Source organism: Anopheles merus, chromosome 3L (genome assembly GCF_017562075.2).
Source record: "Anopheles merus strain MAF chromosome 3L, AmerM5.1, whole genome shotgun sequence".
In the NCBI taxonomy this organism is placed as follows: domain Eukaryota; kingdom Metazoa; phylum Arthropoda; class Insecta; order Diptera; family Culicidae; genus Anopheles; species Anopheles merus.
Genome location: NC_054085.1, coordinates 2,385,629 through 2,445,740, shown reverse-complemented (window position 1 = coordinate 2,445,740; position 60,112 = coordinate 2,385,629). Strand labels below are relative to the sequence as shown.

The 60,112-nt window shown below is 38.9% G+C and overlaps 4 protein-coding genes across 6 annotated transcripts; 3 read left to right on the top strand and 1 right to left on the bottom strand.

The window, feature by feature from the left end:
- Positions 1-34,478: 34,478 nt before the first annotated feature.
- On the top strand, positions 34,479-41,554 carry LOC121598699 (probable chitinase 10). Its single transcript, XM_041925919.1, has 3 exons — positions 34,479-34,537; positions 40,478-41,102; positions 41,162-41,554. The coding sequence occupies exons 1-3, from the start codon at positions 34,479-34,481 to the stop codon at positions 41,381-41,383; spliced, it is 906 nt and encodes a 301-aa protein (XP_041781853.1). The 3' UTR covers positions 41,384-41,554.
- A 1,145-nt stretch (positions 41,555-42,699) lies between these two features.
- Positions 42,700-44,244, top strand: LOC121599546 (peritrophin-1-like). Its single transcript, XM_041927420.1, has 2 exons — positions 42,700-43,494; positions 43,560-44,244. Exons 1-2 carry the CDS (start codon positions 42,961-42,963, stop codon positions 43,731-43,733), a joined length of 708 nt encoding a protein of 235 aa, XP_041783354.1. The 5' UTR covers positions 42,700-42,960; the 3' UTR covers positions 43,734-44,244.
- A 1,831-nt stretch (positions 44,245-46,075) lies between these two features.
- LOC121599545 (threonine-rich protein-like) lies at positions 46,076-47,124 on the bottom strand. Of its 2 annotated transcripts, none has more exons than XM_041927419.1 (3): positions 47,015-47,124; positions 46,710-46,945; positions 46,076-46,636 (listed from the first exon to the last, which is right to left on the bottom strand). In XM_041927419.1, the coding sequence occupies exons 1-3, from the start codon at positions 47,061-47,063 to the stop codon at positions 46,109-46,111; spliced, it is 813 nt and encodes a 270-aa protein (XP_041783353.1). In that variant the 5' UTR covers positions 47,064-47,124; the 3' UTR covers positions 46,076-46,108. The 2 variants fall into 2 exon arrangements, with proteins under 2 accessions (XP_041783353.1, XP_041783352.1); XM_041927418.1 differs by having other exon boundaries at positions 46,710-46,948; positions 47,015-47,120.
- Positions 47,125-47,782: 658 nt separating this feature from the next.
- On the top strand, positions 47,783-48,853 carry LOC121599544 (threonine-rich protein-like). Of its 2 annotated transcripts, none has more exons than XM_041927416.1 (3): positions 47,783-47,892; positions 47,962-48,197; positions 48,270-48,853. In XM_041927416.1, exons 1-3 carry the CDS (start codon positions 47,844-47,846, stop codon positions 48,795-48,797), a joined length of 813 nt encoding a protein of 270 aa, XP_041783350.1. In that variant the 5' UTR covers positions 47,783-47,843; the 3' UTR covers positions 48,798-48,853. The 2 variants fall into 2 exon arrangements, with proteins under 2 accessions (XP_041783350.1, XP_041783349.1); XM_041927415.1 differs by having other exon boundaries at positions 47,788-47,892; positions 47,959-48,197.
- The last annotated feature ends 11,259 nt before the right edge of the window (positions 48,854-60,112 follow it).

The window sequence follows — 60,112 nt, the reverse complement described above, 5'->3', positions numbered from 1 at the left end:
GCTTTTGTGTTGTATTGTGCATTCATAAAATCAAAACAATAGCATCGAAAACCTATCATATAAAATATATCTTTCTTTGTGGATGATATATAACAGTAAAACAAATGATTTAATCAAATGAGCGGATGAAATTAAATATTATCCACAGATTATTATTCAAGTCAATCTGTCACACCGGATGTTGTAAACGCGTCGCTCTTAGGCTGTCATGCAGGGACCTGCTGAAATCAATTGCTCCTAGTCAATAATCCATTGCTCGTAATCAAAAATAAAGGATGCTAGTCAAGAATCTATTGCGACTATTCAAAAAAAGTATGCTGCTAGTCTAAACTTAATTGGAAAACCCTGTAAGCTAGCAAAATTTTCCTAATCGATTGCAACACTCCCCTATATGATTGAAAACTTCCACAGCTTGCATGCAACATTCCCTAACCGATTTGCAACATTTCCCTTAGTGATTGAACTATTCCCTTATATGATTCGAAACCCTGTATTTACATTTAATTTTTTACGAATAATTAACGTGAATGCTATTTCAAGTAAAATTGAAAAAATATGAGCAATAATGTAAGACGAAGAGTGGGATACTTCTTTTCATTTGGCGTTCATTTTTTCTATATTTCAGTATGCCTTATCCAATAATGAGGCCCTTTCCGTTTGAAGTTCGTAGGCTGAAATTACAGCCTGTCAGCTTTTTGGATTGTATAGCAGTTTTCGAGCAGCTATCAAAGTGGGTATAACAAACAGGTGGGCTTATCCCATGGTGTTTGAATTTAGAAGGCTGATTTTTATCGCTTCTGAATGAAGATTTTAAAAGTGTTTTGAGTATTCGTCAAGCCTCCAGAAAGCTCGTTGGAGCAAAAGTTTTCACTCGTTCTGTCAAAAAGTGATGTTCAAAATTGGTTTTAAAATAATGCTATGAGACCACCTGGACTACATACACTTTGATTCCAGATTCCACCACCTGATCTCTTTAATACACCTTGGGATAAATGGAAACAACACCGTGTTTTTGAGCAGGTACTCGAATGTAATTCTAGCTTTGTGGCTATAATAATCTAGACTGAAAATTGCAGGCTAGTTTTTTGTGTGGTTTTGTATGGAGTGTTTACATGATTTCAGCCTCCAACTGTCAAACTCCATACAAACAACTAACTAGAATCGTGAAGGCCCCCAATGAGCTTGATTTTCAGACTCCGATTGAACCGTAGCAGGATAATCAGGTTTAAAATATCCTCAGCAGGACTAACAAATTTCTTTAAGTACTTTTTTGATGTTTGCCAAAAATGCGAGCTTCTAAATTCGATCGTTAGATGCATTAAACATGTTGTTTCCAATTCACATAAATTAATTCGAAAAAAATAGGGGAAGGTAGGTAAAGACGGACACATAAAGGGAAATGTGAGCCTTACACTTATTCTATCGTTTTCCACCTCCTGGTACGTTTATAAACCAATTCTTGGCCAATTGCAACGACGATTCATTCAGCCGTGAATTTAGGAATAGTAAGCACTGCTTCTAATATATCGTAGAATGCAGAATCTAAAGCATTATTGAAATATCGCATACTTACAGCTGACGTTGCTCCAGCTTACAGAACAACAGTCTAGAACTTCCTTTAAGGGAATTACTCCACGAAAAGACCACGACCCCAGTATTTTTTGAGGGACTTGTTAATAGTTTAATCCATTTTCCACCATGTCAAAATTCAACATTTGATATTTGTAATCCCATAGAATTTCTCATCTATTCCTGACCGGTGTCGTATTACTGCCTCATCTTTTTATTGCTTAAAGTTGTCCAAGTCGTGACAAATATTGGATTTCGTGAAGCGCCTCATCAGCGTCGAGCGAGTAGTAGCATAACGAATGGCTACTATTTTGACTGGTGTTTCATTTCTCGCTTATTTCAATACTTTCTCTAGTTGCTTATTGGTTTAGAGCTTCGGAATACCCTTATTTAAGGTATTTGAAGCAATCTATTCATCACCAATTTGATATAAGTTGATACAATTGGTAAAATAAATCAATAAATTCGGTGTCCATCTTTCCCTACAACAAAATGTCCGTCTTTCCCGCTTTGGTGTCAGGATGTTTAAATCACCAGAAAACAATATTTTGCATTGCTTTCATTCTAATTCTTTCTCCAGCTTTTTCATGAATGATCACGACAACTCATTCAAGAAATAAAACTTCCGGAAATATAAACAATAAAAGTTGTAGAGCTTAAGATCCGTAGTAATCAAATTCCACAAGGGTGCACATGATTAATTTTTTTTTTCGTGGATTTTACCAATTTTGCATATATTAAGTCAAAAATGTTTTCAAACGTGTTCTTTAACTTTAAGTTAGGATGCTGCATTGTTGATATTTTCGAAAATTACCATTTTGATGCATTTATGAAAAGTGTCCATCTTACCCGCAGTGTCGGTCTTTACCTAACTTCCCCTATGCTTCGAAAACTGCAAATTATGTTGATGCAGAAGGATTTTCAATAAATAAATAAATAAGTAAATAAATAGATAAATAAATAAAATACATATACCGTATTTTAGTGTGTATAACGATCCCACAGGGGCGGTCCCGTGGTACAGTCGTCAACTCGAACGACTCAATAAGATGCCCGTCATAGGATCAAGCCCAGAATGGACTGTCCCCCCGTAGCAAGGATTGACTATCCGGTAAACGTGCTAATGAATTAAGTCTCGAAAACCTGTATAGTAGTCATGGGAAAAATGATTTTTTTTAAAGATCAGGTGCGGTCCAATTCGCTCAGCGAAATGAACTGAACGCGTGCGGTGATTCTTTCGCACGCCCGAGGTGCGGTATGTTTTTAAATATCCATTTTATGCTGCAAAAATGTCAACCATAATTTTATTTTTTACTTTTATAAAGTTACATTTACAAACAGAGAATAAGGAAATCAAAGTTGTTTTAATGCTCAACTAAACTTTAAATTTATCACTATTTGTTTAATTTTCTTATATCTTTATTTATTTTGTGTTTTATTCGTTTAAAGTATTTTTTTAATAAAAATGTAAATTTATCGCCGTTCGAAACAACGGATTAATAACACTCGTTCAATTAATCGTACAGTTAAAAAATAACTGTGGTTAACTATAGTCCATGAGGATAATCTTTTTCATATATTCAAAGCCGACACGGGGTTGCTCTTCTACCATATGGTAAATTACTTGCAGTTTCGGTCTGCTGAAAAAAAAACTACTAGAGCGAGAGTGTATCGCTATTTTGCGGAACGGGAATGACATAGATAACAGAATCATCAAGCTTTCTCGTTCTAGTCAACACACTATCAGATCTACCAGAGCGAAAAAGCATGCTGATTTTCTGAGTAGGAGAATGAACTCCACCGTAGCCGTTCATGATCGGTATGGAGAGATTCCACACGGAGAATCAATACCGCACCGCTAGCGTGCGGCAATGTATCGCACACTTTCATAGTTGGCGCGGAGAACATCCGCACTAAGAATCAATACCGCACCGCTACTGTGCGGAGATGTATCGCACACATTAACAGTCGGCAGGGAGAGCATCCACACGGAGAATCAATACCGCACCACTAGCGTGCGGAAGAATCATTTCCATTTATCTGGCGGTGCGGTACACGTTCACTCAGTTTAAAGATTGGAATGAATCATTCAGTTCTGATTCAATTTGCCCATGTCTACTATATAGGCCGGCATGTCCGCGTAGGACGTTACGCAAAATAGAAGAAGAAGAAGAACGACCCCACAGATGAATTGCTCTAAAATTTAAAAACACAGTTTTTTTTACTTAAAATTATATCTGAATTATTTTAAATTCAAAAACAAAACGGCATTTTTTTCGGATCGTTCCTCCTGAATAAAAAAAAAACAACTTTGTCTATGTCACCAATTCGATGTAACTCTGTCCCCGCTAGAGCAATAAACAGTAATAGAAAATAATAATTGTATTAAAAATTACTAAAATAATAATTATGCACAGTATTGAGTAGAACACATGAGTAGAGTATACCCTGAAAAACACATGCGCGTGCGCTTGGCCGGCAGCATTCGCTTAACCCTGACACTGGTAACCAACAAAAAAAATCTGAAAAATTTATATAAGACGTGAAACATACAGTTCTCAAAACTACTAGAGCCATTTTGCTGTGAAAATTTTGTAAAGTACTGAATAAATATTTTTTAAATTTTGTATTTTTTTTTCAAAAAATCCTGTCAGCTTTGAAAAGCTATAACTAAAAAACGGTAGCGAGTTGAACCAATCTATGTACAGTTATAGAAACTGCATTAGTTTGTTTAATCTTCATCAGAATATTGAATCGATATTGGATTGCGCACTCAAAAGTTGTGGCGGTTTCCTGGAATAGGGGCATTCGAAAATTTAATTCTAAAACAGGTTAATTATACTCAAAAAATTCTACAAAAAATTTCAGTGGACGATGACTGTAGATTACACACTTACACCAAATTTCAAGTCAATCAGATTCCTAGAATCAGAGAAATTAGCAATCAAAATCGATTTGGCTACCCGTGTAGCCGGTTGCCTGGATTGGGGTTAAGGGCCGTGTCCGTACTGCATCGTACTGCGATTATATAAAAAGTGAGTGGAAAGCAGGAGAGCTTAAGTAGAACTGTTGGCTTGCGGTTATTTTGAAATATGAATGACGGTTTGACTTTTTGTAACCGGGTCAGCTGGACGGTTTGTTTACATTTTTTACATCACACAGAGGAAGTGCTGATTTCATATGACCTCAAAATACAGGTAATTTATGTTCAAAAACCAATAAGTTAAACCAAAAACCATAAGTTCACCACTTTTCCACTCCCTTTGATTTTATCGGAAAGCCTGTAAAAATTTTATATGAGATTTTGCAGATAACGTACGACATGTGATTAAAAAAAATGATTTCGTCGGACGCCGCATCCGATGTTATTTGTCAAACTAATTGTGTGGTGTTTTGTATGAACAACCTCAAACTATTTTTTTATAATCTTTCAATTAATAAAATCATCCAAATAATCGCAATATGAATCGAAATAGCGTTTGACAGCACGTGCATGCGACGAAGCACAGATATGGGCTTAAGGCTCGTAAAAAGGGGGGGGGGGCAATGTGCGCTGTTGTCTGTCGCACTGTTGTCGCTTCATACGCTACCGTGAAAGCAAAGCAGATTTAGTAGGTGACCGCTGAGAGGTTAAATTTGTGAGAAAAATGCACATTTGCTATGAATATCTCTTCGTAAGATTCCGGATGTTTCATGTTTTGACCTTTATGTCTTTTTTAGCTGAGAATCACAACAGTTAGCAAACTTCCAGTTAGAAAAAAACTCCAGTAAAACATATCCAGTTAGCGATCACCTACTGTAATTTCGCCTTTGATGCGTTCTAACGGTTAATTGATCACCGTTGATTTCTATCTTTTATCGCGAATAAAATAACTGGTAATAATGAGTAATGTCACCAAAATATAATTCATTACAACCGCTCAGTATCACCACGCACTACCTTAAGGTCCATAGCTAGACATAACAAATTTATAATTAAAAGTAAGGCTCAGATGTCAATTATCGCTAGAGTAGCATGTCGTTCCTGAAATGAGACCTATCGAAAATACGCAATAAATCTCCTTCTGTCTTTCACCTTACAAATACGGATATATGTCGTTTTTAATTAATAACAAAGTAAGAGCAAAGGCCAATTTCTTCTCTCGACTCACGATTCCGTGCGCCGACAGTGACTCTTCCCCTTGATTGAAAAGTTATAGGAGAAGCGTTCGCAGGTCTATTGCCTTCGTCGGCTACTACATCGCCACAGACATATATTTCAATCAGTGAATACAATTCAAATTCCGACACATGTTTTTGACAGCATGTTGACCACAAGAGACTACAAGAAAAAATAGCAATAATAAAGATTTTTCAACTTTGACCAGTCATATCTTCTAAAGTTGAAGTGATAGAAATGCAATATTACAGATTTTTCTAATCTAGCTAATTAGCTTTGTGATAAACAATCCGATATTTTTTTAATTCCGATCGCCCTTGCCCCACTGTGCAGTGGGATCAACTGTTTCCTCGGTTTCTAACCCACTTTATTTTTCCTTATACATTTCCTTGGAAACAATATTTTTCCAGCATAAGTTGGATAGCCATGCACCAAGCTGTACTTGTTAGTAATCGAATGTAATGTCTCCGGTGTAATCGAAAATAGACCGTGTATAACGAGCCTTCTTTATCTGATGTTGGTTATTTTCAACATACGACCCCTTTCGTTATACTCGCTAACATACGGTATATTTTCTTATGTTCGAATATTCCTTTAATCTTGATCAGTTAAATCTAATTTTGATGCTTCTAAGTGTATAAGTAGTAGTAGTAGTAGAATTATATTAGTAAAAGTAGTGGACGTAGTAGCAGTAGTAGTAATGAATTTCAGTTTTGATTCTATGTGTTTTATAATAATTGTCATTATCATCAATCAAATTGTCATTATTGTCAATTAAGTTTCAACTCGTTAACTAAACATACTTTCTTGAAATCAAAACAAACATTTATTTTTATGTCTTTTACGTATTTTTATGTAAAAATTGTCGCTCTTCATTGTTGAAATTACAATACTATAGTATACTCCTTTTCTTCTTCTTTGACACAACAACCGTTTTTGGTCAAGGCCTAGTTGTACTACTAGTATAGGGCTTGGCTATCAGTGACTTATTACAGGGATTATCTTTTGATAGAACAAATCAACTATGATGACAAGCGTTGCAGATGCTAACACAACCGCAGATGACAAGACAACAAGACAACATCTTCATGTATAAGACAACGGTGGCAGATGATAGCACAATTGGAGCACTTATATATATATATATATATATATATATATATATATATATATATATATATATATATATATATATATATATATATATATATATATATATATATATATATATATATATATGTATATATATATGTATATATATATATATATGTATATATATATATATATATATATATATATATAATTATTTATATATATATAGATATACATATATATATATATATATATATATATATATATATATATATATATATATATATATATATATATATATATATATATATATATATATAAGTAAGTTTCATTTATTTTTTAATAAAGAAAGGAATAAATAAATAAATAAATAAATATATGAATAAATAATTAAATAACTAAATAAATAAATCTATTATTAAATGAATAAATAAATAAATAAATAAATAAATAAATATATATTTGAATAAATAAATAAATGAATCAATCAATCAATATACAATAAGTCAATAAACAAACAAATAAATGAATAAACAAACAAATTATTAAATTTATTTATTAATAATTCTTCTTCTTCTTCACTATGCGAGTTTGGACCTATATCCTCCTATGTTAGATGAAAACCATCTCTCATAATCAGAGGCTTACCGTACTCTTATTTGCCGTTGGACTACTCTGAGTCAGATCGTCTTGGTTTTGATATTGTTTTTTTGGTTAGAAACGTATCTGGTTTTTTTAAAATAAATTTCGTTATTTTTTTTACTGCCCCTCCATCCCTGTCTTTGAAATGTTTTTTTTAGATCCGCTTTAGTTAGTCCCAGAGGTCGATCATATTTAGTACATTCGAATAGCATATGACTTGCTGTCTCTGGTAGTTCGCATTGACTTCTTCTTCTTTGGCTCAACAACCGTTGTCGGTCAAGGCCTGCCTGCACCACTTGTGGGTTTGGCTTTCAGTGACTCATTGATTCCCCCCCATAGCAGGATAGTCAGTCCTACGTATGGCGGCACGGTCCGTTTGGGGATTGAACCCATGACGGGCATGTTGTTAAGTCGCACGAGTTGACGACTGTACTACGAGACCGGCATGTTCGCATTGACTAAAATATGGGTTATCCGTTATTTTCATTGTATGCAGCCATTTGTTTCCTAGGTCGTGTCCCGCTAGTATACGATTAGTTATTCTGATTTCGGTTGCTGACAGGTTGGCTTGCTGATGCCATGGCTTAGTTTCAAAAACTGGTTGAAAATACTCGATTTTTTCCTTTCTTTTGACATTGGTCATTGTACCATTTTTGTGTTCCTTTTTATAATTTTATTTTTCGCTAGTATTAATGCATCGTCTAGTCTTAATTTATTTTGTGTTCGGGTTTCCGCTTTGATACCTTCTTAGCTAGTTCAACTGCTTTTTCGTTTCTCGGAATGCCTATATGTCCTGGAATCCATCTTATTTCCGCTTTGATTTGTTTGCATTTGTTCAATATGTTGTGTAATGGGTTTTCAATGTGTGTGTCTTTTTGTGCTTTGTTGATGATTTCGCATGCTGCCTAACTGTCTGTGAATATGTGTGGATTTTTAATTTTTTTCCTTTTCCCATTTTGAGGGCATTTTCTGTTGCAGTTATTTTGATTGATGTTATAGATGTAGCGTTTTCTAGTTGGTATGTGTATTCATATTTTCTGTGCTGAGATGTGATAAATATTCCTATTCCTGCTCCTTCTATAGTTTTGTCACCGTCTGTATCGTTGAAATCAATGAAGAAATTAAATGTGTTGTGTATATTATTGTGCTTATTTTTTTAACCTCTTCAATTTCGTTTAAGTATGCTATTTTCATTATTCTTTGGTCATTATGGCTCTTTTTTTATAGTTTTTGGTCGAGTTTGGTCCTAATGACTGTTTTGTGGTTGATGTTGTTCCTTGTGATATGTACCATTTTTTTAATTATTTGTTGGTTTTCTGTGTATAGTTTTTCCATATAATTCATTCTTCTTTTTTCTGGTTCGATTCTTTTCTAATTGTTTTTTTTTTGTGAATGGGTGAGTATGCTACAGTTTTAAAAAGCTCTTTTGTTGCTAAATATGTGGTTCTGTAACTAAGGGGTATATCTGCGTTTATAGCATATAGTGTGTTAATCGGAGTTGTTTTAGTGCAACCTTTCTAATAGATTGAGTTACAATTGTGTTCATAGTGTTTAGTTGCCTTTTCTTTGCATTTCCCAGAAAGGATGCTCTATGCTCGAGTGTGCCTCTAACTATTGATCTATGTACTGGAATAGTTTTCTTTGGGTTTACGTTGTTTTTATAGTTGCATACATATTTCAGGACATTTAGTTTGTTTCGTGCTTTATCTTTTTGTGCTTCAATTTGTTTGCGGAATGTTAGTTTGCTGTCTATTAGTATGCCCAAATATTTGTATGTTTCTACTCTTTCAACTGTTTCTCTGTCAATTATATCAATTATTATGTTACTTACTTCGGTATCTGTTAGCCACAATTTTGTTTTTTGTGTGTTTATAGGCAGATGCAGTTTCTTTGCTATTGTTGTGAAGTGATTCAATGCTTCTTGTAGTTTTTTCTCTAAATCTCTTGGTGAGCTACCTGATTGTACTATAGCGAAGTCGTCAGCATATTGTATGAAAATTAATAATTCTATAAATAAGTAAATAAATAAATGAATAAATTATCAGCATTGCCAGGAGATGGTTCTAGAAGTCTCCACCTTCAAGAAGTAACAAGAGACAGGCAAGCTAGTCTCCTTGGCGCAGACCTTCAGTGGTAACAAAAGGTCCTAAGAGTTTTCCATCTACCTTCACCTGGCAAGTGACGTTGGTCATAGCCATTCTAACTAACCTTAGCAGTTTGGCCAGGATTCCAAAAGAGCTCATGGTGTCTTATAGTTTTATCTTAGCTATGCTATCATACGTCGCTTTGAAATCAATGAAGAAATTAAATGTGTTGTGTCTAAATTCTGCCATTCACTCCAAGATCTGCCGCATGGTGAAGATTTGGTCAGTGGACACCAGTGATGAACGCTACTAGCATACTTTTCAGTTTTCAAAAGCTCGTAAAATTATTTCAGTTGGTTGGCTGCTCACTTAAAATTTGTCCCGTTGTCGGAGTGAACTTCGTCGGAGTGAACGACTTTGCCTCGTCTCGCAATAAACCTCCGAAGAGCTCAAATAGGGGAACTGGGGGTAGTTTCGACACCTTAAGATTTTCCTCTGATTGCAATACTTTTGCCAATGTAAACTTACTAGTAGACATCGAAAAAGCTTTTTTGGTGTATTATGTACCATCTTACGAGAAACTACGGTTCCTGGATTGATTTTGATAACATTTTGGTAAAAATAAAAAAGTGTGTTTTTTGTTGCGTCACGACTGCAGTGCGGGTAAGATCGACACCATGATGGGGTAAAATCGACACCTTGTGGGGTGATTTCGACACATTGGTTTTAGCTTTTAAAATAAAATCTCTGATGGCCTGTAGTTTTCATTCAAGTTCAACAAAGTATTTCGTACCAATTTTGTGAAAAATTCACACAAAACTTTATTGAAATATGCGAAAGAAATTAAGTTACAAGCAAGAACAAAAATTTCATTACAAATAGCATCGGGTCAGACTCCATATAATAGAAGCTGCGGCGATAGCATCTGGTTTACGGAATGATTGGTTAAGATTCCTTTAAAAAATAACCTGGCAGCCATCTTCCAGTAATCTTCTTTTTTTTTATAAAATCGAAAAGTGTTCAATTTTATTTTTCTCTGCCAACTCGAAAGCCAAAAGTCGAACCTCGGCCGATGTGATTCCAAACCAGCGACTATTTTTTTCTTCAGTTAAGCTTACCCGGCCTAAAGTCAGCCTAAAATACGGTCAAAGCCATAACAATATTAATTTTCATAAGCCTAAACCATATATAAAGTACATGTTTTGAGTCCGAGTTTGGCAAACGTTCTGTGAGAAAATAATAGCTAAATTTCATAATTATAACTTTCTTGGTTTGTTGACATCTTGAGTTTTAAAGTTTCTACGGCATTTTTAATTGCGTGTTTGTTCAGCTGGATTACTACGTTTGTCGTACATCGTTAAAGGACATATGCATAAAATACAGGCACTTTCAAGTTACGATATAAAAAAAGTTAACATGCTACAAATAAGCATAACACTACTACCAAGTGGGGTGTCGATTTTACCCCGATTGGCCGTACAAGTTTTAATGACATTTTATATTATATAGTGTAATATAAAAATTACGCCCTGTGATACAGAACTAATCAATAGTGTTTAAAAAAAATACTATTAACACGGAAACTATAATTTTGTTGAAATAACGCCACAATTCCTTATGTCCCAGATGTAAAAACTTACATCGGCTGTCAATCAGAACCACCATGTGTTTATTTTGTTTTTTTTTCTTTTTTTTGACAATTGACAGGTTTCTGATCAGTGAAATGTGACTCAAATATTCGAAACAGTTGACATACACCTGTTTCCATCTACGTTCGAATCTCGTGCCGTTTGCATCGAATCGCAAACCGCCTGCTTCGAATCGCATGCCACTACGATCGAATGCGTGCATCCACGGTTGAATCGCGTGCCAATACGGTTGAATCACGTTCAACTATGGTCGAATCATATGCCACTACGATCGAATAGTGTGACGCTACCATTGGATTTCTGAAAGGTAGAGCATAGTAAACTGTTTGTTTACGTTTGAAAGATGTTTTTTCTTTGCCGACGGCATTTCGTTTGTAAAATTCTCATAAAAGGCAATTATTCACTGATTACACGTAAAATCCTTGTTATCAACGAATATCGTGGTCCCTTGTTGGTAAAATGGTAAAATCCTTGTTTTCAACTAATATTCGGTGTTCGTTGTTGATGGTAAAATCCTTGGTTTCAACCGATGTTTGTGGGGTTTACCTATAATCAGTGAATAATTAGTATTTTTCCGAATTAGAAATACAATTAGTATTTTACAAACGAAATTCCGTCGGCGAAGAAAGATATAGCTTGCAAACGTAAACAAACAGTTTACTATGGTCTTGCTTTTAGGAATCCAATGGTAGCGGTACACGATTCGATCGTAGTGGCATATGATTCGACCATAGTGCACCTTACGATAGATACGAGCTCCAGGTGGATGATTACGGCCAAAGTCAAGCCACTGTCCCCGACCATACACACCACGAAGATTTGCGTACGCTCACGTATAGGTACCGTTTAACCGCTTAACTATAGGTTTTTACACACACTATGATAAAATATCCCGCTCTTTGTCTGTAGGGGAGCACATCGACGATACAAGTGCGTACGGCTCGCATCTCTTGTGCGCTCGCATCTCGTGCGCTCGCATGTTATCGCACGCGCTCTCCTCTCATTTGTCCCGTGCTATGTCGTTTTTTATGCCTCGTACCAAGCCACTTGACGTTAGATCGATCACAGCATCGATCTACAAAAAATACCCGGGTGTTTTGGACGTCATCCGACTGCATCCCAAGAAGTTGCGTATCACCGCAAAGGACCGGGTGTAGGCCAATGCAATTGTGGCCGATCCGGACTATACGGAATATACTCCCGGTGGATTGGTGAAGTCATCGGTGTGGTAGATGACTTTGAATACAACTTAGAGGATATCTTTCAGTACGAACAAGGGGCATTCCTTTATCAATCCTCGTCTCGTGTCAAGGTCCTCAAAATGAAAAAAAACTTTACGCTTCGGAAATGGTTGACGGAAAGAAGGTGTTCCGTGAGACTTCCTCACTCCGGATCACTTTCGAGGTTACAGTACTGCTGAACACGCTGTACTTCGAGGGTCTGCGGGTACCCATCCGTCGACCCTTTGTTACAAAGGTGGCTACCTGTTCTAAATGCAGCCAGATTGGGCATTCCGAGTCTTACTGTACCAACGCTGTTAGGTGCGGTAAGTGCAAAGGACCGCATTCTACGGCAGAATGCAAGGCTTACACCCAAAAGTGCGTCCATTGCAAACAGGAATGGGACGAGGTGTCTTCTTTCTCAGTGTACCACAATAAGCAGGCCGAGCATAAAAAAGCCGTCCTTTATAATTCAAAGAGTTCATTCGCTGATGTTTTGAAGATAACCTCAGAAGTGAATCCGTTCGATATACTCTCACTTCTTGAGGGTAATGAAACGTTGCCCAATCTGGTCCCTCTAACAGGAGTGAAAAGATCGATTACACCGAGGGTGTCAATCAAAGGGATCCGGAAAAACAAAATTATTCCCCCTAAAAAGACACTTCGACGTCACGTTGATGCGACCCAACGCCAATCCCAGGGTCCCATGCCCCCACGTGATGTTTGTACTCGTCCCCCTTCCCGTAATCCTCCCAATCCTAGCAATCTGGCTTTCCCCAGTGAACCCAGATCCTTTTCCAGGCAATCCCTCCCAAGCCTGACAGAAATCTTAGAATCCCTCCTAGACTCCCTTTCCCTCCCGGAACCCTTATCCGGACTAATCCCTTTGGTATTTCCTTTCCTAAGAGGAATGGTCAGGCAATGGTTATCAAAATGGCCATGTCTCAGTATGATGGTCCGCTTGGATGGTTAATGCCTCCAATAACCACTATACTACAATGGAACTGCAGAAGTTTTTTAGGTAAAATTGACCCATTTGAAGTACTTATAGGGCAACACAATTGTAACGCATTTGCCCTAAGTGAAGCTTAGCTCTCACCCGATAAAAATATTACCTTCCTGGGATATAAAATTATTCGTCAAGATCGATATGATCCAACTAGCGATAGGCATGGTGGGGGAGTGTCAATTGGTATTCGTAGCAGTCACAGCTTCAACAGAATACCCCTCCCCATACCCGAAGTAATCGAATACGTCGCGATCCAGGCAAAGCTAGGGGATCTTGACGTTTCTATTGCCTCAATTTATATCACACCGGGAACCAATTTGGATCCAAAGAAGATCAACAAGGATCTTGAAACCCTAGTAACGGTACTACCAAAACTGTTTTTCATCATGGGTGACACATACAGATATCTGCGACACATACAGTTTTACGGTTTTAAACTCTGGCGAAGCAACTAGGGTGCCCTCACCTATGGCACGACCCAGCGCAATAGACCTTTTTCTTTGTTCATCGTCCTTAGGGCTGGATTTTATGTGGAAGGTAATCCAAGACCCGCTTGGCAGCGACCATCTGCCAATAAAGATCTCGATTATCAAGAGGAGTCGTACAGTCAATCAAGCCCCCGTTAATTGTGACTTAACGAGCAACATCGACTGGAGGAAATACGGCGACCAAATGACCGCTTTGCAAAATCGCGTAGAACCCAGTTCCTCCGTAAATGAGGAGTAAACAAATCTCATTATGGCGATAAACGAGTGCGCCCTCGGTGCCCAAACGAAGCCGCCCCCCCCAGGCAAGGATTTTTAAAAGACCACCCACTCCTTGGTGGGACGCGGATTGAAAAGCGGCATTCTAAGCGAAGCGGAAGGCTTTTGCCAGGTATAGAGACACCGGTTCCATGGATCTATACATCCATTATAGAGGCCTGGAGCGTAGGTTCAAAAACTTGCTTGAAGCAAAAAAACATACTCACCGAGGTATGTCGAAAACCGCAAGCCTTCCACTTCGCTAACGGAGCTTCAGAGCATGGCGAAAAGGATGCGCAACAGCAAAGCAACAAACGAGAGCAAAAGGGTTTTTGGAGCATGGCTAGAGCCATTTGCAAAAAAATTCTGCCCTGATTTCGCTGAAGCTCCACCATTTCAACAGAGTGCTCCTGGGAATGATCCGCAAATGGATTAACCGTTCACAATGGTTGAGTCTGGATCTGATTCGGAACAAATGGCTCCATAATCAGCCAGATCTGGCGAGGAAACGGCTGTTGAGATTATTCAACATTATGTTGGAGCTTAACACCGTCTCGTTGGAGTGGAGAGAAGTGAAAGTAGTCACCCTTTTGAAACCTGGTAAACCGGCATCAGAATACAACTCATATCGACCGATAGCAATGTTATCTTGTCTGGGAAAATTATTTGAGAAAATGATTATTTTTAGGCTGGACAATTGGCATGAACCCAATTTGGCTTTCGCAAAGGCAAAGGTACCAACGATTGCTTGGTGCTGCTTGTGTCCGAAATCGAGATGGCTCATTCTCGTAAAGAAAAGATGGCATCTGTATTTCTTGACATCAAGGGGGCTTTTGACTCTGTATCAGTCAATGTTCTGTGTCAAAAGTTAGAATCTGCGGGCTTAAGGGTTGTTGCTACGTGTGTAGCACTCGATTAAGTGAGTCGCAAACGGTAAAGATAATTTTGCAAAATTTGTCCCATCAAAACAAACTGTGCCGAATCTGACAGTTGCTAATCGAAGGCGAAAATTGTGTTATTGAATTGGACAGTGTAGCTTACACCATCTGACGTGTGAGCAAGTGGCAGACAGCGGTGTCTATTCAAAACGACTATTGTTATAAACAAGTGGACAGTTGTTTATTATGCTGGTAAACCCTGCAAACTCTACAAAAAGAGTTCTGCAAGAGTTCTCAAAGCACTGCAACTCTGCTACCAGAGGCAAGAATGCAGAATGATGCAAACAAACCATCCCAAAGAGCCCTGGAATATGGATTGGATTTAGACTCCAGCAATGCCCACGGACAAGAGCGGACTACTTAAACGGACAAGAACGAACCAAAAGTGTTCGAGCAAGCCTTGGAAAATTTCCTTTCCACAGGATAATGACGAAGCATATGATCTCGACCACTGCCACCCCCTATTGGACCACTCGACAAGGATCGGATTTTGACAATAACGTCCGAGCACACCCGGGATATGGTGCCCGCCTAAAGCGGCGAGAAGGAAATGTCTCGCGACAGTCGTGGATTAAAGATTAAACCGAATTTATATGTACTCTAATTTTAAGCAATATGGCAAAGCCGTCCCTCCTCAATAAAAAAGGCTTTTGTATTCATATTCATCATAAATATTATCAATAATGTTTGCGACATAGGAGGATGGGGTTATAAAGAAACGAAATTGCTCCTGCTTCGATATTTTGTGCTCTATCACACTTTTACCCCTCTGTTGCCACTCCTCAAATGATTAAACATTACAACTTGTTTTTAAAATAAGTATTACCAATATTGAACCAGGCTTGGATGATATAATTACAGAAAAAAACATCAATCGCTTTGCTTTGTATCAGGGGTCTCCAAACTTTTCAGATCGCGGGCCGCATTGCTTCACATATAATGGTGTTGAGGGCCATTTTCCGTTGCCTGTATCTAATGCAGACGTTTAAATTTCGTCTTTATAAGACAATACTAACATAAATTACAAAACTTCTATAGCCTTCTTTTATTTAAGCTTGATCTGCTTTTCTAAAAAGCAACAATTACATTTTCTTTTAAAATATTCACAATAATTAACTATTTATTTTAACCTTCACAAAGTTGCCACGGGCCGCATAATATGCTCTCGAGAGCCGCATGCGGCCCTCGGGCCGTAGTTTGGAGACCCCTACTTTATATCAATAACCAATTATTTTGGTTCTAAAATGTTATCATGCAATAGTTTAGCGCAAAAATAATGGTCCAGGATTCGTGTCCATTGAGGGCAACCGGACGCATCAATGTGTGATATGTTTCACATTTTGTGAGGTCTTGAAGTCTTCTGGATCTCAGTAGTCGATGAAGCCCATAGTATGCACGATTCCCCTGCACAGTGTGCGCGTCGCCTCATATTTACGTCATGGTTGTATAGATTCCCCCGCAGTTTAGCTCGCAGATATCGACTCTTCGCTTTTGTAGGGAACTATGTTAGGAAACTGCTCGATAGCATGATTAGGAAACTGTTCCATAGCACCATTAGAATATAATCGCAAAACTCATGGGCGTAAACAAGGCGCAAAAGATACTAGTCCTTATGCGCCTCGATGTCAGAATAGCGAATAAACGCTCTCTTGTATCATGAACCTCAACCGAGTAAGACGCCTTTCTAAAGCTCATCCAAGGCCCCGTGCTAGTGTTAGGGAATCGTCTACATCAGCGGTCAGCAAACTTTTGAGGCAAAGGGCTAAATTTAGTAAACGATCGAGTACCGCGGGCCAGGAGAATGCGTTTTTTTAATTATTGCACTTAAAATATTACATTTTAAACTTTTTGAAACTTTGTAGGTATAATGGTTATTTTTTTCTGAAATAACACCTGTTTCCAGCTACGTTCGAATCGCAAACCGCCTGCTTCGAATCGCATGCCACTACGATCGAAGGCGTGCATCCACGGTTGAGTCGCGTTCCACTATGGTCGAATCATATGCCACTACGATCGAGTCGTGTGCCGCTACCATTGGATGTCTGAAAGTTAGGGCATAGACTGTTTGTTTACGTTTGCAAACTGCTTCTATCTTCGCCGATGGCAACTCGTTCGTAAAATTCTAATGGTAATTGTTGAATAATTATATGTAAAAATCACGAATAATAGTTGAAAACAATAATTTTGCCAATAACATGGAGCTTCGAATATTAGCTGAAAACAAGGATTTCACCACCAACAAGGAACCATGAATATTCGCTGATAACAAGGATTCTACGTGTAGTCAGTGAATAATTACATTTTATTAGAAGGAATTCGCCATTCGACATTCGCCATCAGCGAAGAAGGAAGCAGTTTGCAAACATAAACAAACAGTTTACTATGCTCTACCTTTCAGAAATCCGATGGTAGCGGCCAAGATCTTTGAAAGAGAACAGGTCGAAGCGTTTAGAGTAAATTGACAGAAAGCCATGGGAAATTTTTGACAGTTAAAGTAAACATTGTTTATGTTTAGCGATGGACGTTGCTATGGAATGAATGAGAGTTTTGTTCAACATTTTTCACTCATTTCCTTGTACAATATTATAAGAATTAGAATCCAATTTGAATATTGCATGACTGATACAGTCCAAAGATCTCATTTATCATTCGCTCCCGTGTTATAAGCAAAGGACGGTATGCATATTGCACCAGTGTGTGCCGATTGGATGTTTCATTTTACTTTCACTGTTTAATTGAAAATAAATAGGACTTCTTTTACCAAGTTGAAACATGTACTGTGCTGTTTTATGCCTGTTAAACTTTTCGTTCTTCCAGCAGGACCGATGCAAACGGTAGTGTTTTGTGGTCACGGAATGGCAAACAGTGAAAAAGATTATCAATGTTTCTGAATACAGAATAAACTACAATTACTTCTCCTTTATTCTCCAGAAGTGATTGACCGAAGAAATTTAACCAATATAATCTTCCTAATAGTGAATTCGTCCACTTTTCCGCGTTAACTATTAGCCGTATGTTTGTAAACACTTTTTCATGAAACTGTCAAAAGTGAGCTGAAAATGGCAACCTAGCAACGGGCTTTGCATCGACCTGTTCGATTCAATTCACTACGATTCAATCGTAGTGGCACACGATTCGACCGTAGTGAAACGTAATTCAACCATGGTTGCACGCATTCGATCGTAGTGGCATGCGATTCGAAGCAGGCAGTTTGCGATTCGATGCAAATGCCACGAGATTCGAACGTAGATGGAAACAGGTGTATATAATCCAAGCTTGGTTAAAAATTGAAGATACCTTCTTTAAAAACTAATAGTGGGGCCCTTTCCGTTTGAAGTTCGTAGGCTGAAATTTCAGCCTGTCAGCTGTTTGCAATGTATAGCAGTTTTCGAGCAGCTATCTATGTAAGTATAATATACAGGTGGGCTTATCCCAAGGTGTATGAATTTAGAAGGCTGATTTTTATCGCTTCTGCTTCTGAATGAAAATGTTAAGAGTGTTTTGAGTATTCGTCAAGCCTCCAGAAAGCTCGTTGGAGCAAAAGTTTTCACTCGTTCTGTCAAAAAGTGATATTCAAATTTGGTTATAAAAAATGCTATGAGACCACCTAGACTACATACACTTTGATTCCAGATTCCACCACCTGCTCTCTTTAATGCACCTTGGGATAAATGTAAACAACATCGTGTTTTCGAGCAGGTACTCGAATGTAATTCTAGCTTTGAGGCTAGAATAATCTAGACTGAAAATTGCAGGCTAGTTTTTTGTGTGGTTTTGTATGGAGTATTTACATGATTTCAGCCTCCTACTGTCAAACTCCATACAAAAAACTAACTAGAATCATGAAGGCCCCCAGTAATCTTTAAACAATTGAGAATCGGCAATAGATAGCCAAAAATGTAATCAGTCTAAAAATAACAAAAAAGGATCAATATCGCTTCTTGATAACCCCATCCTCCCATGCCGCAAAAAATATTGACGTTATTTTGGGGATGATACAAAAGTCTCAACGACTGAAAAATTATCGAAGCAAACATGCATTCAGCATATAGCAAACATGCGCCGCATATTATCAAATTGCTTTATGGACAAGTCATGCCATGTCAGATACATTGATAACGGACAAAGTGGGTAGAAAGGAGGTGTCGTCATGTAGAACAAATGGGCATCGAGGCTTTAGATAAAAGCACAAAACCAGGATCGACGGCAGTTGTCAAATGCGACGAATGTTGCTTGTATTTAGATATGATATATGAATTGTTTTCGTTTAATACACATTTTTTTAGCATTAAAAATTCGTATTTTGCATCCAAACTCCATAAATCGACATTTTACACGTTATAATGTAGCTGCTGCCTGTAAACAAATATCGATGGCTGTTGTCAAACTGAATCTCAAAATGGCAACATGCCAAACGCTAAGAAGACACCTCCTCTATATTCCACCTTGGATAACGGATTCGTTATGAAAAAGCACTTTGACAATCGTTGTACTCGTAAACAGTGACAGTATGGTATCATCGTTCTCGTTAAAACAACAGGTGATTTGAAATGCTCGTTTTTGCTTTCCAATACAATCGAAAATATCCCTGAAATAGATTTAAAGGAAGCCAACAGATTAGTGTGAAATTAAAAAGAAAGAATAAAACAAAAAAATATCGTGACAATGTATTGTGCTATTTCACAAGTGGTTACATTACTGCATTATCTGAGCCGGGAGATCGATGAGCGCGTGGTCACGGAGCGCGTGGCCACAGAGGTGACAAAATGTTGAAAAAATTCTCAACTTTGTCAAAATTGCTTGTCAACTGCAAAAATGAGCAAAAATATACACAAGAACGACGAAAAGCTCCAACATCTGAATATCATCGATATTTTGTTTAAGAAGTATTAAATAGGTACATAAATCAATTAGAAACATGCATTTTACCACTATTATCATAGCAATGGGTCACAACTCCGCCAAATAGCTGTTTGTTTACGCATTTTCGCAAACGTCAAATTTTGTCACTTTTTGTCAACTTAAATTACTTTATTTCCTGGCTGCTCCAGGTTACAACATTTTGAAAAAAGCTAAAAAAGTGACAAAAGCTCACGTTTTGAAAAATTTGTCAGCATTTTGTCACTACCGTGGCTTTTCCCCTTATCAGGAAGCCGGAATCGCGTCCACTGGCTTCGTAGCGGCAAAGAATGACACGAAAAAACCTCAATGCGTTCATTTTAGGTTGATTTCGGCAGAATTTCGACATGGCACCCTAGTCCGCAAACTGGTACAACATCCGTCACATGTGTCACATGTGTTCCATCGAATTTTTCTGGACCAACATGATGGAAAAGCTTTTCTCGAAATTTTTTGTCGAGAAAGGATGCTTTCGTCCATCATCGTGAAAATTCCGGATAATTGACAAAAGGCAACTCGCAAAGTCTGAGATTAATTTGTGCAAGTAAGCTTAAATAATAACCTTTCAAATGATGTACATGCAAAGAAATTATCTCTCCTAGTTTTTTTTTCTACAGCCAGCCAAAAAAACAATTTTTTTCCTTGTAACTTTACGGGAATATTGATCTCGAATTAGAACATACCAAAAAAAACATGACAATCCGTTATTTCATAGTACTTTAATTAAAGTTGAAAGAATACGATGGTATCAATACTTATTCGAAAATATATTCAGTAATTTTTTTACGAATAGTTTCTTCCCATCTATCAAAATCAGTCATAACCTTTCGCGGGCCGGATTGAATGTTGAGGTGGGCCGCATTTGGCCCGCGGGCCGGACTTTGCCGACCGCTGGTCTACATGATTACATCGGCGACTTTACTCTCACGTTGAAGCCTTCGGATCTGCTGTTTGTAATTGGCGATTTCAACCAGCCTAGCATAAGCTGTTCCACAGCTGATCCTTCGTACTCGCCAGCATACTCTTCATTCATGCACTATGAACTTGTAATAGGAGCTCCGAACGCCGACCCCAACATTCTCAATCCGGATCCGACTCCAAAATAAATATGGCTTCGAATCCGAATGCTCCGAACGAATACAGGGATTCGTGAATCCACTCCGACCCTAACATTCTAAATCCGGATGCGACTCTAAAATAAATATGGCTTCGAATCCGAATGCTCCGAACGAATACAGGTCCAATTGGCTCCGATTGAATCCGGAATACTCCGATCGATACCTAATGACTCCTATTGAATCCGTTTTGCTGCCGTGCTCAATTCGTAAACTAAAATACTTACACTACAAAAGCAAGCTTGCAAGCAACCCTAGCTTCTAGCTAAAATTGATTTCTTCATGAGCGAAAATTCGATCGTCCATCTGCGTACCAACAGAAACCGTATACTGGGTTTTCCATGAGTTTCTGGTTGTTTCCAGATTTCTTATTTGATTTGATGTTGATTTGGTAAATGTTGTGATTAATTGTTTATTTTTCTTACATCTTAGGATTCATTCAACGAATTACTAATATTTCCCCGCACATGTTTCACCCATTGCCACAATTACTCGGCATTATCCTGAAATTTTTCAAGTTATTTATTTTATTTAAATTTTTCTCAAATTTCAATATTGTGCAACGTTCAATACATAGTAGAATAATTCAAATAAATTAATTGAATCCAAATAATTTCTGCAAGCTAACAATACATCGTGAGTACACCCATATTCCACTGCAAACTCCGGAGTTGATTCGGATTCGAATCTAAAGCAGCTGTAGTCGGATCAATCCAGTTGTTATATTTCACAAGTCTTTATTGGCGTTACTTCTGGTTCGGGTCAGTTGTGGTGAGCACAAAGAGAGGGATGTTTGGCGTGCGCGAATATTTATGACCTATCCTGTAATAAATCCTAACACTAATACTAACATGTACTCATTAGTTAACTGCAGTAATATACAGGGTGGTTACCACACAATTCCGGCTTGAGGCCCATTTTGCTCATCACTATTATGAGCCAACTGCGCGCTCTCTGGCCTACAAGACCTTTGTCGATGGATTTAAGCTTAATGGATTAGTACAACTAAACCACATCAACAATTCGCACGGACGCATGCTTGACTTACCCTTTGCGAACAATGCTGCCAAAGATCTCGCTCGCACTACTTTGACTTGCACTCTCTATGCTGCAGCTATAACATGATTCGATATGGCACATATGTGGGTAACATTCAACGTAACTCCTGCAGATGGCCTGACTCGTTTTGCAGATGGCCAACGTAACCTCTGCAGATGGCCTGACAGCAAAATAAAATATGTATGCGTAGATCGAAATCCATTACGTACAAATGAGCAACAAGCGCCAACACTAATGAAATGTGCAATCTTTTAGCGGAACGCTTCGCAGATTGATTTTCACCGGCCATGAATGATTCCGATACAATCGTTGCTGCTCTCGTCAACACTCTGGCTGGAGCATTTAACATGAGTACTCCTTCTGTAGACAGTGAGATCGTTTTATCAGCTTTAACGCAACTAAAGCCTTCCTTCGGAATACCTTCTACATTGCTGAAACGTTGTCAAATGACAGTGGCACCTATCCTTGCAAAAATGTTCAACGCATCCTTTGGTCAATGGCTACTTTCCCAAAACATGTAGGAAATCTTGGATGGTTCCCATTAATAAAAAGGGTAACAGGACATATGCAATCAATTACAGGGGCATTACTTCGTGCTAAAAAAAACCGGCTACCACGAATCTGGTTGAATTTGTGACCTATTTTACTAGCCAAATTGATGCCGGAGCTCAAGTCGATGCAATTTATACAGACCTGACAGCAGCATTCGACTCTCTACCTCATGCAATTCTACTTGCTAAACTCGATAAGCTGGGACTTCCCTGCTCGCTCGTACAGTGGCTTAAGTCTTACCTATTGAATCGCTCATACACAGTGCTCTTTTATCGCTGGTCTACTAAATGGCTCTATCGACTCACCGCCTTTGTTGCATCGCATCGATATATACACACCGTCCCGACCACTTAGGCCTAAAGAGACTCTACGGCACGTTCAGCCTCGCTCCAGCGCTGGCCGGTTAGAGCCTATGTTCCGCATGTCGGCTGTATGCAACACAGTTTCAGATTGCTTCAACTTTAACATCTTAACGCAGGGCTTCGAAGAACGTCCCCGGCTTCTGCCGTGACCACAATGAAGTGTGATAATAAACTTGATTTTGCTATATGATATTTATTTATAACCCTTCTTAACCAACACGGGTTCGTACCCAAACATTCAACATTAACAAACAACACTGAATTCGTTAGTTTCTGCAAACGTAATCTCGACTCCGGAGGTCAAGTGGATGCCATTTACACAGATCTCAAAGCTGCTTTCGACCTCATCTCACACGATATTTTAATCGCCAAATTGCAGAAGTTAGGGTTTTCGGAACAAATAGTTAAGTGGTTGAATTCCTACCTCACAGAACGCTCATACAAGATCAAGGTAAACGATCATACATCTAGAGAGGTGCTTGGCACCTCAGGGGTGCCTCAAGGCAGCAATTTGGGCACGCTACTTTTCATTGTTTATATAAATGATGAGAGGCAATTGCTAGCGCGACACCGTTTTCTTCTGTTTGCCGATGATGTTAAGCTGTTCGCTCCTATCAACGATACCAATGACTGCATCAATATTCAACGCGCCATCAACCTGTTTAGCATATGGTGCCGTGATAATGTAATGGTGCTATGTATCGAAAAATGTCATGTCTTGTTTTTTTAACGTTCTCGATCCTGCACACGATTCAACTACCAGATCGATAACATATCTGTTGAACGCACCGATACATTCCGCGACCTTGGGATCATTCTCGACTCACCGTTAACATTTAACGATCACCTAGAGCAGGTATGTCAAACTGGCGGCCCGCAGGCTGCATGCGGCCCGCGTTGATTCTGAATGCGGCCCGCGAGAATATTTTGAGAATTGCTAAAAGCACTGCAAACCATAAATCTGTTATTACTATTTGTCAAAGTTTTTTAAATTTTCCAAATAAGAACAATCCTTTTGTTGGTATATTTTTCGGAATTAACATGAATGTACCCATAACATCTCATCAACTTATTCTACACAATCGTACATATCAATCGAGACCCTTAAGAATTATTGGATCGAATGCATGCTCAGTCGTATTATGGTTCGATTAAATTCTGAATATTAGCATAATTTTGTGCACACCCGATTGCACATTCTGTATGGAAAAATAGATTTTCGTCAACTGTCTACAAACGAAAAAGGAATGAAAATAACTTGATACACCCACTAGGAAACTTCGCAACAACTTGTGTTGCAACAGTTCCGTTCGGTGCCGTCCGAAGCCTATAGAGCCGTTTAGAGCCATTCGGAACCGTTGGAGTCATCGGTTGTCCCACCGAATTTGACAATCTCCATGCCCCCGACTGCCGAGTAAAGAATTCATTCGGCCCCGATTTTTTTCCGACTTTAGAATGTTACATCATTGATGTTCGATTGGAGCCTCTTCTGTTTTTTGTCATAATCATGCCACCATAAATGTTAATAAAAGTGATTGTAGCCAAGTTGGAATTATTTGAACCCCACATTCTGCAAGACGAATTAATGTACTCTACAACCTCCCCAAAAATCGAAACCAAAATTATATGATTACGCTTAAGCCTAAAGGATTTAGATCAAGGATAAAAACAATCGAAATGCCGAAGCCTTGCAATACAAAGCTTATTAATGGATAAGCTCACACAGTCTTCAATTCCTCAATTCACGAATCATCTCCCTTCAAGTGTAAAAAAAAACATTTGCCGATCTGTCTGGGATCACACACCACGAATCTTCGTCAGATAAAATTATCGTATTTAAAATAATTTTTTTTGTGAAATTCGGGTTCTTGTTATAAGAAATGAATATACCACCAGAACATTAGGAACTTGGAAATTAGCGAAAAATAATGTTTAAACACGTGTTATTACAATTTTTCTCTTGATCTGTCAAAAAATTGCAAGCAAATATTTTTGTTATTCATCCAGCGATGGATAGCTCGGATTGTTTGAAAAAGATTCACTACAGGCTGCTAGACTTGCCCTACTTCAGTGAGAAAGTGTGTTTAACAGATATTTTCTAGCAGAACACGAGTAATGAAAAATGTCCTATTTGAATAATAACATTGAAAGTACATTAAACATTTTTCTCATATAAAAAAGAGCACATATCAAAATAGCATAGCGAATTCGTACATAACAAACGATTCCAGACAAGAAGCGTGGAGTACAAAAAGTCAATTTGTTTAACAATAGAAATCTAAAAAAGTATTTTACATAAATAATGGGGTATATTTTCCATTCTCATCTTTGAGGCCCGCGAATCATTGAAAATTTGTAGTTGCGGCCCTCTGATGAAATGAGTTTGACACAGCTGACCTAGAGAATATAGTGTCCAGAGGGAACAACTACTGGGTTAGATGGGTTAGAAAGCTAAATGCCTTTTTATATCAGGACTAATTAACCACCATATTAATGCTCCTACTCTATTAGCTACGATAGAATTTAACGCACCATTTAGGAATCTACGTACACGTCAATTCATATCCGTCCCTCGTTATAGAACTCGTTTTGGCCAGTCTGATCCTATGTCAGCTATGTGTCGAACTTTCATCAATAACTATGATTTATTTGATTTCAACATATGTAACATAATTATACGATATGGCCCGTAGAATATTAACAAATAATAATAATAATAATAATAATAATAATAATAATAATAATAATAATTATTATTATTATTATTATTATTATTATTATTATTATTATTATTATTATTATTATTATTATTATTATTATTATTATTATTATTATTATTATTATTATTATTATTATTATTATTATTATTATATTATTATTATTATTATTATTATTATTATTATTATTATTATTATTATTATTATTATTATTATTATTATTATTATTATTATTATTATTATTATTATTATTATTATTATTATTATTATTATTATTATTATTATTATTATTATTATTATTATTATTATTATTATTATTATTATTATTATTATTATTATTATTATTATTATTATTATTATTATTATTATTATTATTATTATGGGAGCTAAGGGTACAATTTCCTAGGCGATCAAGTGAAACCACCCTAGGTGAGTTTTGGCGCTTAAACCAAGCTATTTAGCGTTTGTTTTTGGAAGAAATGCCAGGGCAAAAACCCGTATGCCTCCGGGAAAGAAGGCTAACCCCAATAATGGAGACAAGATCTATGAGAAATCCTTTCAGTCAACGGGCTCAGCCCGTACCACGAACGCAAAACAGAAACGGCAGCACTATACATCACCAAGGCAATGCTGCACCTGCTAATGTTGCTGTGGCTGATAGACGACAGTCACTCACTTTGACAGGAGCCCGACGGTAGCAGATTATGTGGACGATAGAGATGGACCATTACGTGATCCGTTGTTACTATGTTTGCACGAGGATGGAGATGGACATGTCCGGCAGGGCGGAGATGCTGGGTATGTTCAATGACCGTTTCCCTCGGTTTGCGCACCAGCTTGACCTGAACAAGTTGTATACACGGCAGCGAGCTATTATTTCGCGTAATATGCTAACACCTGAGGAACTGGAGTTCATCAAGCTGGATGAGCGGAGGGAATTTGGAGAAGAAGAGGCAGGCTCGCGCGAGTCGAGTAGGATTTCTGTTGAGCTTAATACAATTGACCAAAATAAATCAAGGGCGAGTGAGGATCGTGATTTGGATGAACCCACCGCTCCAGGATTGTCAGTGGATACTCAACACCAACAGTTACGAGACGAACTAACTCTCTAGATGGCCACAGCTGTTACGCAGTTCCATGGGACAGGCCTGAAAACTGCAGTAAGCAGCATAAACCAAGATGTTCTACCTCAGTATATGGATAGCGTGGGAAACATTGAGGATCTGTAGTTAATTGTGTATTCGGCTGCGGTGGCTGTTGTACGAATGCTAGGATTGCAGACCTATCCGCAAGGACACAGCAATGGTCGACCATGCTCCAAGGCTGAACAGCCCGCCTGGATGCGACGTCTGGAAAACCGGATCAACGGAAACGCGGACAAAGATTGGTCGATTGAAGGAATATCAACAGGATAATCGATCTATGAAGGTGGTACATCAGATTGCTGAAATTGTTAAACCTAAAGAACTACGAGACCTCACTGATGCCAACATAATGGAGGTACTCGACATTCATGTACAACGGTTGAGTGCCCTTGCAAAACGATTACGACGTTATGCTGAATACTCGAAGCGGAAAGAACAAAATCGTATGTTTAACATTAACGAAAGGGAATTTTACAACCGTATCCGAAATGACAAGCCCGATTTTAGAGAAGGGCTCCCGGATATTGGGGCCTTTGCACAATTTTGGGCCAATCTATGGGAGAAACCGGTCGCACACAACAGCGAAGAAATGTGGTTAGCAGAAGAGGAGCGATTCAGTGATGGTATCGAAGAAATGCCCGTGCTAGTGGTGACTAGTGTTGGGAATTTCGTTAAAAAAGAAGGAACGGAACGGAACGGAACTAGTTCATTTTTCAAAAAGAACGGAACGTGAAGCTGGGGTGCAAATGAACCGACCCAGAGCTTAGAAGCTAAACTGTCATTCGGGAGGGGGGGGGGGTGTTACTTGAGACAGGATATGAAAAGGCGTTTCTTAAATCATCATGCTGAAATCACCAAATCCAGATGGGTTCAACCTATGTCCAGTAAGCTGTACCAGCTGTGCTAATATAAAGCAAGCATTTATTATCTAGCATTTTTTATACATTTTAGATGCGACGACCATTTTCGGTCAAAGCCTTCCTGTACCACTAATAGGCTTGGCTATCAGTAACTTAAATGCCCATAGCAGGATAATCATCCCAGCGTATGGGGGCACAATCCATTCGAGGCTTTTACCCAGGACGATGTTATTGAGTGGTAGGAGTTGACGATTGTATCACGAGATTGACTAATTATTTGAATTTCACTTACTACTTAGAACAATTAGTTTTTTTTTTCACATAAATCGTTTACAACATCACGGCACTCAAACGGTTGTCGAATGGAACAGAATGCTTCGAATCGAATGGCTAAATATTGGAATCATGCCGAGTGCCAAGATCAAGCGGATATCGTGGCATAAAAAATAAATACATTTTATTTTTCGTTGTTCATAATCACATATTATAATACATCTCTTCCAACCCATTCTGCCATATGAGTACAGATTTAAATTTTATAATAATTATTTGTCTGGTTAGAATAAGCTAAATTATAACAAAAAGTATAATAGATGTTACAAATTGCACCATAACACAAAATAACATTTTTGGTTTCGCTTATCACGATTTTTATAAACGATACGCGACGAAGTGTGATGAATATTCCTGTGAGCATGGGAGAGTGCACAGGCAACACATACTGTGTGCGAGAAAGAGTGAACAGTTATCTTGCATGCAGCAAGCAACAGCCGGACAAAGCCGGTTTTTTCAAAGAACGGAACGCACGAACGATAGCACCTCGATGACAATATTGAAGCGGCAAAGACCGGAACGGAGTGAACGGAAAGAACGAATTGAACGGAACGGAATGAACGGAAAGAACGGAATGAACGGGAAGAACGAAATGAACGGAACGGAATGAACGGAATGAACGGAATGAACGGAACGGAACGGAATGAACGGTAAGAACGGAAAGAACGGAATGAACGGAACGGAACGATTTTGTATAAAGGATCGGAACGGAACGGCGTACATAAAGAACGGAACTTTTTTACTAGATTCGGACCGGAACGGCCAACACTAGTGGTGACTGCTCAAGACATACGTGAGGCAACGCAGTACACCAGGAATTGGGCTGCACCAGGACCCGATTTTGTGCACAATTTTTGGTATAAAAAGCTAATCACAGTCAGATAGCAGATAGCGGCATGCTTCAATACGGTGCTGGAAGATCCGAGGAAGCTACCAAAAGATCAAACACAAAAAATCCTTCCAAGTATAGACAAAGATAGACATGCAAGGCTGTAAAGACCAGGTCATCATTGATGCAGTCGTTGTTGGTCAGACAGCCAAGAAGCAAAAAAATCTGAGTATGGCATACATCATTACCAGCTGTCTAATCGGCATAGTCAGGCGTGTTTACGTATAGCTCCGTGATTATTTTCCGTATTTCGGTTATTTTACAGGGTTTACCAGCATAATAAACAACTGGTCACTTGTTTATAACAATAGTCGTTTTGAATAGACACCGCTGTCTGCCACTTGCTCACACGTCAGATGGTGTAAGCTACACTGTCCAATTCAATAACACAATTTTCGCCTTCGATTAGCAACTGTCAGATTCGGCACAGTTTGTTTTGTTGGGACAAATTTTGCAAAAACCAAACATTTTCAAACACGGTTATTATATTCAAGCAATATGCAGTGTAAACCATACATTTCAATAAATCAAAATTGTATAATTTTGTTAATTATACAACAACCACAAGAAACCGTGCCGAATCCGACCGTTGTGCAATCGAAGGCGAAAATTGTGTTATTGAATTGGACAGAGTAGCTTACACCATCTGACGTGTGAGCAAGTGGTAGACAGCGGTTTCTATTCAAAACGACTATTGTTATAAACAAGTGGACAGTTGTTTATTGGACTGGTAAACTCTGTATCATGGTCACCATCACAACAAACATTTGGTCACTCATCATCGTTCGCGCACTATGTGGCAAATTCATCATCCTGGGTCAGATCCCGGTTTTTGGATGAAATTAACGCTAGCGATCTTTATCAAATAAGCGGTATCAAAAACACGCTTAACCGGCAGCTCGACTTAGTATTCGCAAATTTTATCGCCGCAACTTACTGCATCGATTTGCACCCCTGCCCAACACCACTAGTCTCTCCGGACCTGTATCATCCAGCCATCGATTTAACGGTTCGAATTCCAAGCACAATGCCTAACCCTACACTGACTCAGGCAAGTAGACCTAGGATGAATTTTTATAAAACCAATTTTACTCGGCTTGATGAGCTCATAACCAATTTTAATAGCCAGTTCAGAATTAGCCAGTTTAATTCTGTTGATGAAGCTTTATCGATATTTATACGCTTTCTTTTATCTTCGTTTGATTCGTGTGTACCAATTATCACATCAAAAAGCGGCCCTGCTTGGTCTGACCGCCACCTAAAAAAACTTAAAAGAGCTAAGGCATCTGCATTAAAAAAATAAACCAAGAACCGATCACCTGTTAACAAATGCATATTAAATGAAACAACTCGCTTGTATCGTAGTTACAATAAAATACGCTACGGTGGCTATTTGTCTCGGTTGGAGAAGAATTTCATTAAAAGGCCCAAAGCTCTCTGGAGTTTTCGTAAGAAACACAATAATACGAATGTGACACCGAAATCGATTTACCACAAAGTCCGAGCTGGTTCAACTGCTTCAGATATTTGTGACATATTTGCGTGTAGATTCGAGGAGGCATACACAATCTCAACTACTGACGACAATATTATCACCAACGCTTTAATTAATACTCTTAATGATGTCATCGACCTTAATTTAACTAATATATCGCAAGAATCTGTTCTAAATATGCTCAAAGCAGTCAAGCCCAAAGCTAGTCCGGGCCCAGATGGTATTCCTGCCATCATTCTCAGCCGATGTTGTGAATCCATAGCGCCGATCTTCACCAATTTTTTTAATTTTTCACTGCAACAAGGAGAATTCCCCTCTATTTGGAAAAGTTCATGGATTGTCCCCATATTTAAAAAAGGTGACAAGGAAGATGCAGCCAACTATAGAGGCATAACATCACTCAGTGCTGGAGCCAAAGTTTTTGAGAAAGTGATCCAAACAAGTTTACTCACGGCTTCATATCACTATATTAGCCCTCAACAACACGGTTTCGTTCCAAAGCGGTCGACGATTACTAACCTTGTTGACTTTACATCACAATGTCTCCGTAACATGGATAGCAGGATGCAAACAGATGCAGTTTACATGGATTTAAAGGCTGCTTTTGATAGCATCGATCACAACATCCTTTTAGCCAAGATGAATAAGTTGGGACTTGGGCGAAATTTAATATGCTGGTTAGAATCGTACCTTGTCAATTGATCGTATGCTGTATCTTTCCAACGGTGCCATTCAAGGTCTTTCATTGCATCATCTGGTGTGCCACAAGGTAGCAACCTGGGTCCACTACTGTTCCTACTGTTCATCAACGACCTATCGTATGTCGTACCAGCAGCGAATCATTTAATGTATGCAGATGACATTAAAATCTACATGACGATAAAGAATGACACAGACCACTCCGAGCTACAACAATACCTATTCGATTTTCACCAATGGTGCAATCGAAACTGCAGGAGCCTCTGCATTGAAAAATGCCGAGTCATTTCATTCACACGAGCACGAGAAATTAGTAACACCAGCTACAAATTTAACGGTTTACCAATAGAACGCACTAATGCTATGAAGGATCTCGGAGTCATACTTGATTCAAAGCTGTCATTTGACCAGCAAACGGAGGAGGTGATTACCCGAGGTAATCAATTGCTTGGCATGTTGTTCCGGATAACATGAGATTTCAAAGACCCAGTCTGCATCAAAGCATTATACTGCGGCATTTGTTATTTGTTATTTATTAATTAAAATTCAACGGACCGCAAGTGGCCCACTTGAAGCGAATTCAGTTACATTCATTCATTATAACATAGTCACATTTCGGTCATTTATTTGTCACGCTTAGTCTTAAGTAACATAATTAACATGTAAAAGGTCGCACAACACGAATACTATTTAACAATGCGGTGCGCGACATGTCAGGTTGATGACGATCACAAATAACATTAAACTCACGGCACATACGAATAAACGGATCAGAGGAGTGCGGCGTTCCTCCACGTCAAGTAGCGATCTAGCTCGGAGCGATCTCGGCGGGACATACATGTTGAGCCTCGAAAGAACCGCGGGCGAGTCGATCCGATTGTCAAGAAGTCCCGCGACAAACAGCCTCTGAGCGTTGCAGTTCCGCTGATTCAGTGTCTCGATGCCAAGCAACGCACAGCGTCCCTCATAGTCAAGTTGGACACTCCAGGAGCGCAAAGCGAACCGCGTGAATTTGCGCTGGATCAACTCTAAACGAGTTAGGGGGCGAGCAGCTGTAGGCCACCATACTACTGAAGTGTATTCTAGCACTGGTCGCACCAAAGCGCAGTATAGCGTCTTGAAGTAGACCGGGTCAGTGATGTCTCGTGCTATTTGTTTTAGTAAGCCGATCAATTGGTTACCCTTAGTGACAACGTGCTCTAGCTGGTCGTGGAAGCTCAACTTTTCGTCAAGGAGCACTCCTAGATCCGTGACACAGCTTTTGCGCCCAATGGTAGATCCATTTAACGCATAGTCATACACTAAGGGGCACCGCTTTCTCGCAAACGTAACGACAACACACTTCTCGACGCACAATTCAAGACCATTCAAAGAGCACCATGACTGGAAGGCACTTAGAGTGGCTTGAAGGCGGAGTTGGTCTGACCGGTCACGGATAGGCAGGAACAGCTTCGCGTCGTCTGCATACAGTAGGTGGCTGTCAGGAGGGAGCAACCGTGTTACGTCATTCAGGAAAATGACAAACAGCAGCGGTCCAAGGTTACTCCCCTGCGGCACCCCCGAAGAAGCATCGATACGGCACGACGTATGGGGTCCCATCTTCACGCAGTATGTGCGACCAGCAAGATAGGAACGCATCCAGACCAGCAGCTGCACAGGCAGGCCAAGCGTTTCGAGCTTTGCGAGCAGCAAGGCGTGCGGAACGCTATCGAAGGCAGCCTTGATGTCCGTGTAAACTGCGTCGATCTGCGAGCCGGCATCGATGGTCCTGTGGCAGAGGCTAACGAACTCAACCAGGTTGGTGGTGGTTGAACGCTGAGGGACAAATCCATGTTGAGCTGCGCTAATGTAGTTCGAGGCAGCTGCGAGGAGAGGTTCGTACACCAGGAGCTCGAAGACCTTAGCGCAGGCACAAAGCGATGTAATGCCACGGTAATTACATGCATTTGATTTGTCCCCCTTTTTGTGCACTGGAACAAGCCACGAGGTTTTCCAGCAGGCAGGATAGATGCCCGAACGCAGCGAGTCGCGAAAAATCGAAGCCAGGATAGGTGCGATGGTGGTACCACAACGCTTAAGCGTGGAAGCCGGGATTCCGTCAGGCCCTGGAGCAAACGAAGGTTTCAGCCTGTCAATCGCTTTCGAGACTGAATACTCATCGATGATCGGCAAGTTTGGGGCCATAGCATCCACCGGTACGTTTGATAATGCGTCGGCTATCTGCCTCTCATCAGTTACCGCTGGAAGGAAGGTGGCGGCAAAGCGCGAGGCAAAAATATCACATACAGCAGACGGATTGTTGCCGTTGCGCCCGTTGTAACTGACGGAGCTAGGAAAACCAGAGGATTTCCGACGATTGTTTGCGAAGTTCCACAGTACACGTGAATTGCCGTGGCAGCGCAAACTCGTACGTCGTACGTGCCCCAGGTAGCGGAACCTGTTATAGCGCCGATAGAGAGAGTGCGCAGTATTATAATTGCGCAATGCAGCGGGACACCTACGCAACAAACAATAGCGATAGGCGGCAGCTTTAGCCGTTTTGAGCCTGCGCAGCGTTCTGTCACCCCAAGGGGGGCCTCGTTTAGGTCGTTTCACCGGCGTGCATTCATTCAGGGCTTGCAACATGAACCGCTCAAAATCTTTCACAGCGAGGTCAAGAGTGGCGTAACGGGAACAATCGAAGACATTCGCGAACGAGGCGATCATCGGCAGGAGCCTGTTAAAGTCCGTCCGCACGTAGTCAAGGCGTGGTGTTAGCGCAGGAACGGCTGATTCCTCTCGTGGTAGCGGGATGGCCAACTCAAGCGCAGGGTGATAGGTGTCAATTGCTAACAGCGGGGTGAGGCAAAGTTCAAGCGGAAGGCAAACAGAAGCAACAGCATTATTTACAAACACCAGGTCTAAGACGCGTCCGCTGGTGTTAAGATGACCATTGATCTGGAAAAGTCCGCTATGATGCATCTCGTCCATAAACAGAGCGGAGAGAGCCGATCGCGTACGTGGCTCATAATGCAGAAATGGCAAATCCGGATCATGCTGAGCGGCTGACCAGGAGACGAGAGGTTGGTTGAAGTCTCCTAACAGGAGTAAACCGTCTCCGGGATGCATAGTTGAGCATAATGAGCGAATGCAGTTTTCGATTTCACGGAGCGTGGCAGCATTTGCGGCAAGTCTAGGCGGGAGGTATGCAGCAATGATGAATAGTCGGGAATTGCTTAGTTGTATTACAACGCACACTAGCTCAAGCGATGGATGCACCGTTGTGTGTTCCCGTGACGTCAGAAACTGAGAGCACGCAATCAACACACCTCCACCGCGGAAACATGTACTGTTGTCAACACTACGATCGCATCGGTAGACTCGGAAGCTATCGTCAAACAGCGAAGCCGAAAATAGGCTAGGATCGAGCCAGGTTTCCGTAAGCACTATTACATCGAAATTAGATTCCAACACCGACAGGCGAAACTCATCGACCTTCGTGCGCAGTCCCCGCACGTTTTGATAGTAAACAGAGGCAGTGGAACGGGCAGTGCGAAGCGCATTAGCAGCAGGAACAAAACAGGTAGGTGTTTGTGCAGACTTAACAAAGGTTCGTCTATTCGTGAAAGAAACGGTCAAGTGTGGTCTGTTGTAAGTTGGTGTTGGAAGTGCGGCGAATTAAAAGCGGGCCGTCAATGAGTGTTGAATTAGGACCATGAGTGGTGTCGTTCAGCGTGTGTTCTCCCAGTTGTGGTGATGTTAGTGTTTGAGCCTGTGATGTTGATGCGTGTGCCATTATCCGCCCGGTACTCGAATACGCCTGTGTTGTCTGGAAGCCCTCAACTAGTGTTGGGTAAAGTGCTGCTGTGCGCACTGTGCGCACAGCACACCATACTGTGCGCACAGCACAGCACAGTGCCTTAAGTGCTACCACAGTGCTAGCACTTTCGCACAGTGCTAGCACAGTGCTAGCACTTCCGCACAGTGCTAGCACTTTCGCACAGTGCGCTCTCTGAGCACAGTGCGAAAGTGCTAGCACAGTGCTAGCACTTTCGCACAGTGCGCTCTCTGAGCACAGTGCGAAATGCTAGCACAGTGCTAGCATTTTCGCACAGTGCGCTCTCTGAGCACAGTGCGAAAGTGCTAGTACAGTGCTAGCACTTCCGCACTGTGCTCAGAGAGCGCACTGTGCGAAAGTGCTAACACTGTGCTAGCACTTCCGCACTGTGCTCAGAGAGCGCACTGTGCGAAAGTGCTAGCACTGTGCTAGCACTTCCGCACTGTGCTCAGAGAGCGCACTGTGCGAAAGTGCTAGCACTGTGCTAGCACTTCCGCACTGTGCTCAGAGAGCGCACTGTGCGAAAGTGCTAGCACTGTGCTACCACTTCCGCACTGTGCTCAGAGAGCGCACTGTGCGAAAGTGCTAGCACTGTGCTAGCACTTCCGCACTGTGCTCAGAGAGCGCACTGTGCGAAAGTGCTAGCACTGTGCTAGCACTTTCGCACTGTGCTCAGAGAGCGCACTGTGCGAAAGTGCTAGCACTGTGCTAGCACTGTGCGAAAGTGCTAGCACTGTGCTAGCACTTCCGCACTGGTTCCAAGTGCGCACTGTGCGCACAGTGCGCACAGCACACTAAAGGCAATGTGCGTGTGCGCACAGCACACTTAATTGTGCTACTTTACCCAACACTACCCTCAACCCAAAGACTTTCTGAGAGAATGGAATCGATACAGCGTCGCTTATCCCGATACGCAACACGCTTGTTACCTTGGCCACCTGGCAGTCAGTTACCACCTTATGAAACGCGACTTCTGCTCCTCGGACTGCAACCGCTCCACATCCGACGCCGTACCGCACAACAACTATTTGTGGCTGGTTTACTGCAAAGTAACATCGACTGTCCATCCCTGCTCCAGCAGTTAAACTTTTACGCGCCTGCTGTTCAGCTTCGCTCTCGTCCGTTACTTGCCCTGAACCGTAGTCGAACAGGATATGGATCTAGAGACCCCCTCAACTCCATGATTAGGGTGTTCAACGAAGTTCGTCAATTGTTTGATTTTGGAACCTCAGTGCAATCCTTTAAAAACTGCCTTAGAAGCGAATTATTAAGATGATCCTACTACTTATTTTAAACTAATATTAGACTTAAGAACATTCACACGGATCCATTGTTATCCATTGAACGAGTAATAAACAATTAAACAACAATTACAAGAAGGCGTATGATTCAGTACCTTCCAGAAACCTTCTTAAGGTACTCCAGTTGTAGACGGGAATGTCATCAAGCTAATGCAGCACGCGATGGGTATGTAGAGTACATCTCTACACATTACCAACGGAAAAGTTGTACTATGGTCTAGATCTCTAAATATCAGGAGCGGTATTTTCCAAGGCGACACCTTTAGTCCGCTGTGGTTTTGCCTTGCTATGAACCCGCTCAGCAGAACACTCAACCAGCAATGAAACTTTGGGTATTTACTCAAGAGTGAAGAAATAAGCACGAGAAAATTACCCACACCTTCTTTATGGATGACTTGAAACTGTTCGCAGAAACAGTACAGAAGCTGCACTACCTGTTAAACACCGTGCAGGGATTCAGCAACGACATTCATATGGAATTTGGTATCGATAAATTTCGATCAATTCATCTACACCGAGGTCAAGTAGTGGATGCTGATAGCTTCCGTGTCAACGAACAAGAGGAAATCCACAACATGATTCAAGGCGAAACGTACAAGTTCCTCAGTTTCCTGCAGCTGAGGGGTATTCACCATACGGCGATCAAGAAGGAGCTGCAGAACAAGTTCTAACATCGTGTTAGCTGTATCCTGAAGAGCTTCTTGTCAGCCGGCAACAAGGTGAAAGCAATAAATGAATAATGTGTTTACGGTGCATCTGTTGATATACAACTTTGAGGTGGTGAAATGGTCGAACACAAGATCGGCCGGTTACCACGTGGAGAGAAAAAGGAATGGTTCGACGAAGAGTGCAGACGAGCACTATCCGAGAAGAATGCAGCGCGCGCCCGCATGCTACGGTATGAAACCCGTCAGAATGTGGAGATCTACAAACGACTGAGGAAACAGCAAACCCTGCTCTTCTAGGCCAAGCAGCACCGTTTTGAAGAGTCAGACAAAAAGCTGCTGGAGCAGCTTTCGCAGTCGGGGGGCACCCGCTTGTTCTACAGGGGGGGTTTGCTCCTAAAACCGCAATGTGCCGTGACGCCGAAGGAAATCTCCTGAAGGACGAGCGGGAGGTGATCGAAAGGTGGAAGTGCTACGAAGGACATCTGAATGGAGCAGAGGCAGGAGAGGCTGGCGCAAGTGGCAGAACAAGGCAACCACCACAGCAGCAGCACAGCAGTAACAACAGCGACTGCATCGGCGCAGACGACGAGGTGCCCCCGCCATCTCTGGATGAGATTGCCAGCACTATCAAGTAGCTTAAGAGCAATAAGTCTGCCGGCAACGATGGTCTGCGGCCGAGCTCTTTAAGATGAGGCTTACCGTCGAAATGCATCGGCTGATCGTGAAAGTCTGAGAACAGGAAAAACTACAGGAGGAATGGAAGCTGGGTGTTATTCACCCAGTCTACAAAAAGGGAGACAGGCTGGATTGTTCGAATTTCCGAACCATCACGGTTCTGAATGCCGCTTACAAGATCCTGTCCAAGATCCTGTTCTACAGACTTGCGCCCCTTGCTACAAATTTTGTCGGCGGCTACCAAGCTGGGTTTGTTGGAGGCAAATCCACCACCGACCAAATTTTCACGCTACGGCAGATCCTCCATAAGTGCCGAGAGCGCCAGGTGCGTTGAGACCTGTACATCGACTTTAAAGCGGCCTACGACACCATAGACCGGAAGGATCTATGGAGCATCATGCAGCGGTACCATTTCCCAGGGAAGTTGATCCGGCTGTTAGAGGCCACCATGAAAGGGGTGCAGTGCAAGGTGAGAGTATCAAACTCGACGTCGGAATCGCTCGAATCTCACAGGGGTTTGCGGCAAGGTGACGGACTCTCATGTCTGCTCTTCAACATCGCCCTGGAAGGTGTCATTCGAGGCGCGGGGCTAGACAACGACATCCGTAGCACGATCTTCTACCGGTCTTCTCAATTCCTTGGCTTCGCGGATGACATCGACATCATCGCCAGGACAACAGCGAAGGTGTTAGGCACACCCGACTCAAACGCGAAGCAGCAAGAATTGGATTGAGAATCAATGCGACGAAGACGAAGTACCTGCTTGCCGGTGACTCAGACCATCTGGGAAGCAGTGTATTAGTTGACGGCGACTCGAGGTGGTAAAGGAGTTTTGCTATCTCGGGACGGTCGTTACTTCGGACAACGACATGAGCAGCGAAATCCGGAGACGCATTGTGCAGGGGAATCGTGCATATTATGGGCTTCACCGACTGCTGAGATCCGGAAGACTTCAAGCCCGCACGAAATGTGAGATATACCGCACATTGATTCGCCCGGTGGTCCTCTACAGACACGAATCCTGGACCATCCGAGCAGAGGATGCAAACGCTCTGGGCGTGTTTGAGCGACGCATCCTCCGGACCATTTTTGGTGGTATGTTCGAGCATGGAGCGTGGAGGAGAATGATGAACCACGAGCTTGCTGAGCTGTACAGCGAATCGAGCATCCTGACGGTGGTGAAAGCTGGCAGGATACGATGGCTGGGGCATGTTATGAGGAGCGGAGCACAGCGAACTCGATGGTTGGACCAGGTGAAGCGAGACCTGACGGAGATCGGGTGTCTGCATGGATGGAAGGCTGCAGGCAGGGACCGAGCATCCTGGAGAATTACTGTTGACCGGGCCATGTCACATCGACGTGCTCTATCATGAGCAGGCCAACAAGAGAGAAATATAATAATAATAATAATAATAATAATAATAATAATAATAATAATAATAATAATAATAATAATAATAATAATAATAATAATAATAATAATAATAATAATAATAATAATAATAATAATAATAATAATAATAATAATAATAATAATAATAATAATAATAATAATAATAATAAAAATAAAAATATAATAATAACAGTAATAATAATAATAATAATAATAATAATAATAATAATAATAATAATAATAATAATAATAATAATAATAATAATAATAATAATAATAATATTGCGTCTCCGGATTTAACGTATCATAACACTCCTTTGTTAGGTCGACCCGTTGACGAGCGAAATCCTAACGAAATTGCTTTTAGTATGCATCTGCAGTGCAAAACAACAATTTTACACAAAATTAAACTTAAGTATTCCTGTTAGTCAGATAAAAATAGGAAGAAAATAAAACTCACTTTTTGTTTGTTTACAATAACAAGCGCTCTTTTTCGGTTTTTTATATTTACGATACAGTGGGTTTTTCGGTGTGTCTGGCACCGGTCCAACAGCTTTGTAACGCTATCGTATCGTAAAAACGTTACTCAAAGTTTGAATAGCGCATAGCGCCATCTGTTGAGAAAATATATTTAAAAACAATCGGCGATGTTACTGCAGTAATACCCTTCAACAAATAAAATTTTATAACATTTTATGAACCATTTAAGAGTTCCACGAAACAATGACCAAAAGTTAATAAAAGACAAAAAATTAGGCCCGTTCTGCAAAGTACTGCTACACGAAACATGAATTGAAAAATGAAGAATTGTCATTGTTTTATCTCCCTCCCTCTCTACTTTACATAAAATGAGTCTTTTCAAATCACGGATTTATTACGCACAACAAAATACCTACATTAAGTTACCTTTTATTTATCATTCTGCAACTTGGTCATATTAGTATATTTGAGTTATCGATCTACTTTAACTAAGTCTGCTTTGCCTTAAGTGTTTTATTCACGCTTTTTTATTGTTTTATTTGTATGTTAACCACATAAGTTACGGAACACTATTATCGCATGTTTACAGATAGCATGCTACATTAGCAAATAAATTATTGTTGATATCGTTTGAACACCATCAGTGAAAGTAGTGCTTTGATAACGTTTTTTTTTTTTTTTCAAACTATGATATCGTGGCCTAGTTTTTTATCGTTATTGAGGACCAGCTCGCCTTATTTAAGAGTTCCCAATTTCAATGTGTCTTAGTCCCTCCAAACAAGTTTAACCACATCATCATGGATTTTAAGAGGTTTGCAGCAGTGTTTTTGTTGACTGTATTATCGAGCTTCGTTACATCTCAACAGCTTGCTCCAAATGAGTTGTGTGAAGGTGTCAAAATCAATTCATTTGTTCCTGATCCAGAAGATTGTAGCAAGTTTTACCAGTGCAATGGAGATACAACCATTCACGGCACTTGTCCAACAGGAATGTTTTACCATGCAAAAGATGTATGTAGTTTCGACCAATCGGATTGCAACAGTTTTACAACACCTATTTCAACAACAACGATACCGGATGATAATTCTATGAAAAATGAGAGTGCGTCGTCCACTATAAGTTCAACGATCACAACGCCATCCATAGATAGTGCAATTGATCCAGAATCATATTGTCTATCATCTAATCCTAATATTCCATCGTTTGTGAAAAGTTTAGACAATTGTTCAAACTATTATATTTGTGTTGATCAAGCGCCAGTTCTTCAAAAGTGTGCGACAGGAAAGTACTGGAATCCAATCCATCAGTACTGTGATGACCCTGAAGCCGTTATCTGTGAGCATGATCGTATTGCTGATCCGGAAGAAATCTGTCAACAAAGGCCACTCAGTGGTATTTCTTTCACTGCCAGTCCTAACAACTGTGGGGAATACTACATATGCATCAAACAAAAACCTTTTCGCATGAACTGTGCGCCTGGTACTCATTGGAACAGTAATTCTAACCAATGCGATGAAGCTGACATTGCTAACTGCAAGGCAAGTGTGTTTCCTCGTAATCATTTATTCTCGTTTTTTTCATAGTTCATTTTTTTCAGATTTCAACCCCTTCAACAATTGATCTTGATGAACTCTGTGCACAAAGAAAAGATGTGTTTCTCAGCCATCCCAGATATTGTGACCTTTACTTGTTTTGTCGTAATGGTAAATCTTCTACTCAACGCTGTCCATTCCTTACCGACTGGGATTCCGTCAATAAACGCTGTACGCCACGTCACCAAACTATATGCACTAAGCAACGTTTCCATTCAAGTAAATAATGGAAGCTATAGAAAATTTGCAACCAAGATTTCCTTTTGTTTTTTTTTTTTCATCATTCTCGTTCAACAATCAATCAGTTTACTTAATCGTTAGTTGAAACCATCAATGAAATATCATTAAGAAAAGCTGCAGTATATTTATCTTATCATTGCGTCAAGAATATTTTTTTATATTTTTTATAGACTTAGATGCTAAATATTTCGAAAATAATAATTTAATAATAAAATTTCTAATCTAAGACCCAATCTATGGCCCAAGTATAAGGTTGCAGCAATTTTTGTTGTATGGTATTCCATTATTTATTACATTATTTAAGAAACGATAGAATCACTTTATTAGGTTACGTTATGAGATACTGATTTATATCGTATTGGTGAATGCAAGTAAATTCAAACGTATGTTTTATATTTTTCTTAGGAGAAATCTTGAATGACAATTATTTGGATCTTAAAAAATAGAAGAAAAAATAATAACAGGTTTGTTCCAGTTAACGAAATAACTATACCTTTATCAAACAATCACATCCTAATGAGCAAAAACAATTTCTTATCATGGCAAAAGGTACCCCATTATCTAATTTATAAATACCTATCTTAAAACTCTTACTTCCGCTATAAATTCGCATATCAGCACTTTGTGGACCTTTTGTTGTACTACGTTCAAACGTATGTTTTATATTTTTCGTATGAGAAATCTTGAATCGCAATTATTTGGATCTTAAAAAGTAGAAGAAAAAATAATAATAGGTTTGAAATAGCCACGGATACCGAATTTAACATTTTGGATTCATTGTCATGCTCATGCAACTTTAACGTAAGGTAAGTTTAATAAAATAAAATCCTAAGTCAAACTGTAATGTAGCGTTAATCATTTTTGTTGTTCTAGTTAACGAAATAACTATACCTTTATCAAACAATCACATCCTAATGAACAAACACAATTTCTTATCATGGCAAAAGGTGCCCCATTATCTAATTTATAAATACCTAACTTAAAACTCTCACTTCCGCTATAAATTCGCATATCACATTCAAAAATACTCCCTGTATCATACAGCTAGTTCACATACAAACGGAAATCTGATTGGCAGCTGAAGATAACTTATCGCAGCTTTACAGAAATTTTGTATGATAACTCACCAGTGGAATCAAGCGATCTTAACAACCTGCATGAAATATCTTGTCGCAAATAACAGTAAAGCTGTTGCTAAGAAATCTGTTTCACTTTCCGCAAGGTAGGAAGTGACATTATGTTCATTCATATTGGATTACTACTTACTTAGGCGTTGCAAACAAGTTAAGGCCTTGATTTGGTTTTTTTATTTATAGATTTGTAGAAACCATATTGGAGACCTGCCAAATATTGAATTGACAAACATTGCACTCAAGGTTACAATCTGTGTACTATATCAATTCCATCAACAATACAACTGATTGACAACGTGATTGCATCACACATATGGCGATGACAGTTCAATGAAATTCTACGATCAAGCGATCATTATTTATACTTGTAAACCTCAAAAACACACATCAGTCTATACTCAGTGGTCGATGATAAAGAAGTAAAAATATAAATGGCATTACTCGCGATTTGTTTTACTGGAGTAACAATAATACTATGCCCACTTCTAGTTATCAGTGCACAACAATTCGATCCGATGGAAATTTGTCGGGGGAAACCTAATAACGCCACCGTTATGAACCCACTATCCTGTGATTCATTTTTACTGTGCAGTGATGGTCTACCAGCTGGGACTGGGCTGTGTCCAAGTGAAATGCTCTTTAACGCTGAAAAGGAAATTTGTGATTTTCCTGAAAACGTGAATTGCGGTTCCGTCCCTTTGCCTACAGAATTCCCAACTAGTACAGAAGAGTCTACCGAAATGATAACCGATTTAAGTGAAGAAACTACCGAATCTTCTTTTCCAAGCGAATCCTGTCCACAAATGGACGATCCTGTTTCACCATTGTACATGCCAATCCCAGATAACTGTACTGCTTACATCATGTGCTACCATGGTACTCCCTTGATAATGCAATGTCCTATAGGAACGGAATGGAACAAAAACAATTCAATTTGTGATACACCGGAAAATGCAAAGTGTCAGGTAAGAGCGCAAATACTTTACGTAGGTCTAACTAATCCAGTAAACAACTTTTCCTTAATTTACAGGCAACTTTTCAAGATCCATTTGGATGCCCAGTAGAAGGAACAAAAGTTTTACCACACCCAGCCAATTGTGAAAAATTCGTGTTCTGCTTGAACGGTATATCTAGAGTTCAAGTTTGTCAAATGTTCAAGTACTTCGATCCCGTCGCAGGAGAATGTGTCCTAGGAAAATGTTAAATGGAGACAAATGTTATATATGAAAACAAACACACACAATTTTATCTAAGTGTTATTTGTAAGAGTTTAACGGTCCGAATAATGTAACTTGATGATTGTGAAGTGCATCATTTGATTGTATTCAATAAGCCACAAAATAGTTTCACTGGACATTTTTTGTGAACACAATTTTATGTAATACAACAGCAACAGTGAATTCCTTTATTCCTGATAGTTTGCCTGCGTTACCATAACTAACATAATCTTTATAAAATTTGTTGCTGTTAGAAAAGAAAATCACTACAATACGTAACACCTACCTACGTAATCCATATATTGCCTCTAGTTGATCCGAAAATAAGTAATAGAACTCATCCTAATACAACTAAGGCTTCTTTTGTCTTCTTTAAAGTATATGATTATATGATGAATAAACTTTTGCCGTTTATTAGACATACCGGTACAATTTCACACCGTGAAGCGTGAAATAGTAGCCAAAATCAACATGGATGAAACATTTCGCGCAAACAATTATTAGTTTACTTAAGTTCAACTGAGATCCTGTATGGTGCGATGAGATATGATGAAATGTCAAATTTTTCACGAGTTCAAATATTGCGTAAACATTTTCTCCTTTACATAAACAATTTTTCTATTAACTTTTATAGAATGTTTTTAAGTCTCATCGATTTTTGTTTAACATTGGGTCAATTTGCGGTATGCTTAAAGTTACGTTTAGAGTTTCATGCATAACGGTGTAAGTAAGCACAACTGGGATTTTAGTGCCATCGGTGAGGTGTAATAATGAGAAAACTTACTATTTTCAACTATATCAATCAGAGTAAATGATAGTTATAGATCCACAAGTCACAACTCATTGGCATTTAATATTCTATTAGAATCAACTGCAGCATCGACAATAACGCCATTCGGCTACCAGACCATACCTCAATCTTCACCGCCGAAGCAATTGCCTTAGCTATTGCAACTGATGAAGGTCTACGCAAAGATAAACCTAATGTGATCTTCACCGATAGTGCAAGTGTCCTTCTGGATCGACCCTTGAACCGAACATCCAACAACTCGGCAATATACCGAATTCACCCCGAATCACATTCTGCTGGATTCCTGGTCACTAGCCAACGCAGAATTTATTAACCCGGCCTGCTGCCATAACACTCTTCCACGCCGTGACTTTATTTGCCTCAGCAAAACTGTTATCGCCAATAGCTGGAATGGTTATTGGGTTAACAAGGGTCGCTGTTTCCTGCGAACTATCAAGACCAGCTAGGTCAAAAATTGATATTTACAATTTAAAATCAAATTGTAAATATTAATCAGTTAAGTATTGGTAACAGAGTCCGCAAAAGTGTGATCAGTCAAAAAAACGCAAGAGTAATATCGCTTATTGATGACCTCCGCCTCCCATGCCGTAAACATTACTAGCGATTTTTTTAACAGCCTCAACAATCCAAAACCTATAAAAAATATGCATTAGCTAACTATCAAAATGCTCTACGAACAAGTAATGCTATGTCAAAAAAAATTATATCTGATTATTCACGAAAAGAGTCTATCGTTGATCTCGTAAAAAGCAATATTGTGTGTTCAATCGTGAAAAGTTTTGGAATAACTTTTCGTTTCTTTTGTGGAGATTGTTGATATTCGTTTTTCTTACTCGTACTGATCGTTAGCCAAAGATAAAGATTGCGAAAAAGTCTTGCCGCTCCCTATTTATTAATTAGCTATCACTAGGGTTATGCCTACAAAATATATCATTTATAGAATTTGTTCCGCTCCGATAACAACTCGAATCATGCAGTTGCTCTAACAGTGTGTTATTGTCGTATTCGTAAAAACAACAACTAGGTTTTTAAAATATTCGAAAAAAATATTTAAAACAATATATTATTTTTTTTATTCTTATTATTTTTATTATAATAATAATAATAATAATAATAATAATAATAATAATTATTATTATTATTATTATTGTAATTATTATTATTATTATTATTATTATTATTATTATTATTATTATTATTATTATTATTATTATTATTATTATTATTATTATTATTATTATTATTATTATATTATTATTATTATTATTATTATTATTATTATTATTATAATTATTATTATTATTATTATAATTATTATTATTATTATTATTATTATTATTATTATTATTTTTATTATTATCATTATTATTATTATTATTATTATTATTATTATTATTATTATTATATTTATTATTATTCCTACATACTACAAAAATGACGGCATCGCATGTTATAACGTGTACTAAACGATCGGTCGAAATTGAACATTAGCTTCTTAAATCTTTAAATCATTATAGCCAAACTTGAATCATGTAATTATTTGTTTCATTTTCATTCACTTCCTGGGAAACAGAACGATTGATCTCGAGGTACACAATGGCCTACAACGTAGTTAAACAACTCCAAAAACGGACAAGTCTGAGGATACTGAACACCATACAAACAGAAGTAATAACGCCGGCAGTCAGTTGGATGCAGCAAAAAGGCACGGATGTCTTCTGGACATTCAGAACCAGGAAACAGTATGGGTAATGCACCTTCAACTTCTGGCAAAAATGTATTAGACGGAGTTGATGTGGTCGGTGCTGGTGTTGGAGCCTCTGTAGTGGGTGCTGGTGTTGGAGCCTCTGTAGTAGGTGCTGGTGTTGGAGCCTCTGTAGTGGGTGTTGATGTTGGAGCCTCTGTAGTGGGTGCTGGTGTTGGAGCCTCAGTAGTAGGTGCTGGTGTTGGAGCTTCTGTAGTGGGTGCTGGTGTTGGAACCTCTGTAGTAGGTGCTGGTGTTGGAGCATCTGTAGTGGGTGCTGGTGTTGGAGCCTCTGTAGTAGGTGCTTGTGTTGTTGTTTCCGGTGTTTGTTCATCCTGAAAATCATTAAATCATTTCGAATTAACAACATAACTCATTTTTAAATGTGTTATTGCTCATTTCATTTACCTCGCATTGTACATTTTCAGGTGCATCACACCGTTTAATAGTATCGTTCCAAAGAAAGTCCCACCGACATTCAACGATTTCTAGTACACCATTGCGACACGAAAAAAAGTTGTTACACTTTGGACCGGCAGCAAAGTAATTGTTTCCTGGCGAACAAGTCGGCTCGTTTCTGAACTCAATAACACCGCATGATACTGCATTGACAACAGCAAAGCAAAATACTGCGAGGAAATGTGCTGCTAAAAATATGTCAATTTGAAAAGTTGTATACTACTATATTACACTTTTTAACTATTGTAACTTACGCTGCATAGCCATCCTTTGAATTTTATTATCTACGAAATACAACAACATATCCGCTAGAGTTCTATTGCACTAATATGAAATTTTGCACTTTATGGACACTTTATATAAAAAAGCTATCTTGAATTATCTTGAAAGCAGTATGATTAATTGCTGCCAAGTCGAAGAGAAGACATTTTTGCACCGATTAAATGGTCAACCATGGTAACCAGCACTTGTGAGTAGATAAATTTTAAGGAAGTAGCTATATCCATTCGAAACAGGGTATTTCTGTTATCTATGCCTTTGGACCTCACAAAAATTTCGTAAATAATAATAAATTATTATTATTATTATTATTACTATTATTATTATTATCATTTATATTATTGTTATTTTTATAATAATTATAAGAAATATAGTAAAAATCTTATTATTGTTAGTATTTATTATTATTACTATTATTGATTTTTTTATATTCACCAAGGCTTTCGTCGTTGCTTTATACAAACTCTTTAGCTTGACAAGGCTTAATACAATATAACTAAAACAAAAACACTTGCTTTTTGAAGCACTTATAACACCTTGCAAATTAAACGAAATTTTTGTGAGGTCCAAAGGCATAGATATCAGAAATACCCTGTTTCGAATGGATATAGCTACTTCCTTAAAATTTATCTACTCACAAGTGCTGGTTACCATGGTTGACCATTTAATCGGTGCAAAAATGTCTTCTCTTCGACTTGGCAGCAATTAATCATACTGCTTTCAAGATAATTCAAGATAGCTTTTTTATATAAAGTGTCCATAAAGTGCAAAATTTCATATTAGTGCAATAGAACTCTAGCGGATATGTTGTTGTATTTCGTAGATAATAAAATTCAAAGGATGGCTATGCAGCGTAAGTTACAATAGTTAAAAAGTGTAATATAGTAGTATACAACTTTTCAAATTGACATATTTTTAGCAGCACATTTCCTCGCAGTATTTTGCTTTGCTGTTGTCAATGCAGTATCATGCGGTGTTATTGAGTTCAGAAACGAGCCGACTTGTTCGCCAGGAAACAATTACTTTGCTGCCGGTCCAAAGTGTAACAACTTTTTTTCGTGTCGCAATGGTGTACTAGAAATCGTTGAATGCCGGTGGGACTTTCTTTGGAACGATACTATTAAACGGTGTGATGCACCTGAAAATGTACAATGCGAGGTAAATGAAATGAGCAATAACACATTTAAAAATGAGTTATGTTGTTAATTCGAAATGATTTAATATTTTCAGGATGAACAAACACCGGAAACAACAACACAAGCACCTACTACAGAGGCTCCAACACCAGCACCCACTACAGATGCTCCAACACCAGCACCTACTACAGAGGTTCCAACAACAGCACCCACTACAGAAGCTCCAACACCAGCACCTACTACTGAGGCTCCAACACCAGCACCCACTACAGAGGCTCCAACATCAACACCCACTACAGAGGCTCCAACACCAGCACCTACTACAGAGGCTCCAACACCAGCACCCACTACAGAGGCTCCAACACCAGCACCGACCACATCAACTCCGTCTAATACATTTTTGCCAGAAGTTGAAGGTGCATTACCCATACTGTTTCCTGGTTCTGAATGTCCAGAAGACATCCGTGCCTTTTTGCTGCATCCAACTGACTGCCGGCGTTATTACTTCTGTTTGTATGGTGTTCAGTATCCTCAGACTTGTCCGTTTTTGGAGTTGTTTAACTACGTTGTAGGCCATTGTGTACCTCGAGATCAATCGTTCTGTTTCCCAGGAAGTGAATGAAAATGAAACAAATAATTACATGATTCAAGTTTGGCTGTAATGATTTAAAGATTTAAGAAGCTAATGTTCAATTTCGACCGATCGTTTAGTACACGTTATAACATGCGATGCCGTCATTTTTGTAGCTAGAAAGTTTGTTCAACTGCTTATCACATATTAAATAAAAATTGCATTAAATATTAAAACGTATGTAGTTTGCTAAATGAATGAATGAGTTGAATGAGTGGAACAGCACGAAGGGTATATCTGGTAATGATATTTTTACTTTTTGTCAAATTTTTATAACTCCATCTTTTCAGATTTTTTTGCACTATTAATGGAAGATTTTTTTCTTTTTTCGTGGTACAGTCGTCAACTGGCATGACCTAGCAACATGCCCGTCATGGGCAGGCCTGAAAAAAGAAGTAGTAGAAGAAGATAGGAAGAAATATCCCGAAAGAAAAAGTCCCTAGACTTTCTACTTTCTAGACTGAGGTATTAGATCTACAAAAAGTGAGACACTTTTCGGCGCAGCGAATCTTTATTCCTGATAGAATAGTATTTTTTAGTGAATTGATATAGCTACATTGCGTCGATTTTCATTGATAAATTAATTTTAGTAAGATTTAACATTCTTTATTGCGAGCCATTTGTGGCATGCAATTACTTTATACCGGGTAGTCTCGGTTTACTTATCCGGAGTTATCCGTTGTTGATATTTAAAAGTTTATCTTTTTCACATATAGTTTGGTTAGAGCTCTTTATAAAGGCTAGTTATACGAAAGATTTTTAAAAGTTTTCGCTAGCAATCACTGTGTAGTTGCAAGATAGTATCGATGCTGGGGTCAAATTTGCAGGTGATTCGTTCCGCAGTACATCCAGTACAAGTTCGGTTAAGATGTGGCGGATGATGATATTAATCCCACAGAAACTGTATAGTGATGAGCTGGATTTTTACTGGATAAAATGGTTTGTATGAGCCGGGTGTATTCGATCGGAAGTCGTGATAGCAGTATCTGGTCTTGATGTGATGGATGGTCTTTCGATGGGGGTGTTATGGCCTTGATCAGCGGTCGGTAAAGTCTGGTCAGCAGGCCAAAACGTTCAATCCATCCCGCGAATGAATTTTCCTAATTATGAAAGATGGGAGGAACCTATCCGTATATAAATTACAAATCATCTTAGAGCAGCAGTAGACAAAGTTCAACCCGTGGGCCAAATGCGACCCGCCGCAACATTCAATCCGGCCCGCGAAAGGTTTTAACTGATTTTGAAAGATGTGAAGAAACTATTCGTATACAAATTACTGAATATCTTTTAGAATAACATTTTATACCATCGTAGTCTTTCAACTTTAATTAAAGTACTATGGAATGACGGATCGTTCGGTATGTTCGAACTCGTGATCAATATCCCCGTAATGTTTACAAGAAAAAAAAATGTTTTTTTTTCGTCTGGCTATGGAAAAAAACTAGGAGAGATAATTTCTTAACATGTACATAATTTGAAAGGTAGTTATTTAAGCTTCCTTGGACAAATAAATCTAAGAGTTTGGGAGTTGCCTTGCATCAGTTATCCGGAATTTTTGCCATTATGTACGAAGACATCCTTGTAGACATCCTAAGTTTTCGCGACAAAATTGTTAGAGTAGAGCTTTTCCATTATGTTGGTCCAGAAAAATTCGATGGAACACATGTGACGGATGTTGTACCAGTTTGCGGACTAGGGTGTCATGTCGAAATTTTACCGAAATTCACCTGATATGAACGCTTTGAGTTTCGGCGTTATTGTTTGCCATTGCGAAGCCAGTGGACGCGATTTCTGTTTCCTGATATGTGTGTTAATTTTCCCATACTATTTCACTGTTTGGCGGGTTGCATCGATCTCCCGGCCCAGATAACCCAGTAATGTAACCACTTGTGCCTCTGTCTTCATTTTTAGCTTTTTTGGTACCTCGAAAATGAACCTGGGCTCTCCTGCGATGCTTTGATTGTTGTTTATAGGGCCAAGATGTTGGTGATCAATACGCAGAAATGTTCTTACGCGACGACAGATTTCTGTACGCAGTCCATTTAAGACGCTACGGGGTGTCATTCGTTAATCGCGCACGCTTATAAGTTGGTTGGTTCACATTTTTGGTCATCATGTTTAGAGTTCGACTGACAGAGGTGTCAAGGTAGGGTGACTGATAGAGGTTGTTTGATGTCTCATGGGCAACATAACTTATCAATTGATCTGACATGGCATGAGATCTGGCTTGTCCATAAAGCATTTTTATATTTACTGAATCTATCTTTGCTTCGATAATTTTTTAGCCTTTCAGACTTTTGTATCATCTTCGGAATATTTTCAATATTTTTTGTGGCGTGGGAGGATGGGGTCTTCAAGAAGCGATGTTGAGCCCATTTTGTTATTTTTGTACTGATCACTGGTATTTTACTGAATACAATGATATTCCCTAGCATCCTTTACGTAGCCCGCCAAGAACTAATAAATGGATCTGGTGCACCACTTATCAGGACACAACTGTGACATGAATATGGCCAGTTCCACTAGTGCCAACCGCTGGCCCCAGGGTCTCCGGCACCAATGGCAGGCTCCAGGGCACTACCTTCCGAAGCAGGAGAATCTAATGTACCCCTTACGTAGCTCGCCAAGAACCAACTAATGGATCCGGCGCACTACTTATCAGAACACAACTGCAACATGCATACGGCCAGTTCCACTAGTGCCAATGATTGGGGCACTACCTTCCGAAGCAGGTGAACCTAATGTATCTGGAATTGGCCACTTACAATCATCAATGAGTGAATCCTGTTGTGACCTTCCAGACTGTGCGCAAACCGTAAATTCCCCCAAATAGATGCCGAATATCCACTTGTACGCCTTGTACAAACCTATGTTGACTCTTTCTTATAATTTTTCTAATTTTAATTATAGTATATAAAGAAAAATCTTATCATCATTATAAAGATCGTGATGACAACTGCAGTTACACATTTAATAATGACATGGGACATCTACACATATTTCACATTATACATTTTACAAATTTATTACAAATGTCATGTACTTGGTGTAGATTTTTGTTTGTTTTTAAGTGTTTTAAAACTGTTGAAAAAAATGCAAAATATTTTTCATTTGACAATTGGAGAAAATTTTACTGAGTTGACATCTGAACTATCAAAAATAAAAATTCGCGTATCTCGAATCCATTTAACTCGTAACCAATATGTTTCTTAAATCATTTGATATCAGTTTTTAAAAGTCCATCGACTAGTTTGGGTCATTATCTGCTCTACGGTCCAGATTATCCAATTCAAATATCAGAGTAATTTTAAAAAGGAAATTATTGGTTTTTTTCATAATTTTAAAGTAATGAATTCATTTAAAAGTATCAAAAATAAAGTGATAGAGAAAATTTCGTCAGTTTTTCTATATAATAATATATAAATTAATACAAGTAAAAGACGAGAAACAAATGAATATTAAGGTCATATTTGGATATAACCATGTGGAGAGGTCTTCAAAAACATCCGTTTTTGCGGTGTTTGAATAAAAAAAAACCAAAATTATTCATGTTTGTGGCATCGAGCTAAAGGCTACGTAAATATAACCAATTGAAAAGAACAAACGAAAATAATATGGTAGAAGGCCGCGTCAAAGCTATCGGTTGTAACAAATTTATTTCGATGGGCTTTACGCTAGTAAGGAAGACACATTTGTTCAAAGTTAAAGGCGAACTGTCAAAGAATCCTTAGAATTAATTTAGATTTTATAATTTATGCAGAACATACAGAAAAACATTAGTTTTGATGTGGAAAATGTCGCGCAGGCTGATAAAATCCAGAAGTAATATTCATGTTTATAACCATTGAATTTGTTGGCGTATCTAGAAAGTTATGGGGATGCATGAGAGCTTATGGTACGAAATTTTATTTATTACTATTAAAGATAGATGCTCAATTACCAACAAAAATGTTCAACTACTTCCTGAAACTAAATGTAATTAAATTTCCACTACTTCTTCATTACTTATACTTCTAAAAGTTTAAGTAACTCTAATATAAAGAAAAACAATAACACTCTCTTCACAATTATTATGCTACGTTTGTTGGAGCCTTCAACCATCTGATTTAGCTATTCAGGCCGCAGAGCGATTGGCCTAGGTTATTTAATACGCACATAATGACCCAAACTAGTCGATGGACCTTTGATATCAAATGATTTAAGAACCATATTGGTCAATATTGCCATGCTACGTGGTCATTCTGCTATGAGATGAAAACTGTCCGACTTTCAATGGACTTCATAAATTTCACACCTTTTATCAAATTTATCCATAGTGTTCCAAAATTTAAAACATATATCGGTCTGATTTTTTTCAAGGACATATCTTAAAAGTTTCCTCACCAATGCACATTGGGCAAACGCCTGTATAAAAATCGAAAAACCAACTTTGTCGCAAGTTTACACCATATACATTTTCTAAAAAGAGATACTTAAACTTAGTTGAAACCAAAATATTATGCGTTTTTATCCAAAACTTTCTGAGCTATAGGCCATCAAAGTACAAACTTTGTGTTTTTTGTCCCAAATTTGAGCTATTTTTCGACCGAACATAAATCATATATTTTAGTAAATAATGGTAAGATTTTGATAATCAATGTGTCGTTGATTTTTGGATGTTTTCATTTTGGAGAGTGATTTTTTTAATGATTCGACTCGATTTCACTCGTGAGTCGTATATCATAGGAAAGATCAACATTTTTCCTACGTTTTGTCATTAAAACTAGCTGCGACCATCTGCGACCCCGGAAATTATCAAACTTTTTCTTTAAAATAGCGCGAGCTTGACATGTATTGTTGTAGGAGCCATACACCATCAGTATCCAACTACCTGTCATAAACGGGTGTTTGAAACAAACAGGTAAAAAACAAAGCTGAAGAGAGAAAAAACTTTTCAAAACCAATCATGAAAAACACAACTTTTATAACGTGTAATACTTTAAAAATTCATTTTCAGTAAGAAACTTATTCCGCCTTCGTTTTAATTCCTAACAATTATTGTCGATGCTGTTAACTGATACGCAATAATGCAATGTTGTGAGCAATAATTATTAAGTTCTTGGCTGTAAGTTCTTGACGATTTTAGTATAGGACTGCCCTGTATAGTAAGAGCAATTGTATTGAATGAAGAAAAGCTGCAATAGTACGAGGAATTGATTTTCATCCCGGCGTTTGTATGGCCGTTGCCCACTGTGCAATGGGCGAAAAAAGTTTTAAGCAAAACTATCCAGGAAGCTGCGAATTTCGTGAGGATTATCGGTTACAAAACGGATTAAAAAAGTATGGATTACCAAACGTGAACTATCGGGGAAACTAGGTAAAAATGGACACTTCCCATAAATACATTATAAAAGTAATTACTGAATAAATCAATAATCCAGCATCCAAACTGAAAGTAAAACAACAGATTTGAGAACATTTTTGCATTATATATACGAAAATGATTAATTTCACGAACAAAACAAAAAATCGTGCGCACCTATGGGGATCTAATTTGACTACTGTGAATCTTAAGCTCTGTAACGTGCATTGTTTATATTTTTCGATGTTTTATCACCGACGAACCGACGTGATACTTCGAACAAAATGAGCTTCAAAATGTGTCCCCTTATTTCGAATGAAAATATATTTAACAATAGCGCCATCTCTATAATGATTAGCTAATTTGACACTACCGAAAAACTGCTGGACCTCCTTTTTGTTTTCTTTCCCAAATTCCAACGCGCAATGTTTTATTCACTTCTCACCTCTTTTGTTGTTATTAAACCTATAAAATCATTTTCCTGCGTGTTATGTCTAATTATTGGCTGGTATTATTGAATCCGTTCGTAGCGGCTGCGTACGTCCCGACACTCATTTTCCTAACGTACTAGATCGTTGCTACAGTTATTCACCGCGGCGTTGTAGGATCGGGCGCAAGAAATGTGTTGCCGTCCCTAAAATTTCATGTGAGCGCCGTACGTTCCCGCTACGAACGGATTCAATAATACCAGCCATTCTCACAAAATCTTGCCTCACACTTCCATCGCAACTTAGTTTTTGGAAAAGTTGTTCACATCTAAGCAGCCTCAAACAGAGCTCATTTTGACATAAGTGATCGCCACAATTGCAAATGACAGTGCTTTCGTGTAGGCCACATTTGTAGTTTTTGTGTTTTTGTTTCAAGTTTCGGCAGGATCCCACAGCATTGAACTGTCAAAAATCAACATTAACCGTGTACAAATTTTCGGCAGCATTTAAAGTGAATAATTACTTTTTAGTGATTTTAAAATTTCATGTGGGATAATATAAATTCTGCAACCACAGAATATTTCATATGAACCACGTTTTCATTTTTTAAGTGCTCTGGTTCTCTTAATCTGTGTTAACGGTGACGTTATTCGACATGAAATTGCCTACTTTGACACGATTTTAAACTTCACATTCAGTTTTCACTCTTTCATTCAAAGTCTATATAATACAGAGGTCGATGCATAGCTCGATTTTGGTCCACCATTTTAAAAGCTTGTTTTTGACAGTTATATGAAAAAGTTTGTGAACGATTCCACACAACCAAATACTTTTTAGGCCCAACTGTGCCTTTCTGCACAAAATATATTGTAACTATACATTTCCTTCTCATTTACATGGCATGGAGTAGTTTTTTCACTAATTCACCAGTTAAAAACGACCAACATCAGGAAACTAGCCTAATAGCTTTGGTCATCTTGAGCTGCACATGATTTCGTCCTAATTTTGGACACTGATCTTGTTATAATCAATAATTGTACTACAATTCTTTCTTTTCTTGACATTCGTCAACTTTTTTAAGTACAATATTACGAACAAACGATGTAAAAATGACCGAAAATGCGTTCAGATCACTGCATGCACAACAACTAAAACCTCAATGTATGCTACGATGAAGCTATTGAAGCTTTTTCATCCAGCTGTCAAAACTTTCCCACGCTTTTTGATCAAATGTTCTGGACGACTCGACCTCTGTATTATATAGACTTTGCTTTCATTCTACAGTCACGTCAAAAAATATCGTTTGATTCGACGAATTTTTTTGGCGACATTCATTTGACTTTCGTTTTCGAGTGCACTAGATCGTTTTCTCCTTTGTAACATTTTTTCTTTAAAATTCGTGTACTCCAGTAAGAAGACACTAATTTTCGCACTGGCCGAGGGCCGATTAAATATTTAATTTTTCAGTCACTTACGATCGGTAAAGGCAAGATCTATTAAGAAGAACAGGTCGATGCAAACCCTGTTGCTAGGTTGCCATTTTCAGCTCACTTTTGACAGTTTCATGAAAAAGTGTCTACAAACATACGGCTAATAGTTAACGCGGAAAAGTGGACGAATTTACTATTAGGAAGATTATATTAGTTAAATTTCTTCGGTCAATCACTTCTGGAGAATAAAGGAGAAGTAATTGCAGTTTAATTAGTTAAAGGCAGTTAAAGGAGAAGTAAGAAGCCGGTCTCGTGATACAGTCGTCAACTCGTACGACTCCATAACATGCCCGTCATGGGTTCAAGCCCCCATACGTAGGGCTGACTGTCCTGCTATGGGGGGATCAATAAGTCACTGAAAGCCAAGCCCACAAGTAGTGGTACAGGCAGGCCTTGACCGACAACGGTTGTTGAACCAAAAGAAGAAGAAGAAGAATTGCAGTTTATTCTGTGTTCAGAAACATTGATAATCTTTTTCACTGTTTTCCTGTTTGCATCGGCACCACAAAACACTACCGTTTGCATCGGTCCAGCTGGAAGAACGAAAAGTTTAATAGGCATAAAACAGCACAGTACATGTTTCAACTGGGTAAAAGAAGTCCTATTTACATTCAATTAAACAGTGAAAGTAAAATGAAACATCCAATCGGTACACACTGGTGCAATATGCATACCGTCCTTTGCTTATAACACGGGAGCGAATGATAAATGAGATCTTTGGACTGTATCAGCCATGCAATATTCAAATTGGATTCTAATTCTTATAATATTGTACAAGGAAATGAGTGAAAAATGTTGAACAAAACTCTCATTCATTCCATAGCAACGTCCATCGCTAAACATAAACAATGTTCACTTTAACTGTCAAAATTTTCCCATGGCTTTCTGTCAATTTACTCTAAACGCTTCGACCTGTTCTCTTTCAAAGATCTTGGGTAAAGGCACCAGCCAGTTCTGGATTCCAAGATGAATTTCAATTGACAATGAAACTACTTTTTTATAGTCATGTCATTGCAAAGACACTGACGATAACTACAGAAATGAATGTCGTTCTTCAATAGTCGAGTCTTAGCAACAGTGAATATGATGTACAGTGTTGTAAACTCTTGACATTTTTTTAGGCGTTCGCAGTATGCTGCTGGTCAAAATCATTTCATCATGGTAACAAAAGTGTATGAAGGCCAGGTGATCTCGTCAATTGCTTGCGGTCATCATTTACAAGGTTTTTCAATAGAATAAATAACGTTTGCCATTGATCTCAACATCTTTGATTTTGATGTCAATATTTTCCACGGCTTACTAACGCATGTATCCATTGTGCGTTAGTTTTTGTTTTAGTTTTTGTGCATGCAATGGTCTGAATCCATTTTCGCTCATTATTCAACGTTTGTTCATAATATTGTTCTTAAAAATATTGGCGAATATCAAGCAAAGATAGAACTATAGTGCAATTATCGATCATAACAAGATCAGTACCCAACATTAGAACGAAATCATGTGCAGCTCAAGAGGACCACAGCTAAGAGGCTAGTTTCCTGATTGTGGTCGGTTTTATGTGGCGGATTACTGAAAAAACTACTCCATGTCACGTTAATGAGAAAGAAATGTGTAGTGACCGTTACAGCTTTAGACCAGTTCTAACCTTTAGATTCGCGTAAGACCAGTTGTAGCGGTCTTAGCCTAGCAGGTAGCGAATTATAGCAGGTATGCCACCTGTCGCTGTGCACCTCAACTTTCCACTGAATCGAGTTAGGCCATGGTTGCCAACTGTGTTGGCAACCGGAGATAGAATTAGGGAATTAAGGACATGCGGTCCTTAGCTCGGTCTCCTTGCTCGCTGACCGTTGTAGTGATAAGACGTAAGATTATAAATGCTAATTGATAACGTGACCCAAGCGTTATAAATGTATAGTTACAAAAGATTTCGTGCAGAAAACGCACAATCAGCCCTAAAAAGAGTCATCTAATTTCATCTAACTGTCAAAATCAAGCTATAAAAATGGTGGACCAAAATCGAGCTATAAATCGACGGTATTATATAGACTTTGCTTTTGACAATCAAATTCATGAGGTGCATAGTGTTCGGTCAAAAGTAGTTTAAACAGATAAATATCTTTCTTTTAAACAGATAAATATGATTAAACATTAATAAGAAGAAGGAAGAAAATAAGAAACACTTCAAAACGTCTTTCGATAATCCGCACTCAATCAAGTGTGCTTTGCTGCAGTAACGCATGAATTGCTTATGTTGCGCGTTTCGGTTGTTTTCGATAAATGTGTCGCAATGGTTTTTTCTATGGACGGCATGGTCTGTGTATGTTGATATGGTGTAGATTGATTTGCTGATGTAATATAATGAATGTGTTGCAATAGTGTGATTTGGCTTTCCGAAGTGTGTTACAATGTCTCTATAGCTGATAGTGTGGTTTATAATATCTTCTGTTTAGCAGATATGCTACAGTTATTTATTCAATTGGGAAACCCTATATGCTGAGGTCATCATGAACCTGCTAATTTTTGTTTCATTGTGTGTGCGCTCCTTTTACTGTTGGCTTCAAGTCGATACGCTTTATACCGATCTTAAAGAAGGTGTATGTATTTAGATGGTTGATTTTTATCGCTTTTGCTGGGCGACATTGTGGGAGACATTTGACAATCCCTGCATACAAATTTCATTACCCTTCACCAGCCCTCCCCGATTTTTATACCGGAGCCCCCGGAAGAGTTATGTCATGTCGAAAAATGTCATTTTGCTTAAGTTTAGTGTAACATCTGAACGATTTTTAAATCTTAAAACTTATTCTCATACCACCATAAGGTGTTTGCGAAGTTTCGTTGAAAATGATCCAGCCGTTTCGGAGGTCGGATCCAGCAACAAACACCGAGACACGAGATTTTTATATATATAAGAAGATATATTCGTTGTTAGGCAGTATGTTCCATCATCGTTAGGAAGTTTATACATTGTTACTCTAGACTCTTATTAAAATTTCTGTCTTCATATAGATAACACTGTTAACAAGGCATACAAAAAGCTAAGTTTTATCTTTGGACAATTCCGTTAAAGTAATGATGTCTTATGTCTTAAGTCGTTGTTAACTTGTATTGTGCGCTCATGCGTGGAGTATTGCTCAGTTCTTTGGTTCCCGGATTGCACTTAACAAAATAGAGGCAATACAACGGAGGTTTACAGGCGTACCTTATATGGATACAACGAACCGTTACTAGCTATGACAAAGCAGTTCAATACATGGTCCCATCACTTTGATTTTAATTTAACGACCAACGCATTTGAAGAGAATATTTTATTAATTTTCAATTTTGGCAACACCGGATAAAGGGAGATGTTAGGGGAATAAGTTTGGGATTAGGTGTTGTATAGCTTTTAAGTACTTAGTTTATCTCAGCCTCAAAAGTGCAAGATACATATATTGGTAAATAAATAAATTAAGTAATTAATTAATTAATATATTCGTTCTGTCGTCAGTGTTTGCAGCAATACCGCAATAGGATCTCCATACCCTACTCCGACTCAATACGTCCACGGCGTACAGAACGGTAACATATCTCTCCAATAATCTGAGTGTACCCACGGAGAAACCCAACCCATTGGGAGGATGGGTTATATGGCTAAATTGAGCCAGGGGAGGGGGGAAGGGATGGCCAGCGTCTGTTCTCCATGTTAGGGGCGGCTGGCAATCCCTTCTGTCCTGGCATCCTAAGGGACATTAATCAAGAATGCGTATGCCCTCCGACGATACAGGAGGTTGGGGGAGAGGCCTTGGAAAGCACCCCTAGAAAACCCCAAATGCAACGAAAGGAAACCAAAAGATTTCGAACCGGATTAAACGATACCGACCCACACAACCGAACAAGGCTAACGATTGGAAACTCGGGACATGGAACTGCAGGTCCCTCAAGGATCCCGGAAGTACCCGCATTCTTGCAGACGAGGTAAGGGCCCGTGGCTTCGAAATAGTAGCACTTCAGGAGGTGCGCTGGAAAGGAGTGACGGAGCGCCCTTATCTCAGTGATTGCATGATCTAC

Bases quoted from the DNA above. Each gene is read 5' to 3' on its own strand.
- LOC121598699 (XM_041925919.1), top strand. From the start codon at position 34,479: ATGGATGCACCGTTGTGTGTTCCCGTGACGTCAGAAACTGAGAGCACG. The intron at 34,538-40,477 runs CCTCCACCGCGG...CAATTCATTTGT, and splicing joins GAGAGCACGCAATCAACACA to TCCTGATCCAGAAGATTGTA. The intron at 41,103-41,161 runs GCAAGTGTGTTT...CATTTTTTTCAG, and splicing joins CTGACATTGCTAACTGCAAG to ATTTCAACCCCTTCAACAAT.
- LOC121599546 (XM_041927420.1), top strand. From the start codon at position 42,961: ATGGCATTACTCGCGATTTGTTTTACTGGAGTAACAATAATACTATGC. The intron at 43,495-43,559 runs GTAAGAGCGCAA...CTTAATTTACAG, and splicing joins CGGAAAATGCAAAGTGTCAG to GCAACTTTTCAAGATCCATT.
- LOC121599544 (XM_041927415.1), top strand. From the start codon at position 47,844: ATGTTGTTGTATTTCGTAGATAATAAAATTCAAAGGATGGCTATGCAG. The intron at 47,893-47,958 runs GTAAGTTACAAT...ACATATTTTTAG, and splicing joins TCAAAGGATGGCTATGCAGC to CAGCACATTTCCTCGCAGTA. The intron at 48,198-48,269 runs GTAAATGAAATG...TAATATTTTCAG, and splicing joins CTGAAAATGTACAATGCGAG to GATGAACAAACACCGGAAAC.
- LOC121599545 (XM_041927418.1), bottom strand. From the start codon at position 47,063: ATGTTGTTGTATTTCGTAGATAATAAAATTCAAAGGATGGCTATGCAG. The intron at 46,949-47,014 runs GTAAGTTACAAT...ACATATTTTTAG, and splicing joins TCAAAGGATGGCTATGCAGC to CAGCACATTTCCTCGCAGTA. The intron at 46,637-46,709 runs GTAAATGAAATG...AATGATTTTCAG, and splicing joins CTGAAAATGTACAATGCGAG to GATGAACAAACACCGGAAAC.